The 59,927-nt window shown below is 53.0% G+C and overlaps 1 protein-coding gene and 1 pseudogene across 5 annotated transcripts; one reads left to right on the top strand and one right to left on the bottom strand.

Annotated features, from left to right (window-relative positions):
• Positions 1-2,169: 2,169 nt before the first annotated feature.
• MIIP (migration and invasion inhibitory protein) lies at positions 2,170-9,291 on the top strand. 5 transcript variants are annotated; one of them, XM_035019772.1, is made up of 9 exons: positions 2,170-2,203; positions 3,090-3,316; positions 3,566-3,901; positions 4,308-4,392; positions 6,518-6,626; positions 6,707-6,759; positions 7,247-7,364; positions 7,534-7,630; positions 8,587-9,177. In XM_035019772.1, the coding sequence occupies exons 2-9, from the start codon at positions 3,203-3,205 to the stop codon at positions 8,884-8,886; spliced, it is 1,212 nt and encodes a 403-aa protein (XP_034875663.1). In that variant the 5' UTR covers positions 2,170-2,203; positions 3,090-3,202; the 3' UTR covers positions 8,887-9,177. The 5 variants fall into 5 exon arrangements, with proteins under 5 accessions (XP_034875663.1, XP_034875664.1, XP_034875665.1 ...); XM_035019773.1 differs by having other exon boundaries at positions 2,172-2,203; positions 3,129-3,316; XM_035019774.1 differs by lacking the exon at positions 2,170-2,203 and adding an exon at positions 2,299-2,611 and having other exon boundaries at positions 3,129-3,316.
• A 13,718-nt stretch (positions 9,292-23,009) lies between these two features.
• On the bottom strand, positions 23,010-44,298 carry LOC118019644 (annotated as a pseudogene).
• Between the last annotated feature and the right edge of the window lie 15,629 nt (positions 44,299-59,927).

Below are 59,927 nucleotides of genomic sequence, written 5' to 3'. Positions count from 1 at the left end.
CATTTTTTAAAAAAATAGTTATTTATTTATTTGACACAGAGAGGGCGCGCGAGCAAGCACAAGCTGGGGGAACGGCGGGCAGAGGGAGAGGAAGAAGGAGGCTCCCCGAGGAGCAGGGAGCCCGATGTGGGGCTTGATCCCAGGACTTCGGGATCATGACCAAAGGCAGACGGTTAACTGATTCACACTTTTAAACAGCTTTATCGAGATTTTATTTATTTATTTAATTATTTATTTATTTTAAAGTGGGCTCTATGCCCAATATAGGACTTGAACTCATAACCCTGAGATCAAGAGTCACATGCTCTACCGACTGAGCCAGCCAGGCGTCCCTTATTGAGATATAATTTATGTACAATAAGCTGCATGTTTAAAGTGTGCATTAAGTTTAGACATATGTATGCACCATGAGACCATCACCACAACCAAGACAGTGGACATCGCCATCACCCCCAAGGTTCCCTCATGCCCCGTTATCATGCCTTCTTCCACCCCCTCTCCTAGCAACCACTGATCTATCACTACAGACCTGTTTACATTTTCTAAAGTTTTATACAGATGGAAGATACAGTACATACTCTTTCTTTTCCATGCAACATAAGATGTATCCATATTGTGCGTATCAATAGTTTATTCTTTTTTATTGCCGAGTAGTATCCATTGTATGGCTATACCACTATTTGTTTATCCATTTATCTGTTGACCTATGTTCGGCTACAACTGCTATGAATATTCATATGCAAATCTTTGTATGGACAATTTTTCCCCCTTGGATAAATGCCTAGGAGTAGAATGACTGGCTTGTATAGTGGGTATGAACTTGTTAAAAAACAACAACAACAACAACACAGCTTTATTGAGGTGTAATTTACACACCATAAAATTCACTCATTCTAAGTGTACAATTAAATCATTTTATGGGGCACCTGGGTGGCTCAGTCGTTAAGTGTCTGCCTTCGGCTCAGGTCATGATCTCAGGGTACTGGGATCGAGCCCCGCATCGGGCTCTCTGCTCCGCGGGAAGCCTGCTCCTCCCTCTCCCACTCCCCCTGCTTGTGTTCCCTCTCTCACTGTGTCTCTGTCAAATAAATAAATAAAATCCTAAAAAAAAAAATCATTTTAGCAAGTTTACAAAATTGTGCAGCCTTCACCACAATCCAATTTTAGAGCGTGTCCAGCACCCCAAAATGATCCCTCTTGCTCTCCCTTTCTCTCTCCTTTTTTCCCTTACTTCCATCCTCCCTCACTCCTATCCTTTCTTTTCTTCCTGTTAATTTGCTGAATTACACTGATTGGTTTTAAAATGTTCTGGTGAAGTCACTTCATCTTGTACAACCTCGTTTTTGGTTTTCTCTGTAAAATGGAGCTGGCATGCTCCGCATACAAATTGGATTGCAGGTATCTGTGTTCGTGCTTAACCCACTGCCTCTCCCTCTCCTTCAGGCAGGGACCCTTCTTCCTTCTCTGCCTCCCAGTGCCTAGCACTGTGCTCCTTGGTGCAAAGTAGGCACGATAGATACTGGAAAGAAAGTATGAAAGAGCGAGTCTCCAGCCGCCGACTACCCCACTCCCGCCCGGCCTCCCACAGCTGAATTCCGCTGCTTGGGAGCAGCTGCAGGTCCAGACTCTGAAACGGCCGCCGCCTAACCCGGCGTGGCCGGCGGCCCCGTCCTGACCAATCGGAGCTCGGCCTCGGGGCGCCTGGGTGGCTCAGTTGGTTAAGCAACTGCCTTCAGCTCAGGTCATGATCCTGGAGTCCCAGGATCGAGTCCCGCATCGGGCTCCCTGCTCGGCGGGGAGTCTGCTTCTCCCTCTGATCTTCCCCCTCTCACGCTGTCTCCCATTCTGTCTCTCAGATAAATAAATAAAAAAAAAAATCTTAAAAAAAAAAATCGGGGCACGCCCCCAGCCCTGTAATCGACGACCAGTCCGCGGTCTCGGAAGTTGACCAATCAGCTCCCGAATCCCGCTGTTAGGCCCGCCCCAATGTTGAAACTGCCGCTTCTGAACGCGGAGTAACGTTCGCAGGAGCGTCCGGCTCCGCCCGCAATCTGACCAATCAGGGCGGCCGGGTCGGGCCCCGCCCCCAGCCGGCGAAGCGAGGGGTGGCCGGGCGGAAGTCCCGGCTGCGAGAGCCTCGCTGGGGCGGCGGGCTTCCGGGCTTCCGGACTTCCGGGCTTCCGGGCTTCCGGGCTTCCAGGCGGTGAGTGCGGGAGCGGCGGGGCTGGCGTGGGGAGCAAGGACTCGGCCCCTGGTGTGGGCGGGCCACAGGCGACCAGTGTGGGTGAGGCGGGTGGGGGGCCGGGCCGGCTTTCTGAGAGGAGGGTCTGGCCTGACCCGGCGTTAAAACCCGCCCGGTGCACAGTGAGGGAGACTGAGTTTCTGGGTGGAGCCTGGGCCTGGATCCCAGAGGCGATTAGGAAGCCCCTTCCCCAGCCTACAGAAATCCCTTCTAGAGGCATCCGTGTGTCTTTGAGCCTGGGTCCCTGGGGGCAAAGGGCTGAGAGAGGAGGAGGAAGGAGAAGGCGTCCCAGGCACGTCTCAGCTGCAACAGGTCCTGGAGCCAGATTCCCGTTTAAATCCTGCCTTTGTCACTTACTAGCGGTGTGAGGTGGGGCAAGTTGGTTAACTCCTCTGAACTTTGGTTTCTTGATTTGTAAAAAGAAAGGGAAGATGGAAGGGTGGGCAGGACAGAGGGAAGCCTCCCTTCAGAAGCCTGATCTGTGTTGGATTCACAATTTATAATACTTTACCTTTGTAGGCTTGCCCCAGTTGTTTTCTACAAATTAAACTAATTTCATAGTTAAGATTGTTAAAGGGGGATTGTTCCCTTTTGGGCGTGTAAGTAAACACAGTCTGGCCAGTTTAATAATAGACATTTGTTGAGTGCTCACTGTATACCAGGCACCATACTAAGGCTTAACATGCATTAGCTCGTTTAATCCCTACAGTAATTTCAGGAGGTCTGTTATCATTTCTGTTTGGCACATGAGGAAACTGAGGCACAGAGCAATTAAATAACTTGCTTGAGACTGCACAGTTAAGGAGCAGTAGAGTGGGGGTTCAACCCCAGGCCTCTGGCTCCACAGGGCAGCCTCCTTGGCCGGTGTCATGCTGTCTTCGTTTAGGTAGAAGAGCCGGGCCTGGAACCCAGCCCGAGGGTACACCACAGCCCAGGAGGAAGCCACGCCATGCGCCTGGGATGGTGGAGACCAAGGACTTGGTGCAGCTCCGGCAGCTCAACTTGGCACTCCTGAGGCAGCTGTGGGTCGGGCAGGATGCCGTGCGGCGGTCGGTGGCCAAAGCAGCCTCAAAGGTGAGCATCCGCCTTGAGAACTTGCAAGGGGGGGCGTGAAGGGGCTCCCTAACCAGGCAGGTCCCAGGCCTCCTGTGCAACACGCCCAGTTTAGAGAAAACTGAGGCCCAGCAAAGAAGGGACTGGCCTGGGATGCTGCAGAGGCCGGAGCAGGGATGAGGATTGAGGAACCAGGCCTTTGTGCCTAGTGCAGGCCAGCTGGGTGGGTAGCTGGGCCACTCCCTGGATGACCTGGCCTCTCTGTTCCAGTCAGCTCTGGACTCCAGCAGCAGCTATGACTCCCAGACGCCATCGTCCCAGGAGACGTCATTAATGGCCCTCAGAGCCTCCGGCCTACACCCTGCCCACCAGGGTGATCCCTGTGATATGTCCAGGCCTGGTGGGACCAGCTCTGGAGTGATCTCTCTCCCTTCTGCCAAGTACCGACACCAGGCGTCCCTGGGCTCACTGAGGCCCTACTCGGCACCCTTGCTGGCCATCTCAGACCCAAATGACCCAGCGCTTTCAGCAGAGCTGGACAGTCCAGGGCCTCAGGAGGTCCAGGCCCAGAGCTCCACCCTGGATCAACAAAGGAGGCTGTCCAAGGTAACATGGGAGAATAGAACTTCCTTGAACTTCAGTCTCCCTATCTCACAAATGCACTCATCGGCAGGCTCCCTTCAGGGTGGGAGGCTTCCTGGAGATACCTTGAGTCATGCCCAGCTCAGCTGAAGTGCTTAAAAAGTGGTTGTCAGTTTCTCGGCACTTTGGGAAGAAGGTGATGAGCCCATTATACACATGGGAAGACCAAGGCTCAGAGGCCACGCTTGTTCAAAGTTGCACGTAGAGGGGTATTGCAGGCCAAACTCTTCCAACTCCCAAGCCCCTAGCTGAGTCCTGGGGCTCATGTCAGGGTATAAGTTAAGACATGGCCCCTTTTTTACCCGCAAGGTGGGGCCTCCGGGCTGGGCCTGCACGCCTAGCCCTTGCCCCTCTCTGTCTCCCTCCTCAGTCAAGAGTGACCCTCAGTGAGGAGTCTGCATTGCCTGACAGGAGCGGGCGCTTCTGGCCATGCTTGGGCTACGACTGGATTGCAGGTATGGCCCGCCTCCACATGCCTGCCTGAGCCCTACCGGTGCTGAATGAATGAGTCAGAGCTGCCATATTCTTTTTTTTTTAATTAGAGTGAGCGAGCACGAGGGGAGGGAGGGGCTGAGAGGAGAAATAGATTCTCCACTGAGCAGGGAGCCAGACATGGGGCTCCATCCCAGGACCCTGGGATCATGACCTGAGCCAAAGGCAGACGCCCAACCGACTGAGCCACCCAGGCGCCCCAGAGCCACCATATTCTTTAGCATGTATTGGTGCCAGGCCCCTGCAAAACTCCGTGTGCATATCGTCTCTTTACATCGTACTGCCTATCCCCCTAACCCCCCACCCTCAGCAACCTCAGTGGCCTGGCTGGTCTCCCTCTGGCTTCGTCCACCCCATTACTATCCATTTTTGAATGGCAGCCAGAATGAAACCTGGGAATCAGAGTACTTAGCACTTAGAATAAAATACAAAATCCTTATCTGGCCTTACGAGGTAAGACCTGGCCCCAGGTAGCTCTGTGACGTGACCTCTCACTATCAGCCTCTGGCTCTTTGCTCCAGCCTCATGGGCCTCCTTGCTGGTCCTTGAACGTGCCACACTCATGGCAGCCTCAGGGCCTTTGCACTTGCTGTCCCTGCTGCCTGGAATGCACTTCCCCAGGTTCACACCCTCTGGGTGCTTTTTATCATTGAGGGCCCAGCTCAGGGGCTAGGCCTTCTGTGAGCATAATGTCATAGGGCCCCTGCCCCCCACATCCCTGCCTGTGGCATCAGTCATTTGTATGTTCTTCATATCATTCGTTCTCAGGAATCGTCCCATTTCCTTATTTCTTAGCTGAGTTCTCCAGTAGAATGTAAGCTTCATTTGAGCAGGGCCATACCATCTTCTTGCTCTATCTCCCGAGCCTGAGCTTAGAGGTGTGTGACGCATAGTAGGTCCTCACACGACACCTGTCGAATGAGTGAGTGAGCAGCCATGAGAGGTTGCTGCCATTTGGCTCCCCATTTCATAAAGGGGGAAACTGAGGCACAGGTTGAGTTACTTCCTGGAGGCAGGTGCTCCAGGGGGTTGCTGAGACCCAGTGGTGGTGGGGACACAGGCCCTGTCCCCCGCATTTCCCGGCCTCTCAGCTCGCTGCCTTGCTTCCCGTTTCTGGAAGGTGGAGGCGCCTGCCTCCTGCCCGCCCTGTCCCTGTGCTCACTCTCCTTCCCGAGGGTGAACGAGCGCCCCCATCTCAGGCCTGTCCCTGCCTTTATGTGCTCTGCCCCATCCCCTCTGGGCTCCTGGAGGATTTGCTTCCTGCGAGTCTCCTGCCTCCTCGTTCAGTCCCATGAGCATGTGGACACTGGGAAGGGTGAGGAGAACAGGTTTTAGGGAGCACCTGTTACAGGTGTTCTGTGAGCTTCCCTCGGCTTTACTCCTCTTATCTCCGCCACCCTTCATGATGATCTATTAGGCCGGCGCTGCTGTCGTCCCCCGTCCCCATGGACAGATGAGAAAGCTGAGCTGCCGGTTCTGAGGCACTTCACGAAGTCTCCCATCTGCTCAGCTGTAGAGCTGCAACGTGTTATTTTCTACCCTGATGAAATATTTCTATTTTATTTTATTTTATTTTGCTTAGTTTAGTTAAGATTTTATTTATTTGAGAGAGAGCACGAGCGAGAGCGCACAAGCAGGGGGAGTGGGAGAGGGAGAAGCAGGCTTCCCGCCGAGCAGGGAGCCCGATGTGGGGCTCGATCCCAGGACCCCGGGATCATGACCTGAGCCGAAGGGCAGACGCTTCACGACTGAGCCTCCCAGGCTCCCCCCCTTGCCACCATATTTGTAAGGCTTACGAAGGCAGGGCTTTGTCTAGTTCCCTCCTCTCTCCCTGGCACATCAAACTGCAGCCCCTAGGAGGGGCTCTAAGTATTTTTTGTTTAAATATTTTTTGCACGGACGATAGGCTGTGCATGAGGGTAGACACACACGGAGGCAGGACCAGCAGTCACAACGAGTGGCGCGTGCCCTCCAGGGCTGTACGAGGCAGAGTGGGGGCAAAGCAGGTCGACTGGAGTGCTGTGCCGAGTGCCCCCTAAGGCTCGGCCGGTGGCCACACAGCAGCTGCTGGTGCTTTGCCCACTCCAGGCTCTCTGGACAACAGCTCACCCATCACCAGCAAGCCTGAGGCCTTTTTCTCCAAGCTACAGGATTTCCGGGAAGCCAACAAGGAGGAGTGTATCAACAGTGACCCTGAGTGAGCAGGGGTGGCCGACGGGTGGGCAGGGCGGCTCAGGGACCCCATTGCCCGGCCTGCTCACCCCTGTCCCCTCACAGACCCCAGTTCCTAGGCCCGTGGGAGAGCAGAGGTGTGGAGGAAGACCATGAGTGTGAGTGGAAATTCTCGGCAGGCGCCCCATAGCCTGGCTGAGCGAGGTCTCGGGGGGCCTAGGGAGGCAGCTGGGGTGGTGGGGACTCAGGGAGGGGGAGCCTAGGGTCCAGACAGGGTGGGGCAAGCCTTGGGTCGGGGCTGGGGAGTGGCGGGGAGCTGAGGCCAAGCCTGTGGCACCCCACCGCCCCCGTCCCCAGCCGCCTCCTTTCCTGTGCGCCCCCCACTTCTGCTGCTCTGTGCTCAGGGGGGTGGGGGCGCTGGCTCAGTCACACGAGCACCCGAGTCTTTGCTTTGGGTTCCCATCCGCAGCAGACGATGCACACACGTGTGTACGTCACGTCGGGTTCGTGTTCTGTGTGTGTACGCCTGTGCGTGTGGCCATGGGGGAGGTGGGGTTGGCGGACCCGTGCGGTGGGGGCAGCAGGGGGCGATCAGGGATCTGGGGGTCCAGCTGAGAGGAGCTGCTGCTGCTTCCGGCCCCGCAGGCGTGTACTGTTACCGCGTCAACCGGCGCCTGTTTCTGGTGCCTTCCGATCCTGGCGCCCCTTGCCGCCTGTGCCTGACACCTCGGGACGAGACTCGGGTGCGGACAGCGCAGGTCAGGTGAGTGGTCCGAGCAGGTAGGACCCCTCGGGGCAGCCGGAGGGGCGGCAGCGGCTGAGGAGAGGAGCCGAGCCTGAGGCCTGCCAGTCCTGCGGCGGGGCAGGGTGGGCCCCCTAGCCGCCAGCAGGCACCCGCAGCCGGGCCTCCTCTGTCCACTGTCCCCCCGCAGGGTGAGCATCCCGCTGTCTGTCCTGGACCCCCCGCACCAGTACCGCATCCACCGGCGGAAGAGCTTCGACGCCTCCGACACGCTGGCCCTGCCCCGGGTGAGCAGCAGTGTGGGGCTGGGTGGAGTTGGGCTCGGAGCCCAGGTCCCCAGGAGGATCCTGAGGCCCAGAGAGGGCCAGAGACTGGGCCAAGGCCACGCAGCGAGGCTGGGCACAAGGAGGGCGAGCACCCAGGTCTGTGGAGTTCAGGCTGGGCCGCTTCCATCACCTGGCACTGTGCTTGTTCCCTGTTCCTCGCCCACCCCGTGCTGCCAGGATAAGGGTCTGCCCGCCTGCTGGCGTCACGCACATGCGCCTCATTGATTGAGCTCTTGGGTGCTGTGTGCGGAGTCCTTAGGAGGATTACCTCATGGAGCCCTCACAGCAGCCAAGACTGTGGGTCCTGTTGCCATCCCACTGTACAGATAAGGAGACTGAGGCCGAGGGAGGTCACTGGTCTCAGATCAGCAGGTCGAAGAGCAGGGATTTGAGCCCAGGTCCTTATGTTTCCTAGTGTCTCCCATGGAAACGTTCTTTGTGTCTCCCGGGTAGCGGGGAGCCCGTGGGGGCCCCACTCCCAGTTGAGGCTGGGGGAGCTGGGATTATGGGGAGGAGAAGGGATGCTGAGGAAAGTCGGTCTGCTCATCTGTAAAATGGGCACAGCAAACAGTCCTCAGACTGGTGGGGTGAGTGGGGCACTTCAGTGATCAGTACCTGTCAGGGGCGTGGGGCAGAGTCCCGCACACAGGAAGCGCTCTGTCAGTATCCACGGGCTTCCCTCCTGTCTCAGGCCAGGGGCCCAGGGCCTGGGTCAGCAGGGAAAGGAAGGCCTGGGGTAACCCAGTGGGTGGACACGGGCCCTGCCCTGGGGGAACCTCAGTCTCCAGGGAACATCATGACTGTTTGGGGGGACACAGCCCCAGCTAAGGGATGCTGGCAGTCCAAGGGGAGAGGCACAGCCCCCTCCCTGGGGTGCGCCCCATCAGAAGGGAGCCTTAACCCCTCACTCTCCACAGCACTGCCTGCTGGGCTGGGACATTCTCCCTCCAAAGTCTGAGAAAAGCTCAGCCCCCAAGAGCCTGGACCTCTGGTCCTGTGTCTCCTCCGAGGCCCAGCACCGGAAGCTGTCAGCTGCCAGTACTTCTCACCTGGTATGGTCTGGGGTGCCCCAGGAGGGACAGACGCCTTGGAGCAGGCCTGGGGGGGGTGGGGGGGCAGATCGGGGCAGAGAGTGCAGGGCCCCGGCCCCCCAGCCCTTGGCACCCTTCCAGGCTCTTCTGCTCCCTGCCAGCTCCCCACCCCACCCAGGAAGGTGACCCTGACTCTGATCCAGAAGGGAATGAGGTGGGAACTGAGGGTGACCTTTCAAGTGGCCCCCTCTGACACCTCCCCATTCACCATCCAGGCCCTGCCAACAAGGGTCCCACCCTGCACCCCAATCTGGTCAGAACCCCAGCCGTGTGCCCCGTGGCTGAAGCCCTGAGGACTGGCCACTTGGAGGAGGACAGGGCCCCTGCCATCACCTGTACCCCGTCTCCCCTGTTAGGGCGCCCACGACCAGGGAGGTGGACTTAGGCCCCACCCTCCCAGGTGGGCAGGTGGATGGCCCCACGCTTTTCTCCTTCCTGGGGACAGAGGTGGGGGCTCCAGGGTTGGGGAGGGCGGGTGAGAGGATTCTGTGACATGTTCATAAATAAAGCTCAGTACTCTGTGCAGCTCCAGATCGCCTTGTGTGCTGGGTCTGTCCTGCTGATGCCCTCAGTGTCCAGGAGGTGCCCCGGCAGCAGCCTCTTCCCCTCACCCGGGGACAGACACATCTGGCAACCCCCGTTGGGCCAGGTGGTTCCATGGCCCCGGGCGTGGCTCTGCAGCTCCCAGCTCTGGGCAGGTGGCCTCCCAGGTGGGGGCTTGGGGCTCAGGGGCTCAGGCAGGCCCCCATGGATGAGGCTGAAGCTGTGGACAGCAGGCAGTGAGTTTTCCCCTTCTTCTTGGTCCCTAAAGCTGGGGTCCATTGACGGGGTCTTCTCCTGAAGTCTCTGGGCTGGTGGCTCCTCCCCTGCCCTCTCTAGCCCAGCCCTGGGAGCCCCGGGTGATCAGAGCCCCGACAGGCACAGACGGGGAAGCTGAGAGCCAGGCGGTGAGCTGGAGGCAAGGTTGGCCGAGGGCCCAGATCTCCCCTCCTGGGTTACCAGCCAGTGTCTGTCTTCCTCCTGATAGGTTGAACAATATGAAAATTCCTGGTTTTGTAGGATAAAAACGGACTAAATGGGAGCCCGAAGGCCAGAGGAGGCACATGGTTTTTCTGAGGTTTCTCAGCTCAGAGGGCTGGAACAAGGGTTATGGTCTCCCGTGGCCTCCACGAGAACCGTGACGCGGGGCAAGCTTGGTCCGCCCGCTGCGCACGGCTCCCATGTTAGGGTGGGCGAGGTTCTGCTGCAGTAGCTGATGAACCCCTCGCCCTCGGGGCCCTTCTGTGGGTTCCAGTCTCCACATTCACACCAATGCTTATTTTTTGCTTTTTTGATGATAGCCATCCGAATGGGTGTGAGTTGGTATCTCGTTGTGGTTTTTGGTTTGTATTTCCCTGATGATGATTGATGGGGAACATCTTTTCTTGTGCTCATAGGCCATTGGTATGTCTTCTTCGGAAAAATGTGTGTTCAAGTCCTCTGTTCATTTTTAAATGGGGCTGTTTGGGGGTTTTTTGTTTGTTTGTTTTTTATATGTTGTTCACTTGTAATTTGAAGTCATAGGGCCTGTGGGAGTCAGTGGTTTTGTTAGAAATTCTTTGGCCAGAGGGAAAAGAGAATCTGGAAACCTTTGGCCAAACAAAAATTATGAATTTACAGCTGAGATCAGCTTAGAAGTTCAGCTGACGCAGAAAAGCAACAGTTTGAACAAGACAAATGTTTCCCATAAAAGTCCTGACTGCAGTGCTGGGCCATTAAAGCCTCAGGGTAAGTGGTTTCTGTGGAAACAGAATTCTTTTGAAAATGTAGGTTTCACCGGTTTACTTCCAGTCACTCCTGTGCAAGAAACCACACCCATGGTCTCCAGACACTGTGACACCATTGATAGTCAGACTCACCCTTTGTCCGCCACCAGGAAAAATGGGTCTAAACTCTGATGCTCAGGCTGTGAGGTCATGCTAATTTCAGAGATGTTAAAATGTGAAAGAATTTGCATCTTAGAATTAATGAGACACAAAAAGTCTTTTTTTTATTAAAAGAAATTACTGTTTTTTAAAGATTTTATTTACTTATTTGAGAGACCAGAGGGAGAGAGCACAGAGGGAGAGGGAGAAGCAGGCTCCTCGCTGAGCAGGGAGCCCGATGCGGGGCTCGATCCCAGGACCCTGGGACCATGACCTGAGCCGAAGGCAGACGCTTCACCGACTGAGCCACCCAGGCACCCTGAGACACTTTCTATGTACTGACTTCTGAGTTCTGTGCACCCCCCTGGCTGTCTCAGTGGTGGTCTCCGCGGTGGCTTCTTTGGGCCTTCAGGGCAATGGGCCGGGGTGGGAAGACTTAACCTGATCTTTGCTGCTGGTCTGCCTGCCAGTGTTTCAGGGAGGCTAAGGAGGACTCGGCCCTGGGCTCCTGTCCAGCCCACGCTGCCTCTCCTGAGCTATTCCGGATGACCGCTTCAATCTGGGGGAAATAGGCTTCTTCAAACCTACGGGTCCCCAAGAATGAAGGTCACCGGCAGAGACCCCTGGACAGAGTTTCGTGTCTCCCAGGCCCCCTTCACTCAGCCTGCAGCCTTTCCCCCTGCTGTCCTGCCCTCCCAGGTACCCACGCGCCCTTCTGCGTTCTTCGAGGCCCCTCCGTCCCCCCTCACTTAGGGTTGCCCAGACCTCTTCCTGTCCCCCACCTTCACCCCTTCCAGCTCCCACTTAACCCTCCACATCTCAGCCGCCATGCCCCTCAGATGCACCCCCCCTCCCGTCACAGTCTTCCCTTCCCCACACTTGTCCATTCCCGGCCTTATAGCTTATTAAGTGTCTGATCATGCGCTTCCTTGCTTCGTGTCTCTCTCCCCTGCTAGAATGTAATAGCTTTGTGAGAGCGGAGGGAGTCTTTTTTTCTTAGTTGGAATTTCTTTTTCTTGTTTTCTCAAAAGTAGTGGTTAACCTGTATTCAGGATCGGGTGTTTTCATCCACCTGGTTTCCCACCTGCATCAAGAAGGTGATAAGAGGAGGCTTTAATTTCCCTGAGCCAAAGGAGGCTTGTGTTGGGGTGTGCACACTGATAGGTCGTACATGTTTCTCCCCACTCCTGCAAATTAATAGTGTTCTTTTGCTTCGTTCCCCCTCCAAGTATGTGGCATAAATCCCAAAGGAAAAAAGCAAGATCGCCTACTTCTTCCCAAACTGATGTCGTGTGTAAGTCACTTAGAAATAAGAACAGGGGCGCCTGGTGGGCTCAGTTGGGGGAGCACATGACTCTTGATCTCGGGGAGGTGAGTTTGAGCCCCAAGTTGGGGGTAGAGATTACTTAAATAAATAAATGTAGAAACAAAACAAAACGGGGTGAGGGTCTGATCTCTGTTGCCGCATCAATGCGTAGACACACGGACCCACATGGGCCATTCATTCACGCACATGCTCACTCGTTCGCCATGTGTGTGTCAAGCTCCTCCTGTGTGCCAGGCACTGTCCGGGGCTCCACAGAGCGAGCAGTGATCAAGGTAACAGAGCAGGGGCCTGCCCCCCCAGAACCCCCCACAGGAGAAGTTGACTCTGCTCCCCTCTCCCGCCCCTCAGAGCAAGCCTCCAGCCCTGCTGAAGCTTTTTTTTCTGAGTCTTAAACCTGCTGACCGCCCTTGGCCTCCAGGTCCTGATCCACGCTGCTCCCTCTGCCCGGAGCTCTCTTCCTACTCCAGCCTCAGCTTCCACGTCTGCTCCTCAGAGGCCCGACCTGCTCCCACAGAACTGGGTTGGGCCCCCTGAGTCTGAGGCCCCCTCTGCTTACCTGCCAGAGCCGCCTCACCCTCCACAGCAAGACGCTTGGGGGCAGGAGCTGGGCTCAGACTCGTCCTCAGCTTTAGCCTAGAGCAGCACGTGGTCTATGGTAGGGGTTCAGTAGGTAGGTGGCAGGCGAGTGACTGAATCCATGAACCCCTAGGTCTTGGGGAGAAGAGGCCACACGGCCCTGGGACCTGAAGAGAGTGCATCCCAGGAGTTTGGCCCTGGTTGGTCACTGGTTTTCAGTAGGTCGTACTGTCATGCGTCTCCAGCAGATCCTGGGGGTCTGGCCTCCTGGGAGGGGATGTGGGGAGTGAGCCCTCCATCCTGGGAACTTCCTACACCTGTCAGCAGCTGTGGGTCCCAGTCTTTGGTGTGCAGATGGGGAGCATGCGGAGGAAGGAACGCTAGCTGGCCTCCCAAGGGACCCTTCCAACTTCCCAGATGGCAACTGGGAGATGCTTCTGTTCTTTGGGAATTTGAGCGACCCCTCCATTCCTACTTCTCTGTCCTCATGGAGGTGGACCACGGGTGGCCCAGAAGACAACAAAATGCTGGATTTTCCAGAGTTAGTTCCCCACGTGCTATCTGAACTCAGCATTCTGATGTTCTGGGAATTTACAACATTTTGGTGTGAAGTTTCTACTGGGCACCCCAAGTCAGAGATCGGGGTTCAGACCCTCCACACTGTTTGGCGGCTTCCTGACCGTGACCTTGGGCATGTCACCTAACTCCTGCACCTCAAGGGTGACAGGGCCGGTGGGAGGTGGGGAGGCTGACCTAACAGGGCCCTAACTGGTAAGGCATGATGCTTCTCATCAGCTGTTCAAGCCCCCCGCCCCATCCCGTCGTAAGATCAGTGCCGTCTGGACCGGGCGCAGTGCTGAATTCACGCTTCCTGCGCACATCTTCCCGGGGAGGAGGAGCTATGGAGTATGGAGGAAATGGGGTTAAAGCCTCGCTCCCCGGCTGTTGCTGAGAGCAGGTGGCAGGGCAGTCCTGTCATCGGGCCCTGCCCACAGCGAGGAGGACGGGTGGCGGAGTCAGCCACAGGACTGCGGGCAACCAGGGCCTTCCCCACGGCCAGCGTCTCAGGTGCGTGAGGGTGGTTGGCTAGGCTGCGCGGGAAGTCGTGAGGCGAAGCCAGCCTCGACGGGACCGTGCTGTGGCCCGTGGGGGTGGCATGAGGTTGGGCCTCACTGACTGGGGGCCCGATGGTGGCTTGGGTGGCCTCTGGGGATATCCCCCTGTCGTGGCACTAGGCTGAGCCCTGACCACAGGGTACTCATTTTCAAGTCCTCTTCGTCTGGCTGGAAGTGGGCCTCTCTCTCCATCCCCAGAAAGCACCAGCAGTCCTCTCTGCCTTCTGGCAGGACAATGGCGGGGGCGGGGGTGGTGGTGGGTGGGAATCTAGGCGCTGTAGGTCCCAGCTCCCAAGGCGAAGGGACCATTCTCAGCCAGCCAGGGCTGGGGACCCATGGGATCTCAGTTGGGAAAAAAGGGGACAGGAGAGGCTGTAAGAATTTCCCAGATCTCAGATATGGTATTCGGGGGATCTGGCCTGCCCTTAGGGCTGGGGGCATCAGAAAACCCCAATGCAGAGGGAGACCCCTCTTTCCCACTCCCAACAAATTCTGGCAGCCTTCCCAATCCCCCTTTACAGAGTCTGCTGGGGGAGGAAGGAGCAGCTCGAGGGAACACTCTCCCGGATTGGTGGGGTCCGTGCCAACAGAGTGGGCAGAGCACCGGGCCTGGAGCCATGGGCCTGGGGTTCAGGGCAAGTCAGTGGGCCCTGGAGCCCCAGCTTCTTCAGCTGTAGGGTGGGCATTCTAATGCTGCCTACCTTATGAAGGCATTTTTGAGGACTGAAGGAGATGATAAGTTAATGAGATGCGTAGTGGGGCAGCTGGGACTTAGTAAGAGCTTATTCCATGTGTCCTGCAAAGTCGGGGGACCTGTCTCTGGAGAGTCTACCCCACTGGGCCTCAAACACAGTAAGGAATGAGGGAAGGAAGGGGATAGTGCTAGGTAATTTCTCTGGTAAATGGTTGATAAAGGGCCCTGCCTGGCCCCATGTCCCTGCCAGAGTGGGCCCCCATACTTGCATGCCTGGGAGAACCAGGTGGGCAGCTGAGAACATCGAGGCCGGGCTGACCCAAAGCCTGGAAACCACTCAGGCCCTTCCAGGAATCCTTGGCTCACAATTCGGGGTGCGGGGCTGGGTGACACAGCAGAAGAAGAGAGCGGCTGTGGGCATGAGGTGACACAAGCCTCCATCCATCTCCTTCAGCGATAAACCTCTCTCCTGTCTTCCCTCAGGAACTGTTGTCCAGACCTTTCCTTGGTCTCCCTGGCTGGCCCCACGCACTCCCTGCCCCACCCCCTCCCCAGCTCTGGAAGCCGTCCCTCCCCGGGCCACCTTGTTGGCCTTTATCTCCCCATGTCTCTTGACCAGGGCCAGGGGGGGCTCATCGGATCTTCTCGCCTTGCCGGGCTGGGGCCTCCTGAGGGGCCGGGGTCCCTGGGAGCTGCTCATCCCTGTGGGCCCCAGCTTGTCCATACTCTCGGAAGATGTGGTGGCCACCAGCATCGGGAAGAGCCAGGAACACCCCTGGGTCCACAAAGTGGTTTCATTGGTGGCCCCTAAGACGTTTATCTTCCCAGAACCCCAGAATGTGGCCTTATTTGGGGTAAGGGTCTTGACAGATGTAATGAAGGTAAGGCTCACGAGATGAGATCATCCTGGATGAGGGAGGGCCTTAACTCCAGGAGGGGGTGTCCTTGTAAGAGAAAAGAAGACACACAGACACGTGGAGAGGGGGATGTGACGAGGAGGGGGAGACTGGAGTGACCCGTCTACAAGCTGAGGACCCCAGGATTGCTGGTGGCCCCCAGGAGCTGGGAGAGGGGCCTGGAACAGTCTCCCTCAGAGCCTCCAGAAGGAACCAACCCTACTGACACCTTGATTTTGGACTTCTGGCCTCCAGAACCGGGAGAGAATCCATCTCAGTTGCTTCAGGTCACCCCATCTGTGGTGACCCTGGCTGCCCTGGAAAACTAACACAGTTCACGAGGAGCTGGGGGTGAGTCAAGCCCGGCCCTGTGCTTTGTGGGCCCACGTGACGGCCGCTCGCAGGCAAGCTCCCGTCCACGGTTCGGTTCTTAGCGTCAGGTTTGATTTTTGGGGGAAAGCAAAAGCCTCAGTGTCTCTCTCCCCCATTCGTATGTTGAAACTGTAACCCCAGCATCTCAGAAGGTAACCAGATGAGGAGATAAGGTCTTTGAAAAGGTGATGAGGTTCTTTATCAGGCATGACTGGTGTCCTTCTACAAAGGGGAAATTTGGACTCAGGCATACGCTCCCAGGAGAGGCCATGTGAGGACATGGCAAGATGGCCACCTCCACGCCAAGGACAGGGCCGCAGAGGGAGCCGCCCGGCCCTTGATCTCAGACTTCCAGCGCCCAGGATTCTGAGACAACACACTTCCGCTGTGTAAGCCACGCCGTGTGTGGCGCTTGGTGAGGGCGGCCCTGGCAGACTGACCCCCCCACGCCCGCCCCCGTGCACACACGCCCTCCTGCACACTCACCCCCCCACACTCAGCATTCTCACATGCGCATGCGTGCACACACACACACACACGCACACGTGCTGCAGGAGGCTCTGTCATTGTCACTGTGGCCCCAACACTTAGTCATTTAACAACCCCCTGGGTTGTGTTGCTTTCATGGAAGCCAACGCTTGGCTTTTCTTTTGCCGAGAGCTTCTCACTCAATTTCTCTCGGTCTCACTTTTCATTCTGACTGGGAAGGATTTTTTTTCAGTCTCTCTCTCTCTTGTGGTTTTGACTGTGCCCCTGGTTGTAGCTCCGACCCCACGCCTCCGGGCTCAGCTCTTGCCCATCCAATGTGTCCACTGTGGGGGGGATGGGCCTTGCTTGTCAGCTCCCCTCCCCCCAGCTGCCCAGCCGTTTGCCAAGTGGAAGGTCGGGGGAGGGGGTGTGGGGGAAGGACGTGTGAGGGTGAGAAGTGAGCTCACAGCGGGGGCCTGGGGTTGTGGACAGACCCCAAGGCCCGAGTGTGTCACGCAATCTCCTCAGCTGGGAGTTTCTGTGAGCAGTTTGAGAAGTGTTGGGGCACAGAGAATCCTGACGTGGTAGCAAGAGCCCCTTCAGGAACTTGGGGTCACCAGCTGATCACAGAGCTTTCCCCGGGGGTGCTGACGCCGGCTCGCCCCAGCTGAACTGCCCCTCCCCGAGCCACCGGGCTTGGGGTTCTCCTCCCCCTTCCTTCAGACCCACTCAAGTGCACTTCTGTCACTGCTAACAGATTGACTCTGGGCAAGGCACTCCATGCCCTCATTAACTCAGAGTTGCTAAGTATGGGAAGTCTTAGAACAATCCGTGGCAGAAAGCAGCCCCTTCCTGCTTTGAGACTCTTCAGACCCCAAATCCTGTGACTCTCCTCTTCCTTTCCAGATTCTTTGGGGCTGGGGGGAGGGGCCGGGGAGAGGGGTTGTTTATCACTGGAATAGCAGAAAATGGTGCCTTTTTTTCTTCTTTCGGATGTGACATTGGACAGTTGGCCTCTCAACTCAATCTCATAGCCGAACATTGGCTATTGTAATGTCTACCTTGCGGGATATGGGGGAGACTAAACGGGCTCACATGGGTGAGGACTGTTACAGACGGACTTGTGTTCCCCCCAAAATCTGTATGTTGAGGCCCTAACCGCCAACGTGTCTGTATGTGAAGATAGGGCCTCTAGGGAAGTAAGGTTAAATGAGGTCCTTAGTGCCCCAATCCAACAGTGGGCCTTACAGGAAAAGGACACCGGAATGAGGTTGTGTGGGGACCCTGAGAAGGCAGCTGTTTGCAGGCCGAGGAGAGAGGCCTCAGGAGAACCCAACCCTGCTGACCCAGTGATCTTGGGCTTCCAGCCTCCAGGACTGGGAGCAATAAGTGTGTGTTAAAGCCCCCCGGTCCGTGGTGGTCTCTTACAAGAGCAATAGCGAGCTAATAGAGGGGCTCCCGTGCTGGCTGGCAGGCACACAGTCCCCGCTCAGTACATGGGAGTCGGGGAGGTCATTCTCCCTGCTGTCCCTACACATCTTAGGTCGGCTTTTGTCCTGGACCATCTGTTTGCACAGCCCACAGCCGTGGGACCTAGTTCCTGTCTCCCTGTGGGTCAGAGAACAGGTTCATTAACCTTCAGCCTCAATGGAGATTGGCTTCCACTGCCGGGTCATAAAAAGGATGTTACTTTGGGGCAAAGGATGAGTCTTAGGAGACGGGGCCGGGGAGGGGGAGTGTGTGGTCTCCTGAACGGTGAGCCAGACAACTGTATGCCCAGCACTCACCTGGGCAGGTGCCTCATCACCCTGCGGGACTTGGGGGCAAGGGGACCCATTCAAACACCAGGCTCAGGCTGCTCCCCCGCAGAGAGTAGTAAGCCATTTAAAAGGCCCTTTGGGCTCCTTGTCTCCAGCAACGGAATCAACCAGACTAATTGTTTGACAATTATTATTACTAACTCAGGGGGCCTGTCCTCAGTAAGTCAACAAATACTTACAGTGCCAGGTCCCGGGGGTGGGGGCGGGAAGCATTGAAGAGATTAGACAAAGCCCCCTGTCCTCGGGAGAACTTGCCTTCCAGTGGGGGTCCTGAGACTCTCTGGGCAACTGCTTCCCATTCCCCCACCCCCACCTGGAACCCAGGGGCACTCATCTGTACTAGATGGTCACACATAGCATATTTAGAATAGATCCCCATCTTTGTAGTAGCTGGGCTATGAATATTCTAGAGCTTCCTGTGCGTCCAGCTCTGCAGGGAGACTTATCAGCTCCTTTCATCTTTGCAGGGCCCTGTGAAGTGGGGGAAGCCAGTCCCAGGGAGGTTAACCAGCTCACTCCAGCTTGCTCAACTGCGGCGGGGACGGCGGGGACAGCGGGACAGTGGGGCGATTTGAACCCAGCTTCGTCTGACTTTTCCAAACCCTTCTCCTTTTTCTTTTTTTTTTCTTTAACAACACCTGGCTATCTCCAGTATCCCATTTTATCAATACAAGGGTTTTTTGTTGTTGTTGTTGTTTGTTTTGTTTTTTAATGTGCAACACAGATCACATGAAAGAGGTTTTCTGTATGCTCTTCGTTTTGCTGAGTCCGGAGAAGGTGAGAGGGACACAGGTGGTGCAAGGAAAAGCTGCATTGGGCCCTGCGCTCTTGCAGGGCTGAGCTCCCACACAGGGGCCCCGGGGGCTGAGCTCTGCCTGACCTGGTCATTTTGAAATCAGGGGCCCCTCCTGGGAAGGATGCAGGCTGAGGAGAGCTGCAAGGCAGGCTCAAAAATCAGGGCTTGAGATGACTCATCTGTGGCTATTTATTACCTATCTACATTTCTCGGTCTGATTGGGCTGCTTGAGGGCCAAGCCTCCTTCTTTCTGGGTGCTGACTAAGCAACCCAGGGTCCTGCCCCCCTCTGGCCTCATCTGGAGCTCACTCTCCTCGCCCTCAGCAACACGCGGGCCCCATGGGGCTGCTGGAAGTTCCCCCTAACTGCCCTCGCCGAGGTCTTCCCAGCAGCCCCACTCTCTGTGGGTTCCTGTTCTTTCTCCCTACAGTTCTCAGCTTCTATGTCACCTCCTCAGGGAAGCCCTCTCTGACCACCACGCCCATTCCATCACGAGCTGCTTAGGTGGCCTGTAGAGAGCAAGATGGAGTCACCTATGCCAAGCAGGGGCCTGTGTCAAGCAAAGAAGCGGCAGTGAAGGGGACGGCAGCTACGAGATCTCGCTGAGACCCGCACCGGCTGAGGACGCCCCGGAACTGATAACCAACGGAAGCAGAGCGGGTCTGCAGGGGCCCGAGACTGATTAAACCCCTTTAAAAAGGGGAGGATGTTTGCAGCAAGCTGTCAGACTCTTCAGACACGACCCCTCTCTGTCTGATCGCCTCAACAAGGCAGCTGTACCCAAGGCTCTGCCCGATGGATCTCCGAACAGACCCGAGACCCTTCCCTGCTTGAACATTATTATGAAGCAGTGAGTGCCGAGAGCTGCCCCGGGGCCGGACCGAGTTCTCATCTCAACCGGGCGCCTGCAGACTGACTTCATGTCTAGTTCTTTACCTTCCTACGCCCTCTGTTCTCCTGTTTGTTGTGTGGCTTGTGTTCTGCTCGTGTGCCCTGTGAGAAGCCAAGTCAATCAGGAGGTGAAATGTCATTGAGTTTGGAATCCTGGAGCTGCTTCCTCATTATGTTACCCCCGCCTTATGATTGAATAAAGCCGACATCGTGGAAAGACACGGCTCGTGTGCACGCCTTCGCCCCATGCTCAGGACACAGTTGGAGTGGCCAGCAGGATTCCATGTCATTGACTCATCGTGTGTTGGAAAATTTAGAAGAATCCGAAAAGAATGCCAGAATCTTGCTTGAATGGGCCGCAACAGAACTAAAAATAATAAATTGGGGAACAAATTGATGTGAATATAGACTTGGCAGGCATCTCACTGAGGGTGAAATCCTTAGGGGTGGGCAGGTGAAGCCAAGGTGGGCTCTATGCAAGGAGCAGTCGACAGCGGAGGCCCGTCCGGGGCTCACCCCTTGGCATGCCGGGCATGAGGTGGAACTAGCCAAAGTCAAGACCACAGGAGATTGCCTCGGGTAGGCACTTGGAGGGCTAGGAAAAATTAAACCGTTTGGGAACATTGCAAAGATACAAGCCACTACTGGCCACATTAATCTATTACTTGGCAGAAAGATGCAAAAACATTGTGGACAAATCTGTACAAATATCCTAGATATACATGGGAAATAGAGCTCTACATAGTTAAGAAATTGTATATACCAGCTGCTAGTTTACAAAAAAGGAAGGAAGATGTGGGCACGAGCTAAATGCCTAAGGATGGTGAAGAGGGTCGAGAGGCCTGATGCCATACTTTGTGTAGAAGACCCATGTCACCCCACGGAGTTAGAAGTCAGAAAGAAGCTCACAACCAGGACCCCAGGAGATGTAATCATGGATCTGAAGGATCCTAAAAGTGCAAAGCCCTTAGTGTCCCAGGCGTGCACTGTGGAGGTTCCCATCTTACTGATGAAAACCGTCTCGCACTTAGACCAAGACTGGCAGAGGGGCAAAGAGCTAGCTAGTAAAGTGATAAGGAAGGCCAAGTCAATGAATAATTTAATGAATTATTGAATAATTGAATAATTAATGAATAATGAGTAATTTATAACTTTAAAGGGCAAAACACCCTTGGGGCCCCAGATCCCCATCCTGAGGACCCAGGAGACTATGATCACCCCTGGTGGGGGAGGATTATCAAAGCAGACCCAGAGGCACCTGGGTGGCCCAGTTGGTTAAGCATCTGCCTTCGGCTCAGGTCATGATCCCGGGGTCCTGGGATCGAGCCCTGCGTCAGGCTCCTTGCTCAGCGGGGAGCCTGCTTCTCCCTCTGCCTCTGCTGCTCCCCCTGCTTGTGCTCGCTCTTTCTCTCTCTGTCAGATAAACAAATAAATAAATCTTTAAAAAAGAGAGAGAGAGAGAGAGAGAGGAGCAGGAATACCGACAAAGGGAACAAGGGAAATTTATTAAAACTTCTTTTACAAAAAACTCTAGGACCCCGGGGTAGATTGACCGGCCACTGAAACCGGGGACACTAGGCCATATATGCAGGTAGCACTGAGCATGGGAAAAGAAATAATAACACACATTTTTAGCAGCTACAGGATCCCAGATATCATTATTCAAGAGAGGGGCAACTGGCTGGCTCAGTCAGTGGAGCGTGTGACTCTTGATCTAGGGGTTGCGAGCTCGAGCCCCACGTTGGGCATAGAGATCACTAAAAAAAATAAATTAAAAAAAAGGAGAGAGAGGGCGCCTGGGTGGCTCAGTTGGTTAAGCGACTGCCTTCGGCTCAGGTCATGATCCTGGAGTCCCTGGATCGAGTCCCGCATCGGGCTCCCTGCTCGGTGGGGAGCCTGCTTCTCCCTGTGACCCTCCCCCCTCTCATGTGCTCTCTGTCTCTCTCATTCTCTCTGTCTCAGATAAATAAATAAAATCTTTAAAAAAAAAAAGAGAGAGAGAGAGAAAGACCTACTAAAGGAAAAACTATAAACATTGAAGGATTAGGAGGAAAAATAACCAAAGGAATACCATAGAAACAGGAGTGTTAACGTATGATAGGGAACCCATAGGACACAGCTTTGTGGCTGCACTGCAGTAAGAAAATAGCATCCAACGGGCCCTGGATGTAGCTTGCTTTTTGCTAAATCAGAGACAGATTACAGAAAGACGGGCCCCGGAAGACGTTAAACACTTCCGCCCCAGATAGAGGAAAAAGGGAGGCAACAGTAGACACACCTAGACTTCCGTGTGAAAGAGCAACAAAACTGAAGGACAATTCTGTCTCATGGCAGGACATTGTCACTCACGGGCACAGAAACTCTCGTTGGACCACAGTGGCCAAAGGACAGTGCAGCTTGAGAGAATCCAGGACTCTTCTCTGATGGACGTACTACGTATTACAGAGCAGAAAACTGCTATATATTCCTGCACCCCTGCTCACCTTGCACTTGTCATTATAGGACATTCCACATACACGCACATGCACATCATCAATTAAAATACAAAAATGCAGTGTCGATCTTGTTTCCTGCCAACAATGCTGCTGAACGAAATGTAATTGACAATATTCTCCTGATTTTTAGAAAAAAAGATTATTTATTTGAGAGAGGGACAAAGAGAGCACAAGCAGGGGGAGCAGCAGAAGCAGAGGGAGAAGCAGGCTCCCCGCTGAGCAGGGAGCCCAACGCCGGGCTCCATCCCAGGACCCTGAGATCATGACCTGAGCCGAAGGCAGACGCTTAACTGACTGAGCCACCCAGGCGCCCTTTTTTCCTGATTTTTTAAAGAAAGATTTTATTTTTAAGTAATCTCCACACACAGCATGGGACTTGAACTCATGACCCCGAGGTCAAGAATCACACACTCCACCAACTGAGCCAGCCAGGCGCCCCCTGATTTTTTTTTTGAACCATATCTCCAACTCAAACTTTATCTGTTTAAATGTTATATTTGCCTCCTGCTCATAAACCTTTATTTCACTCACACTGAGCAATAAATTTCCCACACCGAAGTATCTTCCTTGCCCAATTAATCCAAAAGAAAAACACTGAAATGATTAGTGAAGAAAAATGTAGGGATTAACACACGCTTTTCATTTGTTTTTAAATATTTTTAAGGTTTAAAAAGTGTTTCGAGTGTGTAATTCCTAGTAGGAGGACATTATCTGAATGAATACCCTGGTGACAAAGCACTGTAGAATGTTTCAGCTGCGTGTGGGGCAGAGGGGTGGGGATTTCTCCAGTTTTCTCCGTGAAAAGAGGACGGTCAGAGGTCCACTGGTTTGTATGATTGTCACATTCATTAGGTGACCAAAGTTGCTCTTCCTTCAGCAAGGGCTTTATTTGTCTTTATTTGTCCGAGGGCATTAAGCTTGACCTCCAAAATTTGGCTAACAATTTACTGATGAGATTCATAACCTTTGAGTTGGTCTGATATTTGGATGTCTTTGCAGGGTTCTGAGCCACATCCTGGAAAGCCACCATAACTTCTGGACACTGTCTGGCAGTGAGAACCTCTGGATCACTACGAATTTCATGGAGCCCAGGCATTCCTGCCATTCCAGGCACACCCACCTCTCCCCGCCCCCAGGAGAATTACCAGACATTTCCCCCAGGAGAGCCCCCTGGGACTGGCTTCTTCCCCCTCCCCACTCTGGGCTCTCTCAGGTTCTTCCAGAGCCTTCTTAACCCTTCCTACTATTCTTTCTTTGAGCTCTCGCTCTTCACATTTTCACTCACACTTTCTCAGACGTTCGGCAATTTTCTGGGCTCTTGGTTGGACCTCTTTCAGCCTGTACTAGCATCTTCATCATAATCCAGTTTACAGGCGAGGGCGAGATCATGTGTTACTTCTTCCCAACGGCCCAGAAGTCGGCGTGCTTTTTCCCTACCACTTATAAGGCTGAACTGCATCAGGATGTATTTCAATAGCTCTGTCACAGTCTCGCATGGCAGCGTTTAGCTTCTGTAATTTGGTGAAGACACGGGCTCTCTTGGCATATACAGAACAGCCGAGCGAGGATTCAGCTTGTTGGCCTCTGTGAACAAGTTGGAGGTTTTCTAGCTCACCACACTTTCGGGCATCAAGGACAGCCACTTTTTGATCGTTCGTCTGATCCATCGTTTCCTCGATCATCTCTACACTGTCATCTCCCATTTCTTGAGGGGCATCGGTATCCGGTTCAAACACACCTTCACTGTCAATTTCTAGATCACTTTCCTCACTTGATGGTTCCCCTGTCTTTATGTTTTCCTCCACCTTCTTCCTATCTGTTTTTTTCTTCCTTGATATTGTCTTCTAATTTAGTTTTATGAGTAGCAGGTGGTCTTTTACTCCCCGTGCTCTCCACCGGCTCCCTCAGGAAGCGATGCTCGGATCGCGATGCTGCACATTTTCACAGAAGCTCGCTCACTGTGTGGGGGTCCGGGGTCCAGAGGCGGCGGGAGGCGGTGGGCCCGGCAGAGGTTGCGTCCCACTTCCAGGCACGGGTGACTGGGACCGTGTGGGAGGAGGCGGCTGCTGCGAACTCTCCTGATTTTTTGTCTTATTGAATTAACCGGATACTTCACATACTGACACAATAGAAACAGCCACACTGGTAACAGGTCCCAACCACCGTGTAGAAAATTAGCTAATTACACCATCTGCTTAATTAACGCAGCATTAAAAGAATAAGGTTTTTCACATTAGGGGAGAAAGAGAGACACACCAAACACCAGACCCAACCCTACCAGACCTTCCAGAATCTTCCGACAGCGGTCTAGATTTGGCACATACAGCGTGGGAGGTTGATCCAGAAATTGCCCCGCTGGTTGAAGCAGCCTGGGAAGATGGCTCAGATTTTTCAGGGGACACGTTGCATGATGATGCCTGGCCACACCAGGTCCGTGCTGATCCGTTTGAGTGCCAAGATGTCCGCACTCCCATGAGTCATCCTTATTTTAAGGATTGCTTCTTTTTTTCTTTTTTTAAAGATTGTATTTATTTATTTATTTGCGAGAGAGAAGGAGAGACAGAGAGCACGAGAGGGAAGAGAGTCAGAGGGAGAAGCAGACCCCCCGCTGAGCAGGGAGCCTGATGCGGGACTCGATCCCGGGACTCCAGGATCATGACCTGAGCCGAAGGCAGTCGCTCAACCGACTGAGCCACCCAGGCGCCCCTATAATGGAGGACATTATTCTAGGCTACAGACATAGCCACCTGTACCACAGGATTGCCAAAATTTCGTGGCTGGTCTTACACATGATAACCATCACTACAGCCAACATTCTGGTGAGCGCAGAAGGCAAAAATAAGACTTTAGCCCCTGAATACAATGTAACATTCCCACACCACAAAACCAACGTGTGCCGAACTCAGTTTTTCAAATCATGTCCCAACCATACCAGGATTGCCTGAGCGCGTACCAGGCGATTTTTCCAACACTACCCTCTTTCCAGAGCTAATTATATATGCACTGAATTCTCCTAGAGCTCAGAAAGCAGCTCTTAGACACTTTCGCCATTAGAGTGAGGATGTTAAGCTTTCCCAACAAAATTTTTATTCTAGCTTACAAACTGCACACCCATATCAAGTCATAGATAGCACGAACCACACACTAGATGACTATGGACAAAATACGACAGAATGTGAAAGACTGGACTTAGGCGTTCATTCAATGAAGAATTTAATAACGTCTCAAACCAACATGCCACTCACATTATAAACAAGAAGCATTTTATTTTTTAAAAGATTTTATTGATTCATTTGACAGAGAGAGAGTTAGTGAGAGCAGGAACACAAGCAGGGGGAGTGGGAGAGGGGGAAGCAGGCTTCTTGCCGAGCAGGGAGCCCCATGCGGAGCTCAATCCCGGCACCCTGGGATCACGACCCGAGCCGAAGGCAGACTCCCAACGACTGAGCCACCCAGGTGCCCCAACAAGAAGTATTTTAACTGAAAACATGGAATCAATCACATCCATTAAATTAATTAATTAATTAATTAATTTATTTATTTTAAAGATTTTATTTAACAGAGAGAGAGACAGCAAGAGAGGGAACACAAGCAGGGGGAGTGGTAGAGGGAGAAGCAGGCTTCCCGTGGAGCAGGGAGCCCGATGTGGGGCTCGATCCCAGGACCCTGGGATCATGACCGGAGCTGAAGGCAGACGCTTAACCGACTGAGCCACCCAGGTGCCCACATCCATTAAATTTAAAAATCTCACTACACAAACATGTGTGCCCAACGTGGATCATACACTATAGGATACCCAGACATCACATGCATGAATCTTACAATAAACTCATACAAATCTTTTGTCAACTCATGGTATGAATTGTGGTACCAACCAGGCATGGAACAAGAGAATATATATAAGGAAGATGAATATCCTGAAAATATTACTGGTATTGAGGCATATGATGAATATCCTCAAAGCACTGCTACTGATAAATCTTCATTATATCATTTTCCATACTTTACCCCACCCCTAGAAAAAGTTCCAGTGCCAACAGGATACCCAAAGGATGACAACATTATATCCACAAATGAAAATGATGCGTATTATAATTACAACTTGACAGATGTCCTGGACTTTCCATTCTTGGGCAATTTTTGTGTGAGACGTAGGGATACACCATGTGATAACACACATGGAACTTGGTGTGCGAAAACTTCATCAGCTTACTTAAGACCTGAAGAATTTTATACAAAGAAGGTAATGGAAGTTTTGCACCTGCCGAATTGGATTGGAAATTAAAAATAGGACGAACCTTGCTTCCATAGTCGGATCACCACTTTACACACCAAGCTAGACCTGATTCACATGTACCTAAAAATTCACTTTATTATATGGAGCCATTATGCCATAATTGGATAACGGTATGCCTAAGAGGCTTTGAAGGTAATTTTACCACACACCTACACAGAGATGGTGCTATAAGGCCAATTCTTTTATTATTATTTTTTAGGATTTTATTTGTTTATTTGAGAAAGAGAGAGAGCACACGAGCAGAGGGGCAGAGGGAGAAGGAGAAGCAGACTCCCCACTGAGCAGAGAGCCTGGCACCGACCGGGCTTGGTCCCAGGACCCCGGGATCATGACCTGAGCCAAAGGCAGATGCTTAACCAACTGAGCCACCCAGGCGCCCCAAGGCCAATGCTTTTAAAACTAATCCTTGTATGCTTTCAACTAGACCTTACAGTGGCACACACAAAGGGATACTTTTACACAGAATATTCGGGAAACCAATGCCTAAATTATCCATTTAGAACAATGCGGACTTTAAAACACTGGATTACAGGACGTGGGCATTACCCTGATGGACCAATAAATTGCTCTAGAGCATGAAAGATAAGCTCACGTTCAGCCACTGACACCTTCTGCATACCCCATGAGAATGGAATAGAACTGAAGCTCTTAAATAATACCGTAAATAGGCAACTCCCGATTAACAGGATAGCTGAATATAAGTTATGCTTTAATAACACAGGATATAGTTTAAGTTGGAATGATGACACAGAGGTTATGCATGGATGTCACACAGCACCTCCATAGTTGAGGATATTCCCATAGACCACGTCATGTCCTCATGGAATTGACATCTTTTCCAATGATAACACTTGTGGACAAGCTCCAGGCTTATCAGATATTGCATGCAATGTTACATGGTGGGATGTTTCCAGCTTAAGGGACTACCTGTTAGAGAGTCCACTACTGCAGGCCAGCATCACAACTTATAAACCACCGATTAACATTACTAATTGTTGGAAATCTGGGCATCCTGTAGTTAAAACAAAATGGTTCATAGGACAGTCTATGACACGAGTACAATCACATTTAACTGAATTTTGGCGCGTGAGAGGTAAATGGGATAAAATGATCTTTCCCTGTGATCATACTCTAGGTAATTCTATTTATTTATTTATTTTTTAAAGATTTTATTTATCTATTTGACAGAGAGAGACACAGCGAGAGAGGGAACACAAGCAGGGGGATTGGGAGAGGGAGAAGCAGGCTTCCCGCGGAGCAGGGAGCCCGATGTGGGGCTCGATCCCGGGACCACGGGACCGTGACCTGAGCCACCCAGGCGCCCCTATTTGTAACTTTTTGAGGAGCCACCATGTTGTCTCTAGCGACTGAACCATTTTACATCCCTCCCGGGAGTGCACAACAGTTGTAGTTTCTCCATATCCTCTTTTTTTTTTTTTTAAGCTTTTATTTATTTTTTGACAGAGAGACACAGTGAGAAAGGGAACACAAGCAGGGAGAGTGGGGGAGTGGGAGAGGGAGAAGAAGGCTTCCCGCAGAGCAGGGAGCCCGATGCGGGGCTCGATCCCGGGACCCCGGGACCGTGACCTGAGCCCAAGGCAGACGCCTAACGACTGAGCCACCCAGGTGCCCCCATACTCTAGATAATTTTAAAGACTTATTTATTTATTTGAGAGAGAGAATGAGCACATGGCTTGGGAGGGGCAGAGGGAGAAAAAGAGAGAGTCTTAAGCAGATTCTGCGCTGATCATGGAGCTTGACACAGGGCTCGACTGAGATCACTACCTGAGGTGAAACCAAGAGTTGGATGCTCAACTGACTGCACCACCCAGGCGCCCCCATATCCTAGATAATTTTAATAGCCTTGCAGCTATGAGTCCATCACTTTAGGTCCTATCACACCTCCATGGTATAAGACACAACTCAATTGCTCCAAGACCATTCCTACTCATGACACATCTCTTTGCAAATTATTTAATATGACTGGCACATACAATGTTACTTTAATATCAAAATCTGAAGTCAACCTATATAACATAACAAAGGAAATGATCATCCCAATATGTCCATTAGAACAATTAGATTTGGGGCGCCTGGCTGGCTCAGTCAGTGGAGCATGCGACTCTTGATCTCGGGGTCATGGGTCCGAGCCTCATGTTGGGTGTAGAAATTACTTAAGAATAAAATCTACCCTTTGGTTAATAAAACCTCAATTATACGAAGAAAATCACCAGCATGGTGGAAAACATTGGGAATTGATTTTAATGCAAATGTAGTGACACAGATTGATCCAGATGTGCAACAATATTTCTTCTCATTGACCCAACCATTGGATGTACAGTGGGTGGAACTGGTCAGCACAGCATCCTCTCTGTGAGAATATAACCAGAACTGATCCATCCACACCAATTTACATAGCTAAAGGAATCACCTTTGACAAACGTGATGTGTTACCCAGGAGTCCAGGCCCACGTATTATTGAGGGAGGATGTTGGAATGCTACACACTGTATGAGAACGTTCCATTGGGAGCCACAAGGGACCCCTGGTATTACCAACCCAACGCCAAAACTCCTCAGGTCAAATACGTTTGACCCTATTTTACCTAACCCTCTGAGAATTGTATACAATCCCATGCCACAGAGCGTTGAAATAACCTTCCTGAAAGAACAACTCAGTTTGTATTATCTACAACCTGAATGTAAGATTTAGGGCACAGAGCTAGGAACAACCACCCACGAATGGCCCAACTGACCCCTCTTCCCCCCATGGATAGGATTAGGCTTAGAAAGCCTACAATCCTGGTAGGATGAGGCATCATTGCTAACTTAATTACCTCTGGAATTCAGGGAGCAGAAGTCCAGACTATTAAGCAAACTATTATTTATTTGCACTTAAAAAACACATGAACCCCCTACTTCATGCAATCATAAATTTAGGTTCCAAGACCTCCTCAGCATTCAGAAAACTATATTCCCTTGTCTCAGCTGGGCATGGTTACCATGCCTACCAACGGGACTTCAGCCAGAACACGGGCCGTAAGGTCCAGGCCCTCCAACAAAATTTACTTCTTCTTAGAGATTTCTACATAAGAGACCAATTAAAAAATAGTTGCCGTAGAATGGATAACCTCCTCCAGAGAGCTTGGAATGATAATGGAAACATTATTGCAATAGGAAAAATGTATTCTTCTGACCAGACAGAATCTCTTTTAGGATTAGACACCTCCAGATCTTGGGGTTGTGACAATACAGGGCAATGTAAACTTTCATTGTTAAGACTATTAGGGGGCCAAAGCTTATTAGCATATGACATATATATACAACTAATACATGGTAACATGGTACTCATGGCAACATATACACCCCGCTGGCTTGATGTTTATGACAAGGAGATGGTATCCCAATGATCGCATATCATGTAATACACCCGGCATGAACTGGAAATCAATGCTGATCTTTTTCCTTGAACAAGAACATCCGTTGGGGTGACTGGGTGGCTCAGTCAGTTGAGTTGAGCCTCTGCCTTTGGTTTGGGTCATGGTCCTGGGTCCTGGGATTGAGCTCTATGTTGGGCTCTCTACTCAGCGGGGAGCCTGCTTCTTCCTCTCCCTCTGCCTGCCCCTCCCCCTGCTTGTGCTCTCTCTCTGTCAAATAAATAAATAAAATCTTTAAAAAAAAATCCTTTGAAAATTTATTTTTGGACAAGGGACTCTATTTTATTTTATTTTTTTAAAGATTTTATTTGTTTATTTGACAGAGAGAGCGCGAGAGCAGGAACACAAGCAGGGGGAGCGGGAGAGGGAGAAGCAGGCTCCCTGCGGACTCTGGGATCATGACCTGAGCCGAAGGCAGACGCTTAATGACTGAGCCACCCAGGTGCCCGGGACTCTTTATTTTTTAAAGTTTATTTATTAGGAATCTCTACACCCAGCATGGCACTTGAACTCACGACCCTGAGATCAAGAGTCACATGCTCGTCCGACAGAACCAGCCAGGTGCCTCTGGACACGGGACACTTTAATTGGATAATTTGCACTAATAGCTTTTCAGAGGTCAGGTTCTCTCTTCATGCTAGAATGAATGATATTATTATCACCATAAACAATGAATGCATTAAAATGTTGTATCCTAATATAACACTTTTTTATTTATTTATTTTTAAAGATTTTAATTATTTAACAGAGAGAGACAGCAAGAGAGGGAACACAAGCAGGGGGAGTGGGAGAGGGAGAAGCAGGCTTCCCGCCGAGCAGGGAGCCTGATGTGGGGCTCGATCCCAGGACCCTGGGATCATGACCTGAGCTGAAAGCAGATGCTTAACAACAGAGCCCACCCAGGCGCCCCAATGTAACATTTTTAGATGAAAACTTGGAAGGACTCAGAGCAGCCTGTCAAACATTACCCAGCAAGCCTACCCATTTTGAACGAGCTGCACGGGCCATGCATGAGGCCTCAGCACTCGACACCAACCTACCTGCACTGAGCAAAGATACACAAAACTTAAATGACGAACATTCCTTTCTAGAGTTGTTAGCAAAACCCTTCAAACTCATGATTTGTTCTGGCTCATGGTCTGACTGTAATCCTTTAAAATACTTAAAGATGGGATGGAATCCTGTCTGTACACACGTTTGGGAATCCATTAAGGAAATTCTATTGCTTTTAGTTATTATTTTTGTTATATATCTTATTTAATCATGCTGTTAGAATGTTATACACCCCTGGGCTTAAGAAGGAAAAGGCCTGTGTCAAGCAATGAAGCGGCAGTGAAGGGGACGGCAGCTACGAGATCTCGCTGAGACCCGCACCGGCTGAGGACGCCCCGGAACTGATAACCAACGGAAGCAGAGCGGGTCTGCAGGGGCCCGAGACTGATTAAACCCCTTTAAAAAGGGGAGGATGTTTGCAGCAAGCTGTCAGACTCTTCAGACACGACCCCTCTCTGTCTGATCGCCTCAACAAGGCAGCTGTACCCAAGGCTCTGCCCGATGGATCTCCGAACAGAAGCCTGGGGTCTGGGGACTGTCCTTGCACTGACTTGCTGCCTGACTTCTCCTTGGGGTCAGTGTCGATCAGGGCGGGGCGGGGATAGCGGAAAGCGACTCACTCTCCAGATCTCTCTCAGCACTCACACTCTGGGCCACCTCCTTATGCAAACCGGCAGCCAGGGAAGGAGGAGGAGTCGCAGGGAGGGGGGGGCCCCCCCGCTGTGGATGATAAGTGCTGGGTTTTTCTCAGCCCAGAACAGGGTCCCAGTCTCCAGACCTAGCCAGAGGCCTGAGTTGGGGCTGGTCCCCAGGTTCTCAAGATCTCCAGGATTTCATGCCTGATGAGCTCCAGGCCCAACCAGCCTTTAAGGCCTCTTAGCTTCGATGTGGAGGGAAAGAAGATCCTGGGTGAGGGGCTGCCCCTTCCTCGGGTGCTGTGGAAGGACTGGGGGGAATGAACTCCACATGCTGATGGGCAGTTCCTGCTGGGAACAGGGTCCCTCCTGGCTAGGACTGGGGCCTGTGTCCGTGCCCCCTTCCCCACCCGCCCTGGGCTGTGATGACCGCATAACAGTGGTGCCCACACTCTGTTCTGGGTTTTACCTTCTGAGCCTGCTTTTCTCAGCCTCCATGCTACACCCCTAGAGGGATCCCCCGGAGGCAGGGCTGACGTCTGCCATGCCTCCCAGGGCCCCTGGCCTTGTCATTCAGTCATCCAAAAAATATGCCTTAAGCCAAGCTCCATTCCCATCAGTGGACAAGACAGGCACTCCCTGCTCCCATGAGCCCCCATCCTAGCAGGAAAGTTGGGCTCCTGGCAAGTAGATAGTTTCAGATGGTGCTGTGAGGCTTTCCTTGAAAGGAGCGAACAGGGTGAGGTGACAGAGACTGGTGCCAGCAGCTTGGGGGCAGGGGAAGGGCTCTTTGAGGCGGTTTCATCTAAGCCAAGACCTGAAGGATGAGAAGGACAGCATTTTATTTTATTTTATCTTATTTTTTAAAGATTTTATTTATCTATTTGACAGAGAGAGACACAGCGAGAGAGGGAACACAAGTAGGGGGAGTGGGAGAGGGAGAAGCAGGCTTCCCGCTGAGCAGAGAGCCCGACACGGGGCTCGATCCCAGGACCCCGGGATCATGACCTGAGCCGAAGGCAGACACTCAATGGACTGAGCCACCCAGGCGCCCCCAAAATTTTATTTTTTTATAGCTTTATTGCAGTATCGTTGACATATAAACTTCACCGATTTGCACAATTTGGTGTTTTGGCATATGTATACACCCATACAAGCACAACTAAGGGAGTGAACATATCCATCACCTCACAAGTTTCCTTGGAGGGTCAGCAATTTGAAAAGTTGGGGAATAGGATTTCAGACAGGGGGACTGGCATGTAAAAAGGCCCTGTGGCAGAGATAATCTTGGTAGGCCCTGTAGCAGGGATAAGCTTGGTGGCGCCAGGAGCAGAAAGGAGGCCAGTGGGGAATATGATAGGGGATAAGGTGGTGGTGGTGAGGGGCAGGAGCCCCACCTTGGGGGGTCTTTTTGGCCTAGGAGAGAAGCTTGGTTCTGAATCTAAGTGCTTCCTTGACACCCTCTTGACTGGTGAGTGGGTGGCCACTTCATACTTGGCCATCAGACCCTCTGGCCCTGTCCTCACCAAGGCTCTTCCAAGAAATCAGCCACGTGGGGCTTGACACCCACTAATGACTTAGTAAGTGGTTTCCCCCAGAAATGATTTACATTTTAACTGGGGCCTTCAATACCTCTACCCGAGGGAATGACTAATGGTGGAATTTCAAGCTGAGGGGCAGGCCCATGGATGGAGCCTTGATTAACCACTCCTAGGTCTCCAAGTTCTCAGCCTTCAGAAAGTGAAGCTGGCTTCTTGACCATTCTGGTTGTAAGTCACAATTTGAGGACCGGGTGCCTTTGACCGCCTCAAACCCTCCAGGGTTGGTCCTTGGGAGCCTCCCCAAGCTGGACTTCCAGAGACCCAGTTCATGTGGGGGTGGGCAAGAAGGAGAGTGGACAGAAACACAAAGCCAATCCTCATAGAGCAAATTCCTGTAGAACGGACACTCTGGGAGCTTGAGAGCAGTCTCCAGGACAACCAGGAAGTGTGGGGTACCCCTGGGGCTTTAGGACATCATGATCTGGGGGTGCTAATCTCAGCAAGGACAGCCACCACCCTAGAGAGGGGAGAGGCTTACTCTAGATCACAGACTTGGGTTTGAGTCATGCGTCTTGAAATTCAGTAACTGAGTGGCTTGGGCAGGTTATTTCTCTGCCCAATTTCTCATGGATTTTTAAAAATCATCCCTTTAAAAAAAATCGTCACTTTGCAGGACTACTGTGCTGGGTACCTCAAAAGCACCTTTGATTCATTCATTCTGCATTTTTTTAAACTGGCTGTCCATGTCGTTCCACGTTCTGAACATTGGGGGCCAAATCCCTGCCCTGGGTGGCGGCGAGGGGGGGGGATTCTTTTTCTCCTAGGAAGCCAGCAGACCCTGGCCTTGATTTTTCCATCTGCAGGGTAGGGGCAGTGCTCCCCGGAGGGAAGCGTGGCTCATCGGGATAGGAAGGGCCCTGTGAGGAGCGGTTCCTGCGTGGCTGTCCATCCCCCTCCCCGCGCCGGCCCTCCTGTCCAGGCACCCAGGATCCGGGGCCTCGCTGCGGGGACACACTTGAGGGGACACACTCTCCTCACCTGTACCTCCAATTGAGCTGCTGCTACCATCCGTTGTTGTTTCCTTCTTGCACCCGAAGCCTCTGATTCCGTGATTAATACTGGACTGGGCTTGGTTTCCTGAGAGTTGAAATGACTCACCCCCTTCACAACGGCCCGGCTGAGCAGGAAGGCCTGGGGGAGATGGGGACTCTGTGACGGGAGCCGAGGCCCACGGGGTCATCCCCGCCACGGGCTGGGCTTTGGCCAAGTCTCTTTCCCTCTCTGGCCTTTGCTTCCTCCTCTGTCGCTCTGGAAGGTGGAAGGAAATATTGGAAACTAGAAGGAACAGTGGGAGCCCCTGTCCGGCTCCCAGGCCCAGGAGCTAACGAGGGTTAAAACCACCTCCTGGGGCTCCAGGAGGAGCCTCCCCACCTTTTACCCTTTGCAGTCGATATCACCCATTTGTATTATGCATGAAGAAATTGAGGCTCAGAGAGGGTGAGTGATTGGCCCTAATCCACACAGCTAGTAAGTGGCAGAGACAGAATTTGATCGGGCTGTCTGATGTCTGGTTCTAGCATCTCTACCAGCCTAGAAGAGCAGAGCTGGGCGTGTCCTGTAGGAGCCCCCAGGCCCGGAGGAGATCCAGGCCTCCTCTGCTTCACTCTCCCTGGAGCCTCAGGCCAACAAGACTTAAAGCAGACTGCCAAATCCCAGCCCATTTCACAGATGAAGACACTGAGGCCTGGAGGGGGATAATCGCGTGGCCAGATGCAGACCTGGAACCTGGGGCTCCCTACTCTCCAACTAGTCTTCCCACCCCTAGAGCTGCCACCTATTAGGCTGGAGCCAAGACCGAGCCTGGACCTGGGCGCCGAGGCCTGGGGAAGTGCCCCACAGCAGGGTGACTAGCAGGCTGCTGGCCTGTGCTGAGGTGCAGGGGAGGGTCGCCCCTCTGGCATCCCCACAGGGGCCAGGGAGGACCTCTGACCCCCCAGAGCTCTCGCCTGTGGACCTGCCACGGAGCCCAAAACCCCTGTGTGAGTCACTCCCGGCTGGAACGGTGAATGCCGTGGTAAACTCATCCCTTGGCAAGGGGAACACCAGACTATGAGCATTTCATCTGCGGTCCTCAAAGGAAAGGTCCCGAGCCATAGCGGGCGCCTGGGTACCCAGTGGGAGTGGGGCAAAGGTCAGTGAAGCCCTTTATATTTCTCCACTTGCAATTCAGAGATTTCTATGTCCACCGTTTAATTCTGGGCTCATGGCAGCCCTCCGAAGCCTGCCTGGCAGTTTTCTTTTTTTTTTTTTAAAGATTTTATTTATTTATTTGAGAGAGAACACATGAGAGGGGGAGGGTCAGAGGGAGCAGCAGACTCCCTGCTGAGCAGGGAGCCCGATGCGGGACTCGATCCCGGGACTCCAGGATCATGACCTGAGCCGAACGCAGTCGCCCAACCAACTGAGCCACCCAGGCGCCCTGCCTGGCAGTTTTCAAATGCACATCTGGCTGAGAAGGAAACATGCGCCCCCTGTGCCCCCCCCCCCCCCCCCGTCTACCTCTGGGTATTCACACACCTGTGCAGTCCCCGCCCACACTGGGAGAGCCAGCATCTGTAACCAGCAACATGGTGTGGAAGTGACGACACATGACTTCTGAGGCTAGATCATAAGACATTGTAGCTGAGGCCTGAAGGTCAGACGGGATTGGAGCCAAATCCCAGCTCTACCACTCTCAAGCTGTGTGACCTCAGGCAAGTTACTTAACTACTCTGAGCCTCAGTTTGGGCATCTGTGAAGTGGGGATAGCAATACTGACTTGAAATCTTGTTGCCAGGATCAAATGTCTGGCCAAGGGCCTGGGTAACCTACTTGGGGGGTGTGCACTGCAGGGGCTCATCCAGGCACCTGGGAACCTCTAATGTGTGTTCCTTCCCAACTTTAAGGAGTGAACTTCCTGCCCCAGCCCTCAGTGGCCAGTGCTCACCACCCACTGAGAAGCCAGAGCTGAGTGACCAGGACCCAGCTAGTATCCTGGGCCTTGAGCCAGGGAGACCTCTGGGGGGTTTGAGTTGGAGGCAGCCTGACTCCTAGGTCCCGCCAGAGAAACCCCCTAACAGAGAGTCCTACTTCCATCCAGGCTCCCAAGAAAGGTACTCAGAAGAGGACCTGGGCTAACCAGAGCAGAAGGGTCCAGGCTTTCCTCTTCTGGGTGTCAGCTTCCTAGCTACCTGCTGCTACCTTTATCGGGGGGGGGGGTATTTTGGGGTTATTTGGGGCCAGGGTTCCCAGCTGTTGGGGAAGTCCCTGGATTTCCTGAGCCAAGTCGGAACCTTGCGTCTTACTCAGCATCTCTTTGGTGACAGACTCCCTGTTCCCTTCAGAGCGCTTCCTGCTGCGCCTGCCTTCTGCCCCTTCCTCTGAGATGAGACGGTGTGGGCAGGCTCCGCTCACCTTCCTGCCTCCCGCAGGCCCGGGGGCTGGCTTCCCCAGCTCACTCTGGCGGGCACGGCCCCTGTGATCCCACAGCAGGGCCCACCACTTGCTGCACCTTGCATGGGGCCCAGGGACTTCCCCTCCTGTTCTTCAAAGCACTTTCACACTTGTCAGGGGGTTCGCGAACTGCCTGGAACCCGCAGGAGGTGCCCAGTGGGCTCTGCCCAGAGCCCACTCTTCAGAGTCCCACGAGCCGCCACTTTCCTGGGCGACTGCAATTTCTCCAGTAGAGGCTGGACTTCTCGGGGCTCCAGCCGGGTCCCTGGCCACAGAGTGTGCCCTTCTCTCTGCTGGCCAGTTGCGGGCCCACGGCCCCGTGCCAGGCACCGGCTCGGGCTCCCGAGGCGTCCTGGTTCTCCAGAAGCACGCAGTTTCCCGCGGCAGGGGGAGACATGAACAAGTCATTACTGTCATGACGCAGTAAAGATCAGTTCTAGAATTGAGGTACCAAAAAACGACAGAAACCACGTTTCTGCCTGGGAAGAGGCCGCTGGGGGAGGAGAAGGGACAATGAGGAGATGACCTTGGGGCAGGCTCTGAAGGTGAAGAAGAGTCGGAGGGGTGCTCCCAGTGGAGGACCAGGGATGGTTAAAAGCATGGAAGAGGCAGGGACGAGGATGGTACGCATGGCTGGAGCAGAGCGCCAAGGGAGAAGCTGAAGGAGAAGCTGAAGGGGAAGCTAGGACTTAGCCAGGCGACGCAGGGGTCTCCAACACCACTGGCTTTGAGGAACGCTGGCCCAGTGGATTCACTGCTCTGGGCCTCAGTTCCTCACCTGCACAATGGGCACAAAATAGGATCTTCCTCAGGGGGCTTCCCGGAGGATTTGAGGAACCAATGCCTGAAAAATCTTCGCACAAAGTGAACACTCAAGACAGCCAGTGTATCACTTCTGATTTTTCATGGGAGGAGAACGCCCACCTCCACCCCCATTGCACCTCTGCAAGGGTTCTGTGCAGGGGAGGGTGGGTGACAGGTCCCTGGGGTGGGGGGGGTGGGAGAGACAGGTTTCCAGAGCATCACTATTAGGATCATTTTTAATGGATGTGTAGTATTCCAGTAAGCAGATGTACCACAGTCCACTTAACCCTTCACCCCTGATGTTGTGATTCTTAGGGTATTTCCAACATTTATAAATAATGTTTTAGGAAACATTGCTGTGTTTATGGTTTCCTTTTTTCTTTTTCCAGTTCAACCATTACCTTCGTTTTTTGTTTTTTTTTCTTTACTAGGGCGAAATTACAGAGCCACAAGTTATAAACAGTTTTGTTTTTTTTTTTCAGGGGGCTTTTGCTAAAAATTGCCATATTGCTTTCTGAAAAAGGGTTGTAACACTTACCAGCAGAGTATGAATGCATATTCTGATTTCACCACCGCTTTGGAGTTGGATTTTACCAAAGTTGTTTTTAATAAAGAACAACAACAGTGGGTATTGAGGAGGGCACGTTCTGCATGGAGCACTGGGTGTTATGCACAAACAATGAATCATGGAACACTTCATCTAAAACTAATGATGTAATGTATGGGGATTAACATAAGAATAAAAAAAAAGAACAACAACAACAACAACAAAAAACAAAGAACAATACAAAAACTCTCATGATTTAAGAAGTCTAAGGAGGTATCAAAGGTTGCTTTCATTTGCATCTCTTGCTAGAAAGGTGGAATTTTTTAAAACTTGTGATTACATTCATTTGTATTTCCCCTGGGTCAGCCGTGTTGGTGGTGGTGTTTGATTATGCATATGGGCTTAACAAGCATTTATTTATTCAGAGTCCCAGCTCTTCTATAGTAGAAAGCTCTGAACAGGGAAGCAGACATCCTGGGCTGCTCCTGACCCTGCCTGGCTTGTGAACATCATGGGTGGTCACTTCCATACTCACTCACTTAATTGTTTAACATAGTCCCAGCTCAAACATGCCAGGGCATTCTCACCCAGGGGAGAGCCCAGAAAGGGGTCTCCCGGAAGGATGCATAATTACAACAAGTTTTTCCAAGTGGAATCCAGAACTTGAGGAGAGTTGGGTCTGGCAGGAACGGCAGTTATGGAATGCTCTGGTGGGAGACTGCTGGTAGGGCCAAGGAGATGAGGCGTTTCTGAAAGATGGGGGGCTTCTACCTTGCAGGGACAGACCGAGGTGCAGAATCCTGAGGGTCACTGGGCCATTCTGGGCTCAGGGAAAACAACTGGCCATCTTTAATCAGAGCACCTAAGACTGGCTGCCTATTTCTCGGTCTCCAGGTCTTTAAAAAAAAATACAACGCAAGCACATGAATCCCTGACCTGCAGACTACCTGGTGGATGCTCAATGTATATGCTTGGAACGTAGAATGAAAGGGAGAAGCGCTGGAAGGGAAAATTATCCCCCTGCAAATGAGAACTAAATTTGAATGAGATTTGTATGGTTTATTTCTTTTCGGTAAGAGTTCTAGGCTCTTCCTCTAGGCAGAAAACTCTCACGGGGCATGGAAATATCTGTGGATTGACAACCAAATACTCGATACTCAGTCCATCAGTTCCTTCAACAGTGAATCCCTCCATCTAACCATGAATCTACCCACCTGCCCATCCATCCATCCACCACACACCCATCCATCCATCCATCCACCCACACACCCATCCATCCACCCATCCATACACCCACACACCCATCCATCCATCCACCCACCCACACACTGATCTCTCACCTCACCCACCCACCCATCTATCATCTATCTACTGACTCATTTTTTAGCAAATATTTATTCAGGGGTGTTGGCTTTTTCTGCAGTCCCCTGACTCTAGCTGTCCCTTCTAAAAGAATCCCCAGGGCAAGAGAGAAGGTCTGGGTTGATCCACATCAGAACCTACTCAGATCTAGCCCTATCTTGGGATGGGGGTGGGGTGGGACCATTGTGCCTGGAGCTCCCAATCTCCTGAGTCCTCCCACCTCCAGGCACCAGGCGTTGTGAGCAGGGTGTTGTGTGGAGGGAAGGAGCTCCCTTCCCTGGCCCTCAGTCCCACGGGGCCAGGCAGCAAACTCCTTGGAGCTGGGAGGACGCCTTCTGTCCAATCGGGGCAGGTCTTTCACAGAGCAGGAGGGGAGTGTGGCTTGTCCTGAGTCATCTCTGCACGTGTTTTTGTCCGCGCTTTCTTTTTTCGCTGCTGGTAGCGTTCCTGGAAACCGTCCTGGGTGCCAGTGCACCTCTGGATGGTGGGGGAAGGGAAGGGTTAAGGCAGAACCCTCAGAGAGAGTCGCTCACTTTTGAAGTGACTTCACAGCTGCGGCTGGCGCCGGGGAGGTGCGCTGGGGAAGTCTGCTGGCGGCGCCCTGTGCCACCCGAGGGTCCCCCAGGTGCGGCTCCGGGCTCTGGCCCCGCACGTGGGCGCAGCGCGCTTCCCAGGCTGCCTAGGTGGGCGCTTCCCCCGGCCAGCTCAGCCTTCCACCAGGCCAGGATGTGCCCCCTCCGCACTGTGCTGGGACTGCTGCTCCTGGGGGTGCTGGGAGCCTTCCCACAGGTAAGAGGGTGGCAGGAGCCTGGGAGGCACCGGTGGTCCAGAGTCCCCTCGTTGCCACCGCTGCCCTGAGCCCCTGGCAATGTGGGGGGCGTGGGGCACAGGGGACGTCGGGGAGTCCCCTCACCTCATTACCGCACCCAGCTGGGGTGAGGGGGCACAGGTGACAAGTAGGGTGACAGGAATCTGCAAGGATTCACAGGTGGGAGGTTGGCTGACTGGCAGCTGGTGGGGGCCTCTCCTCCCCCGCCCTGGCAGACCGCTGCGATTATTCATTCAATCGGCAGTAACTGAGCTGTGGGGGCTATCTGCAGGAGGTAGGCTGTTTGCGGGTGGGGCTCCTGGGCAGGCCGGTGGGGTTGGTGTTGGGGCTCTCCTTGCTACTGGCCCCTGGTCCCTAACGTGGTTGGCGAGGGGGAGTTGAGTGTGGGTGAGAAGAGGGAATGAGGGAGCTAGATGGGCCAGATGAGTACCCTCGTCCCCACCCCTGTCTGGCCAACACGTGGATCCCAGGCCCTGGAGCACATAGTAGGTGTCCGCCCCTGGAGAAAGGTCAGCGGTGGGGCTGACGTCTGCTGTAGGAAAACCCCAGAACCGAATCTGGGGACTGCTTTAGGAAAACTGGGCCCTTACTAGTGGCCAGCGCTGAGCTAAGCATGGGGTGGGGGCAGAGCTCAGATTAAGCGGACGTGGTCTACTTTACCGACAGCGCTGAGCGCAGGGTCTGAGGAGGAGAGAGGCCTGTGGCTGACCATAATACCCAGGTGGAATACAGTAGGTGTTGGTGAGGGGCCTGCTGAACATTGGTACCGAGCTCAAATGCAGGAACAACAGCGGTCTGTTGGGGGGAGGGGCAGGCCCATCCTCTTTAATCCTACAGAAAGAGGAGGTCAGCCCTATTCATCCCATCCTCGGGGCAGGGAGAGGAAGGAAGTGGAGTGGTCTCCAGGCAGGAGGAGGAAGAGTATAGGTAGAAAAGGGGGACAAGCCGATGCCCGCCCCCCAGCCCCACCCGGTCTTCCACGGGACAACGTGAGACAGAAGGCAAAGGGGGTAGCGAATGCCCCAGCTACAGAACCCTCCTGGCCCTTCGAGTCCTCTGCTGATGACCTGGGGGAAGGTGTGAGTTTGGGGTGCCAAGGGCTCGGGGAGATAAAGGGAAAGAAAGAATGTGAGGGGGACTTGGGGGCTTTGGTGGCTGGAGCTCGTGTGCTTCCTTTCTATAGAGTGAAACCCCTGTTTAAATTTTTTTTTTTTAAAGATTTTATTTATTTATTTGAGAGAGAGAATGAGATAGAGAGAGCATGAGAGCGGGGAGGGTCAGAGGGAGAAGCAGACTCCCCGCCGAGCAGGGAGCCCGATGCGGGACTCGATCCCGGGACTCCAGGATCATGACCTGAGCCGAAGGCAGTCGCTTAACCAACTGAGCCACCCAGGCGCCCTGTTTAAATTTTTTTTAAAAGTATGTATTTACTTATGCAAGTAATGTATGAATATATCCTCGATGCAAAAAGTACAGATAAAGCTAAATCTTTGGACCTCCCCTCATCCTGATTCCTTTGGAGGTATAACTGCCATCCTGGGTTTGGTGTCTCCTTGGCACACCTTTATAAATGCATGTCCATGTTTTATTAGTTTTAGAGAAGTAGGTAGGGTTTTCCATATACTATACAGAATGCACAGCTCCTCATTTGGCTTCTACGTCTGCAACATGTCTTGGACATACTGTCCCGGCGATCCCCTGTTTCCCTTTTATTTATTTATTTTTCCCACATGTTTATCTTTGAAAATGCTATGTAGTATTCTACCAAATGGGGGTTCCATAGTTTTATTTATTTATGTCCCTGATGGGTGGGTGATAAGATTCCTACCACTGTTTTTTTGGTTTGTTTGTTTGCAATTACAGTGGACAGCCCCATAGGGATGCTTTTGGGAATGTGTATGCTTCTTTCCCAGAGAAGCTGAGGCGAGAACGTAGAGGTTGCAGGGTGAAAATGCATTCAGGTAATAAGATGCCACCAAATTGCCTTCCAGGGTGGCTGGACAATCCCCCGCAACTCCCCAAAGCAGTGCCTGAGCGTAGTGACTTCCCCACATCCTAACCGACTTTTGATCTTATCAGAGTTTTTATTTTTGTCAGTGTGACCGGTGAAAAGTGCCATATCCTTGTTGTCTTAATTTGCATTTTCCGCCTACCGGAGAGCCTGTGTGACTCTCGTGGGCTCAGACACTGGGGCATTTCTTGGCAGGAATTGGGCTGCCTGCTCAGCTTCCTAGTCCCTCCGACTCCCCTAAGCCTTCTTCCGCCTCTGATGTCCCAGTGAAGTTTTGGGAATTCATCATTAAAAAAAAAGAAAAAGAAAAAAAAATCCCAAGTCAGGGATTTTAAATCCTTTTTTCTCACCATCTGATTTGAGACTCCATCATTTTGTGGTTGACGCCTGAGGCAAGAATGCTTTCTTGCTGTGTGTCACCTTCTGAGGAAGAGATTTGGCCTCTGATGCCTCACACTGCAGTCTCCCCAAGAGTGGTTTTGGTAATGTGACCCAGGATTGCTCTGATGTGAATCCTGAGAAGAATTCATTGCCCTCATGCCTCACCCTCGCCGCCATCTTTCTCATGTGGTCACCCCGGGGTGGGTCGGTCGGTCGGTGGTGGTAGGGGAGGGAGGCCCAGGGCCTTTCGGTGAGCTCTGCAGACTTCAAATTCCTGTCATCCTCTTCCAGTGCTAAAGCTACAACCAAACTCCCTCCCGCACCCACGCCCTCCCATCCCAGCTCCCTTTCCCTCCAGCCAGTTGTAGGACCCTGATGTTCCCGCTGGGTACGGCTCTCCTGAACGAGCCTTTGCTGGGGTGATTCATAAGCTCTATGTGTCTCTCTTCCCACAGGGCTTTTCAGAGCTTGGCTAGTGACCCCACAGGGCGGAGGGCTAATAGTGGGTTGTAGGTACCGGCGGGAGGAAGATGAGACTTTCCTGTCTTGTTTGGGAAAGAGGACTTTTCCTGCAGCTCACAGCCACATGGAGGCAGAATTCCACCTTATGCACCAAGCGGAAGGGACCCAGAGCGGGGTGTCCGATGGGAGGTGGCGGAGGAGGTGTGGGCTGATTTTACGCAGGGCCCCCCTTCCTCAGAGAGAGGCCTGGGCAGCCAGGAGAGCACAGTGGGGTTTGAGCGGGGTGGGGAGGGGGGCCTTAGTCAGCTTGAGATCAGTCAATGCTGAAGAAGGGCAGCGTTTACTGTAAGTTTCTGACTCTGTTCCCACTCATATCTGACCTAGACTTGTTTCTTGAGTTGTGATTCATCCTTAAGCTCAAATGCACCTTCCTCTAGGCCTCTTTTGCCTCAGGAACATCATCAGAAGGAAATGGGGCTGAGGGAGATCTGGGTCTGGGTCGCCCCGGAAACTTGGCGGTCGTTGGCCCAGATGGTTAGTTTAGCCCCGCCCGGGCTGGGGTGGCTTCATCGGGCTCGTGTGCTGACCCTGGGGGTGGCCCGTCCAGGGTCACGGGCGCCAGGGTCCGGACGAGGATGCAGAGGCTCAGAGGCTGAGGACGGTCTTGCCCGTAGTGTCAGGACGGGTCAGGGGCTGAGTGGGACCAGAGTCGCAGACCCAACGGACAGAATGTTCAAAAAAGCCAGCTCAGCAAGACCAGTTCTCCAGCTTCTCTCTCTCCTGCCACCTCCCCACCCCCCCGAGGGGCTGTTGGGGCGGAGGGAGGGAGGCGTCATTCCAAAATCTTTGCTGCCTATGGTTGAAAACCACTGGCATTCTCAGTGGCCTCCCTGGTGGGGAGGGACCTTTTCTATGCCGCCCAGTTCAGTTACTCACTGACTTCTTGGGTCTTTGGGGATATTCCTCCAAGTACTCATTCATTCATAAAATCATAAAGGAACAGCTGCTCTGTGCCTGCCATGTGCTGAGTGCTATGAAAGGTAAGCCATTATTAAGCTCCTCTTGTATGCTAGGTATTGTGGATGCAGGATGAAGGTGAACCGGTCCCTGCCCCCAAGGGTGTGGGAAGAGGGACCCGGAGGAGAGTGACCAGCGCTGTGGGGAGATCGGCCCCCCGCCCCCCCAGCGGGAGCCCACAAAGGGCCCGTGCTCGCCTCCACTGCACTGTTGGGGACAGCTTTTGATGCGGGGGAGGGGAGGGGAAGGGGTTGTGATAAGAAGCTCGGTACCACGGCCGGCGCCAATGTCCTTGCCGATGGCCGGGTGGAACCGCATGTCAGCGCGGGGGTGTGGCGATGCACTCTTGAAACTCTATCGTTGGCTTCCATGCAGGGTCTCTGGGCCTCCAGGAGCTGACTGCCCGGTGCGGTTCCTGCACTGGAACAGGCCGAGAGTTCTCTCGTCCACACGGTCTCGTAGTGGAATGGGGGGGCGGTGCCCACTGGGCCCCTGGCTTCCCTCCCCGAGCAGACTGGGATGATGGAGGTGGTCCCAGAAACAAGCCGGCCCTTCTAGCTGGTGGGCTGACATGGGGAGGAATCCAAGGCACCTCCAAGAGCGGACAAAAGCTAAAGTACCCCGGGGGGAGAGGGAGCACTCCCTATTCTTTAATGCCATTCAGTTTTCCCTGGCAGCCGCTGCTGCTGCTGGGTCAGCTAGCACAGGGCTGGTGGCTTTTATCCCATCCAAGGTATCGCTGAGTGAGGCCCGAATCCTTGCTTCAGCCCCAGAACTTTCAGGAGGACCGTGATCTGAACAACTGGTTCAGGTAGCTGGCCCGGGGTTTCTCTAGGGCAGGAGGGGCATCGGTCGGTGAGAAGTGAGGTGTTGCAGAATTTGGACTCAAGGCCAGACCTTGATAGTGTTGACTTACTTGCCTCCATGCCATCCATCCCCTCTCGTCTCAGTTGCCCTATAATCTTTAGTGGCTTCCCATTGCCAAAGGCAACATTTCCCAAAGTCACTTCCAGGGAACAGGCGTTCCATGAGGAAAGCGTTCCATGGCCACCCAAGATTGGGAAATAATTTGTCTCTCTGCCCCCAACTTTTTCTTGGTGAATCGGAGAGCGGGCAAGCACATTAAAGGCCCCACGATTTAAAATGTAAGCCTCTCAGATGGAATCCAGCAGTGGGTGGGTTGGTTGTATTTTGTTTTTTGGGGTTTTTTTGGCTTGTTACCCGTGGACATCAGGTGGAACCAGCATTTGGTGGAACCAGCATTTGGTGGAATGCCGTGTGGGAAATGATGAGTATGTGCAGTCTGGCCCTGAGTCCTGGGCCCCTTCCCCTTCTGCTCCCACTGTCTCACCCCACAAACCACTGAATTCCCCTACCGCTCTGTTCTTTCCCACACGTGGACCTTCTTTTCTGTGGTGCCTTCCACTGGGGAAGCTCTCCCCTCATTTCCTCCTGCCAAATCTTACCTTTCTTCCAGAAAAAGTGGAAGTGCTCCTCCTCCAAGAAGTCGTCACAAATCCCCCACGTTCTGTCTTGTTCTCTCCCCTTTGCATGATGCTCACATCATTCTGCTTTGCTTCCGTGATCGCTGTGTTTTTCTGATCGTGTCTTTGAGGTTCTCCTTCAGTCATTCATTCCACAGATTGCTGCGTAGTGTCTCCTGTGGGCCTGTCGTGGGAGCTGCGTTCGTGAGCTGGGACCGTCTGGTACTGGCTTTCGTGGGGCCCTTGGCTCCGAGCCCAGCGCCTGATTCCCGCCCCCCACCCCACTCCCAGGCCTTCAGGGGATGCTTGGTGCTTTATTCTTTGCCTTCTGGGTTAGGGCCCTGGTTTAGTTCCCTCCTGGGGTGTCTTAACCACCCATTCAGTGGCTCAGAACAACACAGAGGATTATCTTTCCGATCTGTAGCTCCTAAATCCAAAATGGCACTGGGCTGGAATCGAGGTGTGCGCAGGCCTGTGGAACTCTCTGGAGGCTCGAGGGGGAAAAATGCATGGCCTTGCCTTTCCAGCTGCTGGAGGTATGGCATCCCATGGCTCAGGCTCCTTCCTCCATCTTCACGCCAGCCGCACAGCCCCTCTCTGGCCCTGTCGCCGTCCCCAACTCTATCTGACTTGGACTCGTCTGCCCTTCCAAGGACACTTGTGATGGCACTGTGCTCACTTGGATAACCCAGGATCATCTCCCCATCTCAAGGTCACTCTTAGCAACCTCATTCCCCTCTGCCACATAAAGTGACGTCATCATCTGGTTCTGGGGTTTAGGACGGGGACATCTTTGGAGGGGCGCTATTCTGCCCATCACAGACCCCTTCTCGTCTTCTTCCACCCCACAGGGGAGATTCGCAGGGAGAATGGCTACTGTTCCTGTGACTCCATCTCAGAGAAGGTCTCAGCTGTTCCTGGCATTCGCTCCTGCCAGGGGTGCCAGACCCCCTCCCTGGGGGCTGTTTCTGGGTCTACTGTCTTTGGGTTTTATCTCCAACCCCAGCTGGAGGGCTGGGCTGCATGGAGCCATATGCACACCCCCCTCAGCCCCCTGAAGGCCAGGGGTGGGAACTGGGGGGCAGCTCCCCCTGGCTCCTGCTCCTAGGTATGAGAGCCAGGAGGGATGCAGCCTGCGGGCAGGGTGTGCCTGTGGGTGTGTTTAAGGTTGGGGAGGAGCTCGACTTCAATTTTAGGTGGTCTCTTGGCCTGGAGCCTCCAGCGCGCCCTGTGGGTGGAGAGCGGGGCTCAGAACTCCCCAGGACCAGGAGATGACAGAATAACCTAGTGGTTACTTCCGAGCAGGGCTGTAGTCAGCAGAATACTGGTCCCTTAAAACGTCTACGTCCTAATCCCCGGAATCTGTGAATATGGCACCTTACATGGAAAAGGGGACTTGGTGCCTGTGATTAAGGGTAGAGACCTTGAGAGGGGGAGATCAGCCTGGATTATCCAGGTGGGCCCACTGTCCTCCCAGGAGTCCTTCAAAGCAGAATCTTCCCTGGCTGTGTCAGGGAGAGGCGACGTGGAAGAAGAGGAAGAGGTGACAGAAGGATTTGCCCCACCAGTGTGGGCTTTGCAGAAGGAGGAGGGGGGCCAGTGTGCCAGGGAACACAGCAGTTGCCAGAAGATGACCTTCATTGATGGGCAGCAAAGAGATGGGACCTCAGTTTTCACGGCAAGGAAATGGATTCTCCCCCATAGCCTCTGGCAAGGATGCAGCCCTGCCCACACCTTGATTTTTGCCTGCTCACAGTTGACCTGGACTGGGTAGGGAGTGAGAAAAGGGAGGGGTCTCTGGGAGAGCGGTGTGAAGGACGAGTTGGGGGTGTGCTGGACAAGGGGAATGGGGTGGTCAGGGAGCAGCACATGCAAGGATGCTGGAGGGAGGGAGGGAGGGTAGGGGTGGAAGTGGGGATGGGAAGAAGGTGGGAGAAGGGGCCAGAGGATGCACAGGCCAGCTGGATCTCCTGGGCCACTGTCCGCACTATGGGCTTTATTCATAGTTTCGTCGGAACCCTTCAGCAGGGTGGAGGGAGGAGACCAGGTCTGTGTCTTGAAAAGATCCCTCTGGCGTCTGCGCTGTGAGTGGGGCACGGGGAATGGGCTTGATGGGAGGAGGGCCTTGGATGGCTACTGGCAAGTCCAGGTTGGGGGGCGGTGAGGAAGTGCTGGTGAATTTGAGGGTAGCATTGGGGGTTAAGCATGCAGGACTAGTGACAGAACGTGGCAGATCAGAGCCTGCACAGGACGGTTCGGGCCAGATCCTGGCGCTAATGCTGTCCAGCTGTGTGATTTTAGGCAAGTTTCTTAACCATTCCGTGCCTCAGTTTCCCCATCTGTAAAATGGGACAGATAGCAGGTCTAGGGTGGGACCTGGGATTCTGCCTCTTTTCAAGCTGCCAGGTGGGGCCAGTGCTCCTGGCCCAGGCACCTCACCTTGAATAATAGAGGCACGGATCCCCAAGGATAGGTAGGGGTGGGGTGCATCTCCCAGCTCTGCCTGCCTCTGGTCCCTTCGGGTATTTTGCATTTGATCTGACTCCTCTACCCCCCACCCCGCACCTCTAGCCACTTGGTTCCTGCAGGTGCAGCCCAGCTCCTGTTCTTCTCTATGAAGCTGAAACCAGGTGGGGCTTTCTGAAAGTGAAATTTACTAGGTTTTGTAGGGAAAACCAAACCAGCCTGAAAAACAGGCAGGTTTAGAAATGGAAAGGTTTCAGGCCACTATGTTTTTATCTTGAGGCCATCAAGGTCGGGCCCCAGGCCTCCGGTTGCACAGCTCATTACCCTGTGGACACCTTGCTCTGCCTCGAACCTGCTGGGGAACCCCACCCAAAAGCCCCCCTTCCAGTCCCCGGGCTTCCCCCTCCCACTCTCCCCTCTCTGACGCCCCTTCTCTTCCAGGCCAGGGCCAGTTCCCCAGGGGCAGCAGGAACTGATGGGCCATCCAGGGTCTGGGCCCATGGCCAGCAGGGATCGGGGGTGCCCCAGTATCCAGGGGTCAGCCTTCTTGGGGCTGTCTTATTGCTAAAGGGGAAGGGCCTGTGTGAATTGGCAATGGTGCTGGGCAACAGGGGGCCTGGGGCCAATGGGGAGATGGCAGAGGGGGAGTAAAGAGCAAGGCCAGAGGCGAGGGCCGGGCCTGGGGCATGGGACCGGGCCAGCTTCCGGGGACCACAGTGTTACACAGGTGAAGCTCAGGGCCCCAGAAGCCACCTCTCTCTAGTTTATGGGAAGGTGGGGTTGTCTCCCAAACTGGAGCACCAGCTCCCAGAGGGTATTCGGGGGCCAGGTCAGCTCTCGTGGAGTGGTCGGAGTGGTCGGGAATCAGCTGACCCCGAATCAGCTCCTGCCCGGCCACGAGGTGCTACGCTGGGCAGGTCCTTCTCCTCTCCGAGATTAGTTTCCGGGGTAGTAGGGTCTCACAGGGCTGTTGGCCTCAACAACTAATGTTGTTACTTCTACAACACGTGTGCACGGCCCTGGCCCCATTTTCTGGGCGCTTGTAAAGCCATGCATGACATCATAGGCAAAAAAAAATTCCCCACTGTCTCTGCCAGAGAAGGCCGGCCACAGCGGCCTGGGGGCATCGCGGTGGATGGTGGGGGATGGCGCTCAGCTGTGCCCCCACCTGGACTCGGCCTCTGCCCCTTTCCCCACACCGCACACCCGAGCGAGGCCCCCAGGTCCTCTACTTCTCCCAGGGTATCCTGGCTGAGGTCCCAGCGCCCCCTGGTGGCAGCCGTGGATTTACAAGGTTTACTGTGAAAATTCTTTCTTGAGCACCTATTATTGACAGGTGTGGTTTTGTACGGTTGCTTTATTTTTCTCTCTCCCTTCATGTATACATAAAGAATACAGAATCAAATATAAAGTCCATATTCAAATGTTACCAGCTATGTCAATATTCTCCTTTACAGCCCCACTCAGATTCAGAATCCAATCCAGACATCGCATTCAGCCACTATGTCTCATGAGTCTCCCTATTCTGGAACATTCCACAGCTCTTCTTTCTCTTTCATGCAGAGTCCAGACCAGTTGTTTTGTAGAAAGTCCCTCAGTTTGGGTTTATTCGACGTGTCCTCATGATTTGATTCAGATTATGGACTTTCAGTAGAAAGACCACAGATTCGTGGTATGGTGTCCTTCTCAGCACAATAGGTTATTTCTATTTTACAGATGGGCAGCCTGTGGCCCAGAGAGGGGAAGAGAACTGAGGACACAGTGAAGCGCAAATATCCTCTCGGCACTTAGTTGCTGTGTGACCTCGGGTGGGTGACTGAACCTCTCTGAGCTGCAGTTTCCTCATCTGTAATATGGGGTAGTGATCTGGCCCCAGAGGGCTGGCAGTGACATAAAGGAGGACATGTGTGACTGGGGTGTGTGGGGGGTGATACCCAGTACCATGGCTTCCCTATTCTTCTCTGCACCCCCCCCCCTCCTTTAGCACTAAGACCCATCTCCCAGCTCTGCCTGCCTCTGGTCCCTTCGGGTATTTTGCATTTGATCTGACTCCTCTACCCCCCACCCCGCACCTCTAGCCACTTGGTTCCTGCAGGTGCAGCCCAGCTCCTGTTCTTCTCTATGCAACTGAAACCAGGTGGGGCTTTCTGAAAGTGAAATTTACCAGGTTTTGTAGGGAAAACCAAACCAGCCTGAAAAACAGGCAGGTTTAGAAATGGAAAGGTTTCAGGCTTTGACTGACTCAGGACGTGGTGGCAGGAAGTGAAGTGTAAGAACTCAGGCTCCCCTCAGCGGAGCCCGCCCCCAAGACCCTGGAGAGAGAGCAGGGCCTGGACATACAGCGCCCCCAGAGTCCATAATTATCAATGAGATGAGTGGGCAGTCAGAAGGGGGAAAACCCAGGCTAGGGACCCAGAATTTTCCCCACACTTTGCAGGCCTGAACCTTCGCACCCCCACCCCGCTCCACCTGTAGGTGTCCAAGCACACTTGGTGAAATGCTGTGGGTCAGGCAGGTCCCTGTCCCTAGAGAGGCTCCCAGGAGCTCCCTGGTTTACGTGAAAAGAATGAGATCCTGCTGGAGGGAGGAGGCAGGGTGTGGGTGGGTGAAGAGGGTGTCCTCAAGGCCTGGGGCTCTGGCTTAAGTGAGAAAGGAGGCACATAAGTGCCATGGGACTGGTGGTGCAAATGTCAAGTTATGTTTATTTCTCATTTATATGGTGACATTTCAGACGTGCAAAAAAAGAAAAAAAAGAATGTAATCAAGACTCCATATATCCACCTCCCAGCCACACTGGCCTCCTTCTGCTCTCTGACCATAACAGAAGTATTCATTCATTAGTGTTCACTGTTCCCTTGGCTAGAGAGGAGAGGAGAGAAGCCCCTTAGACCAGCCAGGCCTCTCCCCTGTGGGGAAAGGGTGGGGAGATGGCTTCTGTTTTCTCCCCAAACCAAGAAAGCCCAGGGCAGGGATTTGGCTCCCTGGGTGCCTGGGTGGCTCAGTCAGTTAAGTGTCTGCCTTGCACTTGGGTCATGATCCCAGGGTCCTGGGATCGAGCCCCATATTGGGCTCCCTGCTCAGCGGGGTGTCTGCTTCTCCCTCTCCCTCTGCCCCTCCCCCTTGCTCATGCTCTCTCTCTCAAATAAATAAATAAATAAATAATCTTAAAAAAAAGAAATTAATTAGGGCGCCTGGGTGGCTCAGTTGGTTAAGCAACTGCCTTCGGCTCAGGTCATGATCCTGGAGTCCCTGGATCAAGTCCGGCATCGGGCTCCCTGCTCGGCAGGGAGTCTGCTTCTCCCTCTGACCCTCCCCCTTCTCATGTGCTCTCTCTCTCATTCTCTCTCTCTCAAATAAATAAATAAAATCTTAAAAAATAATAAATTAATTAAAAAAAATTTCCTTTAAGAGGGTGCCTGGGGTGGCTTAGTTGGTTGAGCATCTGACTCTTGGTTTGACTCAGGCCATGATCTCAGGGTCTTGGGATCAAGCCCCACAACAGGCTTCACACTGTGTGGAGTCTGCTTGGGATTCTCTCCTTCTCCTGCTCCCTCTGCCCCTCCCCCCACTTGCATGCTCTTTCTCTCACTCTCTAAAATAAAATAAATAAAGTCTTAAAAAAAAAAAAGGCTCCCTTCAGAAAGTGAAAAGGCAAGCCATAGAAGGGGAGAAGATATTTGCAGTGCATTTATTCACCAAAGGGTTTGTATCCAGAATATATAAAGAGTTCCCACACATCAATAAGAAAAGTCAGACAATCCAATTTAAAAAAAAAATACACAAAAGTCCTGACTGAGCATCTTATACAATATCCAAATGGCTAATAAACATGTGAAAAGATACCCAACATCATTACTCCCCAGAGAAATGCAAAATAAAGGATACAATGAAATACTACTGCACACGCAGCACCATGGCTGAAATTTTTAAAACTGACACTACCAAATGTTGACAAGGATGGGGAGCAACTGGAACATTTATACACTGCAGTGAAGGGTCAGTACAGTTTAGAAAACAATGGAGATTCTATCAAAGCTGAGCATGCACATACTTTATGACCCAGCAATTCCACCTCTGTGTGGAGTCCAACAGAAATGTGTATATTTGTGCACCAAAATATATGTATAGGGCTGTTCCTAGTGGCATTATTCATAATGATCAGAAGTGGAAACAACCCTAAGGTCCATCAAGAGTAGAATAGATAAATCAATTGTGCATATTCACGTGATGCAGCATTACGCAGCAATGAACTTGAATGAATGGTTGCCATTTGCAACAATGTGGGTGATTCTCACAATATAATGTTGAGTTAAAGAAGAGAGTTGCAAGAGTATAGAGATGGTTCTACCTATGTAAAGCTCAAAAGCTGACAAGACAATTCTATGGTGGAGAAGTTGGGTTAGTGGGTGCCTTTTGTATGTAGAGCATGAGAAGGCGCTGGGGGTGGGTGCTGGGTGCTGGCAATGTCCTGTTTCTTGATCTAGGTGCTGGCTGGGAGACATGTTCCCACTGGAAAAATTCAGTGGGTATGCACTTGAGATGTGTGCACTTTTCTATAGAGCATGTTAGACCACAACAAACAAATTTACTAGAAATTTGTATTGCTGGGTCCATGCCAGAGGCCAGGTAGGAGGCAACTGAATTAATTAATCCAGGGGAGAGAGGATGGGGACTGGGACCAGGTGGAGGAGGTGAGGGGGGCGGACATTGGTCCAAAGAGGCCAAGAGAGTTTGCTGATGGGTTGGATGTGAGTGTGAGGGGAGAGAGTCAGGGCAGAGCCCCGGTTTTGGGCTGAGTTATGGAAGGCTGGAGTTGCCATCACCCTCCCCCCGCAGGTGGAGCAGGTTTGAGGCAGGTGTGAAATCAGGTGTTTCTGTCCTGATTCTCTTCTAAAACTTGAGGCTCTGTCTCAAGCCTGATGCTGACAATGAGTGGAGACCAGGCCTCCTGGGACCCAAGGGGTAGGAGAGATGCGTGTCTGGGATCAGCCTGGTCTCACCAATTTATCCCGCCCTTCAGGATGGAGTTCGGAGGGACACCTGCGAGGAAGGGCCCAACCACTCCTACAACAAGACTGCTGGGAGGTGCTGTTACCGCTGCCCCGTGGGTGAGTGCGGGTGCTGGGGAGGGACAAGGGGGGATTTTTGTCCTCAAGTTATAAAACTCCGGGGTGATTGGTGAGTGGGCAAGATGGAAGCCCACATTGTCATCGTCATGTTGGCTATAGATTTCTGAAGGTTTTGGTTTTAGTTACCGGCTGGCCCCTTATGAACACTTACCATACATACACTGGTCTGAGACCTTCAGATGCATTGCGTGAGCTCATCAGTATCCTTTATTAATCCTATTTTGTAGATGCGGCTGTCAGGGTGCTGTAAGGTTAGGTAACTGGCCCAAGGTCACAGGGCTGGGAAATGATGGAGCTGGCCGGGTCTGGAGTCCAGGGTCCTGTGATCCCAAAGCCTGGGCTCTCGACACCCCCTGACTGCCCCTCATTTCTGAGTCTGGAAGCCCTTTGCGGTCCTCATCTTTCCCAGCCCAGAACATGTATTTATCTCTGGGCCACCTGAACTATAGAGCTCTCTGGAACCAGGCTCCCTGCTCCAAGCCCATTCCTGGAAGGCTCACCCAGCCCCAGCACCATGATTGGCTCTGAGTAGATTATCAGCCTGCCCATCCTCACTTGGCCGGTGCTGCTCAGGCCCGAAGAACGGGGTGGTGGGGCACTGTCATCCTCGTGGTTGTTATCAGAATTCCCAAGGCACATCCAGGGCCCTTCTCTGGGTGGGGCACGAGATAGAGCTGGACTGTGGTCTCTGACCTCTGGCGCAGAGACTCGAGCAGGAAAGACGCTAATTCTGGCCGTGGAGGGTGTGAGGACTACCTCGTGCTTGGAGGCCACTGGAAGTGGGGGCGTGGTGACGTTCAGGATAGGTAGGGGGCCCACCTACCCATCCTCTCAGCCTCCAGCATTGCTCTCTGGAGGGTGGTGCCGGGACATGATGCGCAAAGTCACCAAGGGTAAGTGGCTGGAGCTGGGTGGGAGCCCCGGGCTGTCCCTAGACCTGCAGCCTTTCTGCTCTACCATGAGGGCAGACCGAGCCCAAGCTCAGGCCCCAAGGACCCAGAACAACATTTTGGGGAAGAATTTGATATTTTCTATTTCCAAAAATGATTCAAAATTGTCATGGTAGGGAAAAAAGTAGAACTTTATTGGATTTTCTCGCCTTTATTTTATGGTTTAGTGTGGGTTTTGCATATCAGGTGGGTGTCTGTGCTTTCTTCAGTGCCTGGGACTCCAGTTCCTGATTGGCCAGCCCCCCCCACCCCCCATATGCCTGCCCACTCTCTTACCTGCCCACCCCCCCTTCACCCCCTCCCCATTCCTTCTGCCACCCATCCCCCACCCATCCCCCCCATCTAACTCAGGCTGCTGGGGGCGGGCTGCCATAACAAAACAGCATAGATGGGGAGTGGGCGTGCGGTGCGGGGGGTTGGGGACACATCCACAACTGACATTTGTTTCCAGACCATTCTGGAGGCTAGAAAGTCCAAGATCAAGTTTCCAGCAGGGTTCGGTTTCTGGTGAGAAGTCTCCTCTTCTTGGCTTGCAGACAGCCCCTTGTCGTGGCTGAAGGAGAGAGAGGGGTGGGGGAGAAGGAGAGAGAGAGAGAGAGAGAGAAAAGAGATATATTTTTCTTTTTCTCTTCTAAGGGCCACCAGTCCTATCGGATCAGGGCTCCACCCTCATGACCTCATTTATGCTTAATTACCTCCTAAAGACCCTATCTCCAAATAAAGCCACATTGGGGGTTAGGGCTTCAGCATATGGATTTGAGGAGGATGCAATTAGGCCACAGCACCATCCCTCTCCCACCTGGCCCCATCCATCCACCCACTCCTCCCAACCACCTATCCTGTGCTCTTCCACCCATCCATCCAACAACTGTTTATTGCTCCATCTTATCGTGAGGTCACTTGTCACCTTTCCCAGCCTTTTCCCCTTGGCCTTTCTTCCGTGCTTTCAAGTCTCTGGGCCTTTGACATGGCTGTCTGCCCTGGGATGCCCTCCCCCACCGCCACCACCTCCGGCAGTCCTGGTACCCCTTCCTCCAGGAAGCCTTCCCTCACCAGCCCAGTGCTGGGGGGCGGTTTGCACACCGCTTCTCCCCAGGACAACCGCAGTCAGGGCCCTGGAGTGGTGGGGCCCTCAGGGCTCTGTGACTTTCCATAGGACCCATAATCCCAGCTTCAGGAAGAAAGACAGCCACTTCCTTCCCCCACCCTCCAACTCCTTCACCCCTGCCTGGCTGGGTCCCCACACAGTGAAGTGGGTGGACACAGAGTGACGTGTGCGTCCCCAGCGCCCTCCACTTAGATGCTGTGACTTGGGAAGAGAAGGGCTGCCGTCCCCCCATGTTCTTGCTCCATGGCCCAGTGACTGGGGGTGGCTGAGCGCCTCTTGCTGGTGTGGTGGGCGGGGCATTTTGCTGGAGTTTTATTGACCCCGTGCTTCCGGCAAGCAAGAGGAAAAAAGAAAAACCCACAAAAACCCCTTTCTCGGTCTCTGGGGGAAATTTCTGACATTTTGCCCGCCCTCTGCAATCAGCGCTCAGCTCAGCTGTGTGGCAGTGTTGGCCTGGGGTGGGTTCCTAGAGGAAGGAAACTGGGAGACCTTTGAGATCGAGACGTTTAGATATCACTGAATCTCTCCTCTCACCCAGCCTGTAATGCCCTTGGTAACGTCCTTGACAGCTCCTCCCCAGCCCTCTGCTTACACACCCTCAGTGACGGGGAGCTCACTCACTGCTTCATAACAAGGACAACAATTATCGCTGATGGAGCATGCTCTATGTCAGCCACAGTGCTAACCCTTCACCTACATTATCTCACTGAACTCTGATAGGAAACCCAGAGAGGAAACTTGGAGTTGGGGAGGTTCAGAGATTTTCCCACGGTCACGTGCTAGTAAGTAGCCAGCAAGGGCCACACTGGAGCCCCCACTGGCTCACTCAGAACATCTGAGTCTGGCTAATTCAGAAACCTGAGCCCTTCCCCCTTACCTGGTGCTGATCCACAAGGCAGAGCATTTCAGTGAAGAGCCCATGTGGGGGCCACAAACCTTTTCCTATTCTGCCCCTTACTTCCTGGATCACCCTCCCCTTAGTGCCCAGACTCACTCCCCAGAGTGGGAGGAGGGGAGCCTGCAGATGTGTGAGGGCTGCCTTGGTGCGGGAGGACCCTGTGAAGCCAGGCCCCGTGTTAGGCAGAGAGCATGGCTTGCTTGGGGCCTGCTGAGTGGACCGCATCTTGTCCCAGAAGCTGAGGGATTCTCCACGGGCTGTGAGCAGGAAGGAGGAGGAGGAGGCTTCCTTGGCCCTCCGGCCCTTGGCCAAGCTTGGTGGGGGAACCACAGTTCCTTTCCCAGTCTGTTCTCCCTCGGTCACCAAGAGGGACACATGGCCAACATTTTTCAGTTCTAATTCCAGAGCCTAAGAAGAAAGCATCCAATGGTGCAGAGGCCCAGATGTCCACCTCTGCTCTGGCTCCCCCCGGCCCTGGACCACTGCTGGAGGGAGGGGTGACTGAGGGAGCAATTCTCCAAGAAGGCCAGCCTGTGGGCTGGGAAGCCCTTCAAAAACGTGTCTGCTGCCCCAGGCTGTTCGAATTTGGGGTGGTGCTGCTGGGAGCCATGGGGACACACTCCAAGGGCACCTCACCTGACTGGAGCATGCAGGGGTCTTCCTTGACGAATCAACGCTCATAACTCTTTGGCTCTGTCTGCTTCCAGCCCCCGTGGCCTTTCTGTTCTTGGCACAAGCCACATTTGTTCTGCCCTCAGGGCCTTTGCACAGGAGGTTCCCTCTGCCTGGAGTGCTCTTCCCACAGCCCTCTGCGCAGCTGCCACCTTCGGGCCTCGGGGACTCGGCCTCCCCGATCCCCCTCCCTGGAGCTCTCCCTCCTCTCCCTCTGCCTTCTCTCTTGGCTCCTGCTTTATTTTCTTCAAAGTTTGTATGCACACTGGAAACCGGCTTGCTCATTTCTTTCTTGTACTTGCTTGCCTCTCTTCCCCCAGGCCCGAGGATCAGCTCCTCGGGAGCAGGGACCTCACCCTCTCCAATCTCTAAGTCAGAGCCTGGCACAAAGGTGGTGGTCAATAAATGTGAGTTGAGTGAAAATATAATCCCACCACCAAATGAGTCACTTGAGTCCTTGAATGGATTTCCTGCAGCATGGGCTTTCTAGAGTTCACCCCAAACAGCCCCTGGTGCTGAGAGGTGATTTTAAAGGGATCCAGAGAGGGGAACTGGATGGGGTCAGAAGATCAGGAAAATTCCACCAGTGGATGGGATTTCAGCCTGACCTGGTTGGATACAGAGGGTTCCCAGTGGGTAAAAAGGGAGATGGATAGGCAACTCAGCCTGGGCGAAGAACATTTGTATTCGTTCCCTAGAGCTGCCATCAACGAAGTACCATAACCTGAGCGGTGGACACAACAGAAATGGGTTGTCTCATAGTTCTGGAGGCTGGAAGTCCAAGACCAATGTGCTGGCACGGCCATGCTCCCTCAGAAGGCTCTGGGGAAGGTTCTCACCTGTATCCCAGCTTCTGGTAGTTCCTTGGCTGGTGGCAGCATGACTCCAGTCTTTACCTAGCTGTGTTCCTGGGTACATGTGTGGCTCATACCCAAACGTCCCCCTTTTTATAAGAACGTCGGTCATCTTGGATTAGGGCCCACCCCAATGACTGCATTTTAATTTAATTACCTCTGTAAGGACCATGTCTTCAAATAAGATCACATTCTGAGATACCGGGGGTTAGGGTTTCAGCATGTCTCTTTTGGGGGACAAAATTCAACCCATTACAACCTTCCAGGACATAGGAGGGGTGTCAGAGTAAAGACCAAGGTACTCAGTGGTGGCTGCAGCATAGAGCCCATGAAATGAGCCATGTACTGTAAGGCCAGAGCAGGAGTCGGAGCCAGAGGGAGGCCTGGGAATGCGAGGCTGGGTCCATACTGATTTGGTGGTCAGAGCACGTATTGATCAGATATATGTGTCAGGCCCTGTGTGAGGGGAATCATTGGTGAGCAGAAAAGAAAAGATTCAACCTTGAGGAGCTGACAGTCATGGGAGGAATTCAGATACTAAGACAATTTATCCCACAAATAAGTGTGATTACACATCTAGATTAAATAGATTACAGCAGAGTTAGGTATAGGAGGGCGAGGCACATGATCTCTGATGGTTTATAACAGGGGTCCTGACTAAGTTGCTGACAAAATGACACCTTGACAATGATGTGAAGGCTGAGCAAGAGTTTATGAGGGGAAAGGCGAGAGGCGCATTCCCGGCAAAGGGCCAGCTTGTGCAAAGGGCCTGGGGCCAGAAGGGAGCACGGCCTCTTTGGGGGACATGGAGATTCCAGTGTGGCTTGAGATTAGACAGTAAGGAGGCTGTAGGTAGGCAGAACCTCCTTAACCACTGTAAGGACCTAAGGCTCTATCGTGGGAGCCATGAGATGCCTTTGAAAATTTTAGGCAAGGGGTAATGGGGTCACATTTACCTCTCTGAAAGACCACTGGGGAGCTACCAAAATTTTCTGAGCTAGAGGATGCCAGCCATCAAGCTAGTATTTCTGAGAGGTTCTTACATGTTTTTCTAGAGCAGGAGCTTATCTTGGGGTCCACGGACTCCCAAGTGTCCATGGGTAGATTTCAGGGGGGCCTAAACCTGAATGAGTTCACTCCTTTTCATCAGCCTCTAACTAAAATGCCCTGTATGAATTCCCTCCATTATGAATTAGGACAACAAAGCAATGATATCGTAGTGTCTGCAGCTTTTCCAACAGTAGAAATCAGATATTCTCAGGATATCACGAAATACTATTTATGCTCATCAGTACTTTGAAACTATGATATTCATTAGATTTTATTTAATGAGTTTACAAAGAATCACATATATTGCTATCTCTTAGATTATTTTAATGCTTTGATAACCGTGCTCTCACGTAGCTAGGTTCCTTGGTAACCCGATGTATTTTATCTTATGCACTTAGAAACATGATTCCAAGCGGTGTCCCATGTTTCCCCAGAATGACTAGGCGGCACAAGGAATGTTGAGGACCCATGGTTTAGCCTAACTTATTTATGTCCGAAGTTAGGGTAGAGAAATAACTGGCTCGATAACAAAGAAGACGGTGGCGCCATAAATTCAGTTTGGACGTCCTCAGGAGTCCTTTTCTCTCTGTCCTGGACTCTACTTGTGTCTGAATCGCCTCCTTCTCAGGCACGCCGTGGCCACGCTGCACCTGCCACGATCCCACAGCCCTGGGTTTAAACTGCCCTTTACACCAGGCATCCAACAACAAAGACAGGCGGCCTTAACTGGTAGATTTTGTGAAACTCTCAGAGATGGAGCTCACTGGCTGGCACGGGTCATGTGTCTCTGAACCAATCGTCGTGGTGAGGAAGATGTGCTCTGATTGGCTTATTTGGGGCACGTGTCCATCCGGAAGGACGGGGTATTCTGATTGGCCTATCTGGGTCATGTGCTCATCCTGAAAGCTGAAGGATGAGGTATTCTGATTGGCTTATCTGGCTCACGTGCCCATCCGGGCCTCAAGCAGTGCGTGGTAGGCATCCGGGCTGGTACCGTCCCTGGCGCGAGAGCTGGGCGGGCAGGCGAAGGTGCTCTACCTCTTTGCCCCACAGTTTGGTGTCCACGCCGTGCATCGCCCATCCTTGTGTAGTGGGAGTGAGGGACTGCAGTCAGGCTGGCTGAGGCTCCTCAGGGTCTAGGGCCTTAGGGCTCCCCCGTTCCTGCAGGGAAACAGGACTCCTGCCCGAGTGACAGCAGCCGGTGCTCCTCCAGCGCTTTTGCTAAGCACACCTGTTTATTTTCACAAGCCCTTTACCTGGCTCAACAACCGAACAGGGGGATCCTGTTAACGTCACGGTGCCCCTGAGTCATGGAACTTGCCCAAGCCACGCATTG

Source organism: Mirounga leonina, unplaced genomic scaffold (assembly GCF_011800145.1).
Source record: "Mirounga leonina isolate KUSES-001 unplaced genomic scaffold, KU_Mleo_1.0 Mir_173, whole genome shotgun sequence".
Taxonomy (NCBI): domain Eukaryota; kingdom Metazoa; phylum Chordata; class Mammalia; order Carnivora; family Phocidae; genus Mirounga; species Mirounga leonina.
The sequence above is the reverse complement of the archived record's forward strand: the minus strand, read 5'-3'. Positions and strand labels throughout refer to the sequence as shown.

Excerpts from the sequence above, each read along its gene's own strand:
- MIIP (XM_035019772.1), top strand. The coding sequence starts at position 3,203 with ATGGTGGAGACCAAGGACTTGGTGCAGCTCCGGCAGCTCAACTTGGCA. Across the intron at positions 3,317-3,565 it reads TGGCCAAAGCAGCCTCAAAG|TCAGCTCTGGACTCCAGCAG; the intron begins GTGAGCATCCGC and ends TCTCTGTTCCAG. Across the intron at positions 4,393-6,517 it reads GGGCTACGACTGGATTGCAG|GCTCTCTGGACAACAGCTCA; the intron begins GTATGGCCCGCC and ends TGCCCACTCCAG.